Source organism: Rissa tridactyla, chromosome 1, assembly GCF_028500815.1.
Source record: "Rissa tridactyla isolate bRisTri1 chromosome 1, bRisTri1.patW.cur.20221130, whole genome shotgun sequence".
NCBI classification, from domain to species: Eukaryota; Metazoa; Chordata; class Aves; order Charadriiformes; family Laridae; genus Rissa; species Rissa tridactyla.
The window spans coordinates 64,504,079-64,576,167 of record NC_071466.1 but is presented as its reverse complement, the minus strand read 5'-3'; the positions used below and the strand labels follow the sequence as shown (position 1 = coordinate 64,576,167).

The 72,089-nt window shown below is 37.9% G+C and overlaps 1 long non-coding RNA gene across 1 annotated transcript; it reads left to right on the top strand.

Annotated features, from left to right (window-relative positions):
• The first annotated feature begins 23,720 nt into the window (after positions 1–23,720).
• Positions 23,721–31,468, top strand: LOC128919497 (uncharacterized). Its single transcript, XR_008469900.1, has 3 exons — positions 23,721–23,862; positions 24,141–24,274; positions 31,175–31,468. It is a non-coding gene; the product is annotated as an uncharacterized LOC128919497 (long non-coding RNA).
• Positions 31,469–72,089: the final 40,621 nt, after the last annotated feature.

The window sequence follows — 72,089 nt, the reverse complement described above, 5'->3', positions numbered from 1 at the left end:
AAGCTTGGATATGGTAATGAGAGAGGACTAAATGAGCACCCTAATCTTTTTGCTCACTGCAAGGTGCATAGAAGCAGATTCAGGGAGGCCACTGAGGCTCTGCCCACTCAGTCATCAGACGATTCAACTGAAAGACGGGTTCATTGTTAAAGTATTTGGTGAATATAAACTAAAGACTTATCTGTGCAGAGTTTTTTAAAGCAAAGGTAGTGGGCTCACGATTTGAACGCAAAACAAGTGGAATATTTTTATAGAAAGTTCTTGACTAAACATTTTTGTATCTGATAATAAATACTTCAAGTATGCCAAAAAAAGACCAAGTGATTTTTTTCTGCAAATGTCTTGCTGAGGGTGAGAAATTTCAAATCTTTCAGATCTTTTTCGTCAAAAGGTTTGAAAGGGTCAGTAAATAAAAGCTGAGCTGTAATGAATCTGTCTTTTCCATGTTAACTGTCAATAGGCCAATGCCACATTAGCTCGTCAAAAGATAGCTGAGTCTCAGTGTGTCTGCATGGTGGGGGGTAGTTTATCCTTCTGGGGTCATATCTGCACCATGAAAAGAGGAAATTAAATGTAATAGCTAAAATCATCATAATAGAATAAGAGAATTAACAGTGGGACATAAACTAATAATAAGGAAATTCACAGGCCAGCTGCCCTCCAAGACACAATAGGGGCACATTAAGGAAGTGGTTCAGGAGACACCCTGTTGGGCACAGATATTGGAAGTCAACTTCAATGGCAAATTTCCTTGTTTGTATTAGCTCAAGTTGAAACTGAACTATTCTTTGAAAGTTGTTTTTTTTTTTTCTCAGTGAATTTCCTTTTTTTTTTTTGGATGAAAACTTAAAAACAAGATTCTGTTCTCTCCCTCATCAAAAAGAATAAAACTAGGTTTCATAATCAGTAATTCTACATTTTTATTATATTGTAGATTGTGGTATACTGATTTTAGTTCCACTCTGCCTAGATGAAAAGTACATATATGTTTAACAAGAATTTTAGTATTTAAATTACTATGTCATATAGTCATAGAATCATAGAATAGCTTGGGTTAAAAAGGACCTTTAAAGGTCATCCAGTCCAACCCCCCTGCAGTGAGCAAGGACATCTTCAACTAGATCAGGTTGCTCAGAGAACCGTCCAGCCTGACCTTGAAGGTTTCCAGGCATGGGGCATCCACCATCTCTCTGGGAAACATTCCAGTGTTTCACCACCTTCATTGGAAAAAATGTCTTCCTTATATCTAGTCTAAATCCACCCTCTTTTAGTTTAAAACCATTATCCCATGTCCTGTCGCAACAGGCCCTGCTAAAAAGTTTGTTCCCATCTTTCTTATAAGCCCCCTTGAAGTCATGAAAGGCCACAATAAGGCTCCCCGGAGCCTTCTCTTCTCCAAGCTCAACAACTCCAACTCTCTCAGCCTGTCCTTATAGGAGAGGTGTTCCATCCCTCTGATCATTTTTATGGCCCTCCTCTGGACCCGCTCCAACAGGCCCGTGTCATCTCACATCATAGGATTGTTTTACAATACGTGTTTCTCCGTCTTCTTCAAAGGCAGAAAAGATAGCACTCCTATTTAAATTTAGGACAAACAAGGCTACAGAGAGGTTAATTAATTTGCACAAAACGACATAGAAATTCTGAATAGATCACATCACATTTTCTTTAAGTTGCAGTACTTATTTATTTATTGGAGAGGTTGCACCTGATTTTATTTATTTTTAAAAAAATCTAGCCTAAACTGTATTTTGCCCATGTGTAAGCTAGACTAATAAAAAAACATGTTGCATACTCTTACTCTTGCTTATATTGGCCAATACCAGAAGGAAAGATATAAAAATGTAAAGCTATGGTAATTTTTTTTTTTTTTTTTTTACCCTAGACAGAACAAGAGCGTAAGAATTTAATCCAATCTGTGAAACACAGGCATCAGATTTCACTGACTTGGATTCAGGCCTGTTTCTAAAGTAACTATTGGAAATCTTGCAAAAGGCTTGTTACTGTAGGCTTACCAATATAAAAGATCTTTGGCTACACCCTCTTCACGTTTGGAAAAGCAACTGAACTATTAGAAACATAATTAAACACAACTGGCAAACCTTTTGATGTTTAGGCATCTCCCACTATGTTTTGAGATATTTTCTGTGGATCTGAGGGTATTCTGGCTCGGGACGGTTGTGGAAAAGGAAAGAAGAAGAAAAACTAGGTCTTAGTAGCTAGCAAAGAAGCTTTAATTCATGTGGATCTTAAAAGAAGTAATTTTGTAATATAATCTCCAGCTCCTAAAAATAATGGACTATTGCTTCATGGTTATATCTCTGTGAAAATGTGAAGAGAGATTAATTAAACTGATAATTATTAGTTTGCATTGGCTCTTACCTGCTCCATGAGTTCCAATTCTATTTTGTCAATATAGGATCACAATCCTGGCACACATCTTCTTTCCAGATACAGTTTTGGCAATAATATCAGAAAATTAGGCCCAAATTCTCTGCTGTGTTAAAAAAAAAAGAAGTAAAGCAAAATAAAATTATTCAATTGTCACAATCTGTGTACTGGGTTTTAGCCAGAAGAGAAACAGCAAAGACAACATTAAATATGAGTAGTGACAAAATAATCCCACCCTATTCAATTTCTTTTTCAAGTAACATATTTAAACAACAAATAATTTGGGGCAGAGGGACTTCTGAATATACATGCACATGTGTGTATACACACTAGTACAGAATGTATTTAGAACAATGTATTTGATTTCTGTAATTAAGTATGACATATTTTATTGTTAAATCCCTTACTAAGTGTATTTTGATTACATGCAAATTATTCTAATTGTCAGAAGGGTCCAACAGAAAACTGCCATTGTATGAACACTTTTTTCAGCCTAGTGCCCCTCACTGGAGTTGGGTACGCGTCCGTTGTGTTGCCTCCTATGCTGTGCAAGTCATCCTGAGTTTAAGGAGGGAAAATCATATAAAAGCCGATTGCTCTCTGTCAACATCTAGATTTTTATATCCTTTACACAACATAGTAAAACCTCAAAGGACATTGCAGCTGAAAACACTCCAGTTTGAGAAATCGTCGTCTTTTCCCATTGTAGACTTTGGGAAGTGTTTTGTTCTTGTGTACCTTTATTAAACATGAACCTTCTTCTCTGTTTTATTTTCCTTAGATCGTATAAGATGACATGGTTTGCAGTGTTGTCAATCCTGTTAATTTAAATGTCTTTAAACAACCTCAAAATGTAACTAAATGACTTCAACAAAATCAGTTTTGTTTTGTTTTAAAAGAAAAAAATCTTCCTTTTCTTTCTTGTTTTTAAGGTTTTAGGATTTATTTGTTCACACGTTTTTTTGTGTGATGATATTGGTTAGAAATTTAAAAGCTGAGGGAGAAAAAAAAAAAGTAAGCTGAAATTTTCATGCAAGTATCTGATTCCTGTCTGTAAGGAAAACAGAGACAAAAAATCTATTTTCTCAGGATTTTCAGTGAAGAACCGAACACTAATAAACCTGAGCTTGACTACAGCAAGACGTACATTTTTTTCCTGATGCACTTGAAATGCTAAATATTTAGTGAGTTGGGCTTTCTTGACTTTCAGGCTTATTTTAAACCTTATTATAGGCTAGCTAATAGCCTGCAATTAGCACGGCTTGTCCTCCTATGAGGCTGTAACATTTCTCCCAACTGACCATTTAAAAATTACATAGTACTACTGCATCATAGAATATTTCTGATCTCTTTGAAGCAATTTTCAGCTTATTTACAGAACAGAGCACTCTCAAGCTTTCAGTTTAGCTCCTTCTTCCTTCCTCCCCAACTTCCTTCTATGCGTACCTCTGACTCTCGCAGCCCGTTCCCTAAGGGTGCCTCTTTTTGATGCTACCTGTTTTCCCCAGACTGCTCACTGTGGGTGCTTGTTTGTCTGCTGCGTGTGAAAACAGAGTGATGATTTTGCCTCTGATCTCTTCCAGATGGTAGTTTCCTCATTCTGTAGGTTGCTAAGTATTTTTAACATTTGTCGACGTTTATTTTCTCTCTCGGAGGGTAGCGCAAGCTCGCTGACGAGGAAGCTGGTTTCGGTGTGACTTGCAGAACACTCTGGGTTAAATTGCCCATGGGGTAGTCCAAGCTTGGTCACGCTTGCACATTGCCTGCATCACCTATTTTAGCATAGCAAGACACATGGCCCAGCAGCTTCTTTTGAGCTCCTCCAAAAGCTGAGAGACTTTGCAGTGCCATGTGGTAGTCAGGGAGGCGTATGTACGTCAACGTGCTAGGTATCCTTTACACACACAGAGTCCTGCGCCATTTCCAGGATCCAGTGTAAAGATGTAACCCTGCTGTTCGCTTTCGTGTTTCATCCACTCCTGGATATCCCTCTACCACGCTGGGGAGGATTTCCCAAACAGGTTTGCCATGCATTTACATATTAAGGGTAAATGCAATGAGCCTGAGGCTTCCAGGAAGCTACAGACTAACCGTGCATGTGTTTCTCAGTAATTTTTACATCATATTTACAGTGTACACACAGGCCATCTGTGCAGCACATGCATAGTGGATTGGTTGGCCTCATTGCAAATGCACTGTAAAGTTGATACGCGCATGTGGAGTGGATATGTCCAGATTTTCTCCACTACTGCTCTGATTAGGTTGCCAGACATCCAGAAATCCTGAACAAATGTCAAAAATCTTTGAATTCCCTCTGGATATATGTTCCAGGCATTAAAAAAAAGATGTGTTCAAGGGAACTGAAGCATATGGTAGTCTATCCGGCACAGACCACACTAAATGACTTAGTCACGTCTTGATGACAGAACACAGGAGAGCTGGGTCCAGATGCACCTTCTGGCTTCATCCCAGTTTCATACTGGGACAAGACTTGGGTGATTACCAGCCCTTTGTGGATTTCACGGTAAGGAAATCTAGATATATGGGTCAGGGGAGGAACTGCCATATCATCCAAATAAGTCCTTGATCTGCACAATCAAGGGAGAAGGAATTTGGAGCAAGCTATGGAGGCTGTCAGTGCAGGAGTGAAGATACAGCCTCACTCACATGGTGTCCTGGCAAGGAGTTTATTACGCTCAGTATTTTCCCATATGTTATGTGCATAGTTATAGAAAAAAGCTAGTGCCTTCAGTGAATGTGGCTTTGATATTTGGAGGATGTTTCTACTTAAAAAAAACAAAGGGACAGAGTACTCAGTTGCTGTAAGAGATGCTGGGCTGTTATTCATTTGGAGAGCACACAGTGAGCAGTTACAAAACAGCAGTTCAGTAAAGGAAACCAAAACATATCGAAAACACAGTGAGTTCAGACGTTTGTTCTTACTACGTTTACCAAAGTGCCTGCAATTCCTGCTTTGAAGCTGGCAAAATAACAATAAACACTGAGGAAAGAAAAAGGTTATCTGCATTTATTTCATAAGCTATTTATTTTAAGTAAGTGTGGAGACTGTAAAGTGTATGAAAAACATATGTATATTTCTTTTTAAGATGCATCCATTACTGCGTTGTCAGTTTGAAAGTCAGACAAGAAGCTGTAGACTACCAACATGGAAGTAAAGACTTTTTATTTTAATCTTGATCAAATTAAGGAAAATGCAGGTGTTATGTATGTATATGTATTTAATTTGTATTCATATCTTAAATGGCAAAGTTGTTTTTAGAACCAGTCTTAGGTAGTCATAGAGATCAAAATTAATGCTTTTTAAAGTAATAACAACGGAAATAAAACAAGACACAAAACATATTTCAGTATAATTTTACTTTTAAGTATATCTTTAAATTTTCCTCAAGATAAATATAGCTACATAGCTATGAATTTTACAGAACTATATGGTCACTGACCCTGCAAACTGTGTTACACATGCTTAACTTAACACCTGTGAAGAGTCCTAGTGAAATCAAATGCGTGAAGGTAGTCACAGGAGTAACTGTTAGCAAGGCTGAAGCCAGATTAATCTAATGTATTGCATATTCCTCTGAAAAAAACCTCTTTGGACCGTATCCTACAAGTCTTATGCTGGCAAGTTTCCAGCTGATGTAAAATCAGATTCCTGCCTGATTGAGAGTTGCAAAAAACAGCACGCTCTTTCTTGATAATCCTCCCAAAGAAAATAAGCAAACCACAGCTCTTCGTCATTACTGCTTTTTAATTTCTTGACACAAAATGCATGTGAAAGTGGTGTGATTTGGATAAGGAGGTAAGAGATCTACATTTGGCAAGTTTAATTTATTGTTAGTATTATTTCCAATGCATCACTTAGAGTCGTAAGGGTTGTTGTCAAATAACATTATTATTGAATCTTAATGGATAAGATTGTTATCCGAAAGATTCCCAACAAAAATAGCCTGAATCCTTTAAGTTTATTGACCTGGTAACTACAGTCACTAACTAAACACGATTGAGAAACCTGTCAGTCTTACTAACATCCTCTAAGTTTCAACACAATTTCTGTCTAGTCTCTTCATAAAATCCTCATCTGAGAAATGGGAGAATAAAAACTCTTACTTCCTTGATTCTCTCATTAATTTTGACCATAATTTCCAGTTATATCTTCAGGAAAGTTTTTATTTTCTAACATTTTGCTTGCACTATTTTTTTTCTTGAGAAATTTGTTTCTGCTAAATAATAATTTTTCAGTCACAGAAAATATTTTTCAGAACATTTCTGTATAATGCTGCACAATGAATTCTGATTACTGTTTGACATTACAAAATCTCAGCTCTGTAATTACCTGTATTCTGCAGCTATAGAAGGCATAGAAAAGAAAAAAAAAGCACAAACCCCTTTATTTAAATGTTCCTGATATACTGAAATCCCTTCCTTAGCATTTAATTTAGTACTACTTTTAAAAGCATACCTATATTAAAATTAAATTTTGTAAATTACTTCCCAATGGGGATAAATTGATATTATATCTTAGGAAAAGAAACAAAAAGCAAGTATCATTTGAACACCAGTTTTTATGTATGAGTCTTACAATATCAAGAAAGAACAAAGAGGCTACAGCAAGACTGACAAAATTAAAATAGTATAAATGGTGTAAAAAATCTATTTTGATATAGCAGACCATATAAGACAATAAACCTACAAATTCACTTTCATGTCAAGGAGTGTTAGTTTAGCTAAGTGTTTGTTTTGGTGGGGGGAGTGGTAAGAACTTGTTAACCAAATTTTCCCCTTTCTGGGTATTCCCCTTACCTGCAGAAAAGGTAAAGCAGTGGAACCTGTTCTTGCTGAGATACACCCAACCTGGAGGAAAACAGATGCATCTTGTTCTGTATGCGGGAAAGATTTGGAGACAGTTAGATATGCACTAAAAACTCTGCAGGTGGCATGGGAAGTCAAAATGTTTTGTTTTAAAATGAGAAAATGAACAGAATGAAATTCAGGAACACAGCCCAGACAGCAGCTTCCTGCCCTGGCAAGAAGAAAAACTTTAATTGCAGATGTTTTGTTATGAGAACAAATTCAGAAACAAAACTTCAGACCTGCAATTCTAGACCCCAAAATGAGACAGAAAGCATGCTTGCTCTCAAGTCAAAAGTATGTGTTAGTCATGATTATAGAAAGGAGAGATTCCTGTTAGGTTTATCTGAATGCTAGTTTGTATTTGTGTACCAGAGTATTTCATATTTTAAGACATATTTTTGTTAAGAAGTGACTTTTTATGTTTTTTTCATTCAGCTGACCTGAACTTCATATTCTCTTTTTTAATATTTAGGGTATTTGTCTAGAAGCTTACCAGGTGTGCATAAGCAACAGGGGCAGGTGAAACTCCAACAAAAGCCTTTTATTCGGGGAAGCTATTTATTACTAGAGTGCTGACACTATACTGCAGTGAGGCTTAAAATGAGGACTGGACAAATAAGTCACAGCAAACAATTTATTCAACACACATATTACCATTGTTCTGACTCATGAATTGTCCAGAAACAGCTTGCAAAGCTCTCAAATTTAGTGCCTGGAGCTGCAAAAATGGTGAGTAATTCTACTCGAGTGAGTAGCATCACTGATGTACGCAGCAGCACCACGCAACAATGTTATTAGTAATACAAATTAGCTTAAAATGTGAATGTTTGAGGCGAATATGTCCACAATATAGTTTCCTCAAACTTAATTTTCCTTTTGGCTCTCTGTCAAAGGACAATCCTTGTCTTTGTGAGGGCAGTCCTCACAGTTTCCTCTTGCCCCTCAGCTGTCTAGTTCAAGATTGTGGTCACATGTGCTCATGGAGATACATACGTTCCTTCTGCTGGATGTTAAGGATGTAAGGATGGAAAAACACAAGTAGTGAAAGGAGGTCAGAGGATGAAAAATTTATAAAGGAACTGATTTCACATTGGTCAGATGTGATGTGCAACTTGACCTAAGAACTGAAGTACGCTTCTGGTCTGGTAACATAGACATGGTGCCCCAATATAACGTTATTTTATCTCTTCACAAGTTTTGTATGGCAAGGAGTCTTGCAGAAAAAAGATCAACAAGTTAGAATTCTGGTTTGCAAGATATTCAGGGATTTTCAGGTAAGGACTATTTGTATTGGGCAGTGGAGTGAGTGTTTTTTTTCAATCTGAAGCAATTCAAGTTTCAGTTACACTTTGCAGTTCATTGTTGTATTTGATTTGGCTTCAAAAGTAAACTCCAAGAAGAGTTAAACCATACGCACCACAAAGAACTAAATCCCTGTGTTGAGCATTCCTTCCACATTCCACAGCCTCTTCGAGGGCATCTTCCATACCTCTGTTCAGTCTGGTCGTACAGACTAAAATCCTGTCCCGAAGGTAGACATTTGCAAACTTGCTTCAGAAATTGGATGTGTAACGAGTCCCCTTTAAAAGGAAAGATTTACTGCTGATCAAAGGAGTTATATATGAAGTGGGAAGCCCTCCCTAGGGTTTGTAGATTCAAACCACATTCCCTAACTATCCTTATCCATACAGCTACGCTCACTCTTTTGCGGTCCTTCTCAGTAGATCCATGAATCTTGAGTGTGTTACAGCTCAGTGGTTTAGAGGAACATCTGTGTCCAGAATAAGCTCCAATTTAGTAGCCTGGGGAATTAGAGATATGGAGCTGAACATTTTCAACCCAAAACCTAGTGTGGTATCTGAACAGTGGGCTATTACAGACAGAGTACTCTCATGGCAGCCACGCAGTGGCATTTTGTCTTTATGTTTTATGAGAAGCTGGGTCATGTCTGTGTAAGCTGTGCTTCAAAAGTGCATACAGTTTTTTTTAAGTGAAATCCTATAATTCAAATATTAAAACAATAGTTGAAAAGAGTCTTTTTGGTAGTATTACTCACTGATGGGACATTTTACGACTTTTGGTGTTTTTGAGACCATAGTACCAGTAATTAGTACAGAAGTAGTCAGTCGATTAAATTCAGAGTGAGACAAAAGCTTAAATGTTTTCATTTTCAGGTATCAATATAGAAGGCTTTGGTTGTTTAATGGTTTGCAATACAGAGGAGGTTAGAGCAGTTCACCTAATGGGCCCTCTGGCCTTGGGTTTGGTAGCACTTTGGTATTTAAATGACATAAAAACTCACAATAAATGTATGTTTGTACCATCAGCCTACAGTCTGCTTGTTATTCTAGTCACTACAAAATGGTAAAATGGAAGATTCCATTTCCAAAGAGGAAAGATTGAAACTTGTTATGTCATGTGTTTTATTTTCTTTTTAGGAGTGTGTTAACTTGTCTTATAAAAACAAAGCAGTATACTGTACTTCAAGCTGAAAAAGCAGAATGCTTGTGTAACGGTTGTCTTTGAAAGAAATCCTTCAGTCCCCATTGGAATGGTGAAATGCTGGAAAGAGGCTAATGATTAGTCATAAAGGGTTTTTTTAGCCACAATCATGGTGTTCATAAGTATCCAATCTATATTTGTTATTCCAAGTTTGCACATTATCAGTAATAAAAAAATAGCTTAAATGTAACGTACAGCAAATTGAGGATCATATTTTTGTCTTTCCCTTTAAAAAAGAAATCGGTTTGGCTGATGGATCCAATGTTGTCTATAGGAAAAATATGGATATTACCATATGTTTAGTTTTATTTCTAGGCTCAGTCAGAAAAACCCTTTCTCCATCTTAAACAGAGAATTCTCCTTTTTAATAGTCAAACTATATATATTAATTTGATTTCATATTAGTTATGAAATGTATATAGCTCTGAAGCCTACTGGGACTATATGTTTGTCCCAAGCAACTCACAGACATGTTAAAAAAGAAACACACCAAACAACAAAAGTTAAAGCATTCCCAATTAAGCTTGGCACCATATCCTGAACTCAGTGTTGTATTTTTTCTTTAGTAAGCACCACAACTAAAGGACCAAGTGTCAATTTTAACAAGCAGGTCCTAGTATTTGTTTATTTGTTTAGAAGACACATTAAATTACTATTTCTTCCCACTGTGAAAACTGTTTTATTACTATTTTCTTCATAATATACCAGAAGACTGCAAAAATTGAATACAAGCTGGATGAAGTTAACTCATACATTTAATTATCCCTTTAAATAAACAATCTACAACCTTGTTGAGGTTTCTGAGACTGAGAAGAAAAGTGTTTTTTTCTGGAGGTTAGCATCAGGTCAGGTCAGTAACTCGAGCTGTTTAGTCATCAACTAGTTTGACCTGACTGGCAAGAATTTTCTTTACTGTGGGAAAGCCTAATCAAAAATCCAGATGTATGCAACCAATGATAGCAGAAAGCCCAGTTATAGTGTAATGGGAAGCGTGCAATTCACTGGTACTCAGGTGAGACAACTAGGGCTGACTGCCAGGGTTTGAGTCTAGGAAGAGAAGTAAGGGGAATGAAGGTTTTTGAGAAAAAGAAGTGTAAGGCTTCTGAGGGTTAAGTCCTTCATTGCTGTGGGAACTGGAGGTAAGACAGAACTGGATGAACCTCTAAACAGCTGCAAAATTTGCTAGTATTTGTATAAGGAACTTACCAATATGTTCCAAGGTAAGCGGAGAGAAATGTCATACCTTTTTGTTGGTGTAAAGTGGAGATCTCCACGGGGATACTTTCACATCCAAAGAAAGGTGACATCTTCAAGAGGACCAACACTATGCACAGTGCCTCTTGAATTGCACTAACATATTTCAGGTTATACTCCATCTCATTTGAAGCTTCTTAATGCAGCAGGGTGATATAATTTGTGTTGTTGCTGCCAATATTAATGGTGCCGCATTAACGGTTTAAACACTTTTGAGGGATATTCCCTGGGCATCAACAGTCAAGCGCCTGCATTGTTAGATCGTTAGAGGGGCTCCCAACATGCTTCTGATCCGTGACAGTGAGCATGCTCCCACAAAATTCCTGCACATTTTCGGAATATCTGTAGTAAAGGTGGAAAAAAAAAAAAAGAAAGACAAAGAAAAAAAAAAAGAAAACCAAAGAGAATTTAACAATATGGATGTGGGCTATACCAGTGGTTTCTGTACCAGAAAAAAGTCTCAAGCGTTTTTAATTAACTACAATAAAGACATATTAAAAGTAGTGCTGAAGGAATAAAGGACTGCTCTTCTAAAAGGAAGGTCTTGGGGAGAATGTCCATGCTTTAAGCTGAAATGGTGCTGCTGTCAAATAGTGCACCCATCTGAACTCTAAGCATCCTTCATGGTTGCTTGAAAGCGTCCCATTGAATAGGAATACCAGTCCCTGTTTTGGAGGCGTCTTATTTTTGCTTTTGAATTTAAATTAGTACTGCTTAAGAGAAGACATCTAGACTGGTCTGGGACCCTGATCAAGAGATCTTTGGTTTTCTTTGCTCCCTTACAGCTGAGTGAGGGAGCAACACTCCTAACAGTCTACTGACCTACAGTTACATGTTCTTTTGTTGATCCCATGGCTTTGCAGTACTACAATTTCAGAAGGAAGAATAGGGATATTGATCTTCTCTTGGGGAATGTAACCTGGGAGTTAGAGCAGAGAGAAAGACATGGTTGAGTTTGAAATATCTGAAAGGGTAAAGAGGAGTGAACCAAGATCTTCCTTTTTCTGAATGACTATCATAGCCAGCAAATAATTATAAAAAAGTTGTAATGTAGAGACAAATAAATTATCTCTACTCAGTTGGACACCCCCTCACCCTCCCCCCCCCCCCCCGCCAAATAAAACAAAATAAAATAACGTAAAAGAGGCATTCAGGCTCTCTGGAACCTGTCCCAGGTTTTTTCCGTTTTTTTCAGAACTGGAATTTCGGTACTCCGTATGTTCCTGTCACATACATTTGTACTAGTTCCTCTTGCAAAAAGAACACTTGGCTTTCCTACAGGAGCATTCTGGTCAATGTGCTCATGAACTCCAGCCAGTGATTTGGAGGGTAATGTTTCTGCAAGCATTAATCCCATTTTAATTTGAACTGTGTCAAAACTCAGGTTTCTATATCTAAATATCCCTGAAATATACGTATGCATGTCTTGTTCTTCTGTGTGCCTATATACGAGATGTGTTTCAGAATGTGATTATTTTCCCTCTTTATAATATAAATGGTTTTCTAGAAGCATGTCCCTGCCACGCAAGTCACCAAAATGCAATTGATATGTCCTCACAGGAACAGGAGAACACCGTGTGGAGAAATCCAGCTAATAGCAGAACCTCTCATTAGGGCTAGTTAGCTGTGTGCATATAAAACCAAAGTGAATCCAGCACCATTTCCCCACTTATTCTGCGTGCTCTAGGATGGTCCTACTCATACTCATGGAGTGTAATGATAGGATGAATGGTAACACTTTTAAACTGAAAGAAGGTAGATTTAGATTAGATATTAGGAAGAAATTCTTTCCTGTGAGGGTGGTGAGGCACTGGAACAGGTTGCCCAGAGAAGCTGTGGATGCCCCATCCCTGGAAGTGTTCAAGGCCAGGCTGGATGGGGCTTTGAGCAGCCTGGTCTAGTGGGAGGTGTCCCTGCCCATGGCAGGGGGGTTGGAACTAGATGATCTTCAAGGTCTCTTCTAACCCAAACCATTCTATGATTCTATGGCTCTACAGAAGCCTTCACGGTGAGGCTGCCTATTTATCCTGGGTTGTTGCCCTGTAAAACCCTTAATTTTGCTTACTGATGAAGTCAGGGACTGAAGTGTTACCGAAATCTTGATTTGAAGGTCCCAGTTTTGCAAAGAAATGCATTATCACAAAGGACACTAGCACCTACAATTTAGAGTGTCAAAATATCCACCTGTATCTGTTAGGTATTCAGGTGGAATTCAAAGCAAAACATGGCTTGATGCCAATGCTCCCAACATCCGTAAGGGGATCTCATCACTCTCGGTGAGGTTACATGTGGTTTGAGCCGTACCTGGCATTTGCCTAGGGCAAACTTGCTGAAACTTTATGCCCTGAAGGATTCAGGTATTTCAGGCCCTACAGTCTTTTCTTCCATGGTACACAACTCCAGTCTTTCTTTTGAAGGAGTAATTAGGGCACTCTCTTCTCTTAAAGCATATTCGGTGGTAGTGCTGCCACCAACTGTGTATTTTAGCCAGTGCAGGGGTGACGACTTTGCACTTTGCAAGCTGCTCAAGAGCAGTCCCATGCTGAACCTGGGTACATCTCCAGTTAGCTGATAAAACAGTTACAAGCAGTAACAAGGCAAAAGCAACACAACATTTATGACAGCTTTATGACAACCCCAGCCTCACTGGGAAAGCAGCAGAATAAGCAGGGTCTGTTGGCTCCCACCTGTGAATTATTTTGTGGGAGAACTGTGTTGTCTCCTTTGCCTGTGTTGTATCATATTACAAGACAGACCAAACAAATCATCTAGATGACATTATATTCCATATCTAAAGCTGACCAAAAGTGAATATTTAGGGGAAAGTGCAAGAAAAAGTCAAACAGTGATGTCTTCTGCCTATTCTGTTCAAGTATCCGAACTTTTGTGGCTCAAGGAGTTGCTGATCCAGAGGTGATTCTTATACCTTTAGTAACATTTAATGTCTTGTAGCTATGAGCTTCAAGTAGATTTCCATTTAATCCTCATACAATCAAAGAGGCTGATCATTACATATTAGTGGTGGGGCCGTCCAGAAATCTGTAGCTGTCCTCCCAACCCTGGCTGAGCACCTTCATCACCAGTATAGGTTTAAATACATGCCTGGACAGACAGCAAGAAGGACACACTCTCAACCTTTCTTGCTGAGTCTGTTCTGTTCAGGGCCAGCAGCCTGCTATCATAGTGGAAGAAGGAGAATAAGAAAAAAGTAATATCAGACTGCAGCATAACAGATTCTGGTGACTGCTCGATAAATTGTTTCCCTCTTTCATCCAAAGGTGTTTTGATATAAAATGGTCATACAATACAGAGAGTATTAAATCTTAGGTTTTCTTAGTAGAGGTTCTAAGTATGAGGTAAAAACCTCCTCAGGCCTTGCTTTATAAATAAAATAGCCTCAGAAAGTAGATGCATTTTGCAAGGCTAGTTCCTACAGACCTGTGTTGGATTTGGTCTGGGAATTTCTCATTTAGATTGACAGCTCACGGGAAATTTAAGAAAAGGAACACCTACTGTGTGGATCTTGATCAGCCTATGACAGGAACTATAGGCTGACTCAAAATGGTAGAAACAGGACTGGAGATAACTGGGAAACTCTAAAATCAAACAGTGCAGTTCTTTGCAGTGTATCTCTGGACCCCTCGCCACAAAAAAGACATTGAGGTGCTGGAGTGGGTCCAGAAAAGGGCAACGAAGCTGGTGAGGGGTCTGGAGAACAAGCCTTATGAAGAGTGGCTGAGGGAGCTGGGGCTTTTTAACCCGGAGAAAAGGAGGATGAGGGGAGACCTCATCACTCTCTACAACTACCTGAAAGGAGGGTGTAGCGAGGTCGGGGTTGGTCTATTCTCCCAAGTAACAAGCAATATGACAAGTGGAAACAGCCTCAAGTTGCACCAGGGGCGGTTTAGACTGGATATTCAGAAAAATTTTTACACTGAAAGGGTTATTAAACATTGGAACAGGCTGCCCAGGGAAGTGGTTGAGGCACCATCCCTGGAGGTTTTTAAAAGACCAGTAGACATAGTGTTTAGAGATATGGATTAGTGATGGTTTTTTTCAGTGTTAGGTTGATGGTTGGACTAGATGATCTGAAAGGTCCCTTCCAACCTGGGCCATTCTATGATTCTGTGATTCTGGAGACACCTTAACTCACAAGAGGTAGTCCAGAAAGGAATAAGGGTGGGAAACTAATAACAGTTTGCCAGTGTCCTGTCTTAGGCACCTGAGTCCATTTGTTTTGATAAAGCTTGAGACATATGATTCAAAACTCAGGGCAAGACACAAAATAAAGTGTGTTAAAGAGAATGGCAGAAAAATGCTGAGATGCCAAAATTTTAGAACTCGCCAAACATGAAAAATCATTAGTTTCAAATTTTAGCTAGTTAAAGAGAAATATTTTCTCTCTTTTTGTGGTTTACATTCAGCCCCCAAATATAAAGTTCTTAACTTATTTTTCTCTAAACCTTGATAAAATCTTGGCTGAGGCTTAAGAAAAGACCAAGCTCTGGAACACAGTGTGAGCCCCTCGCCATCTGAATACTGCCCGCAATATTCCTGGTACTTTTATCAGAGTCCTGATTTCTGCCTCTGGTACAGGCATGTTTGCATTTGGTGATTCCTCGACTTGTGTTCTTATTTAGTATGGGTTTATTTATTTTCATTTCCATCCCAGCATACTCAGAGTAGCTTTATGCCTTTCTGTTCAAATGCCAATTTTGGATAGATATTTATGTGGAAAAAAAACCATCAATGACATATGGAGATTATTTGGGGTATTGGCACAATTATTTGTCCTCAAAAGGTTTGGTATGCCCTTGATTATGTTTCAGATATCACACTGTTTTGAGAAAGCCATCTGAGGCTCACAGACAGAATACTTTCAGACTAGAAACAGTATATATTTTAAATGAAATATATTTCTCTCTTTTATTCTCCTAATAAATCCTCCATTTTCAAAAGGCTTTTTTTTAAAGAATTCTTTGTGTCCAAATCTGACTTTCTCTACATGTCAAATAAATTGGGCCTTTTTTTCTGAAATGCCTGGTTTGTGTGCCCTGACATGCTTATAAACTAAATGCAGGAACAGCAGAACCCCACTGCAGAAATAATTACTTCATGCACGACGTCCGCAACTTATTTCCACTGTTTAAACTCAGACACATTGTTCTTATTTCCACTCCTCACAAGACATTTGTTCTTTTCACTGTTCCATACTTTGAGTGGATGAGGTTCATCTGGTTTGTTGATGTTATAAAATATGGAATTCTTGTATTAATGGTTATAAAATCATATGGGAATACTTTACACCATGTCTTTGTCATGATGCAGTATTAACTGGTATCATATAGAATGAGTTAACATGATATTAAATTACTCCTTTTTATGTCATTCACATTTTTTCTCTCTAAAGACTTTTTGTATTCTGCTATATTTATGAAGTGAGCAAATGTGATACTGAAAAAAAATCTCTTAAAGCAGTTTTGACCTTAATTTAGCAATATTTAAATCAACATATTAAGTCTGAGACTCCTGAAAAGCCACCCTTCTATAACTGATATTTAAAAATACTATAATATATTGTTGGTACAAGCATCCCACCACAAAACTACCACTAAACCAGTTCATATTGTTAAAGCCTGTTTTTGCAGTAACAAAGGCATGCAAGTTAGAGGCAGTCACCTTTTCCTTTATGGTACAAAAGAGGGGGGAAGTTTGACCTGGTTCTCAAATCCAGGCCAGAACAGCACTTGAGTTGAAGTCTGGATCCATATCTTAAAGGTCTTAAAAGCCTGACTAGATGAGAAAAAGCAAACTTTTTTCTGAGCTGTAGCAGCTGCCAAAGAGGTATCAAATAGCAGACCAGTAGGACAAAAATCAGATGTTTTCTGTGTTATTCCAACAAGTCACTGTAGTGATTGTAGATACTAGATTAAAAGCAGCGGCCAACTTAGTAGTGTAGATAGGACTTAGGTAGAATACAGGACCATTTCAAAATTCTGCTCTTGACAATCTGTCTTAACTTAAGAGGTATAAAATGTGTAAACAGTCAGTGAGAAAAGCTCCAGAAATCCAGATCATTCCTCCCAAGTAATGCCTTAATGCTCCATAGAACTGGGCTCTTTTTCACGCACATTCTGTCTGTATTTTAGGCGTAAGTAATCTTACCTTATTTTAGGCCTAATAATAGTTAAAAATGCAGCCTGTAGTCACTCTGGAGGAATTAGGGGTGATTACATTTTTGCTAGCAACTCTGTAATTGGCATAAATGCACATATACTGTAGTTAAAATGAGTAAGTACTAGTGCTGATAACATATGTGGGAAACCCCACTCTGTGGATTAGTGTCTTATTTTTTTTCTTGTTTTTACTACGTTTTATTAGTCCGATGTAGTCTTCTTCATTTCAAAATCTCAAGATAACAGTCTGTAGATGAAGGGTGTCTTGATCTAATGATAGGTATAAAATATGCTGCAGGAGGCAATGAGGAAAAAATACACACATTCCTAAATAGCCATGTATCTTAAATATGCTCAGTGACTTGATTCAACAGGTTGTGTCCTCTGTGTATATGGAGGTGCCAGTATCATTGCTAATGATCCATTTGTCACGGATTGACTGTCCACAGTCATCACCTAGGAGAATCTTATCCAAGGTACCTGGTTTTACCAAATCTCCATCTGCCGAGGTCACTTTCACCTTCCAGCAGTGCTAATCCTCCATCTGCCTAAATCATTGCTGCCAGCACTGTCACCATTGTCATTAGCATTGCTGTGGATTGTGCCCATGATCTTTCTTTTTTTAAAAAATCTTTTCTTTTGAAACAGTTTCAGTATTCCTGGAACTCAACTTTTGTCACTGATCCTTCTCTGATGTCAATAAATCTGGCTTCAGAGAATCTGGAGTATCATGTGTTGCTATTCCCGGTTCATATATTTACTCAAGAGTAGCCCTGGCCAAGACATCATACCAGAACATCAAGAAACTAGGGATGGGAGGAGGAAGACACATGTGTACTTCTGCCTCAGGCTCGACAGGTTCTTTGGAGAATTCAGTGGTCTTTGTGTTTCTGTGTTGTAAAAAATGTAATTGCAAGAAAAATGAGAAAAGGATGGGGTGCAACCTAATTCTGCCCTGGATTTGATTTAAATTTTATGCAGTTCTGGCTGCTGTTATAATGTTATAGCCAAACTGCAGCTCACTGTCTACTGTTGTATACATACCGTATCCTATCATGATTGGTGTAGCTGATTCTGGCTTTTCTAGAAATCCTCTCCCTGAGGAGAGAGGATTCTCTCTCAAAAGTCAAAGCGGGATTATTTCTGGCAGAGGAGGATAAAGCCTAAAGGCTTGCTTCTCTGTCACTAACGAGTTGAGAGAAGTCATTTATCCCATGTTTGTCCCATCCTCTTTATTTGGAGCATTCACATAAAATATTTCTTATCCACTGAGCTCCTTGCATGGAAGTAACTTTACAAATTAAAGCAAGAAGTATTTGAAAAGGGTTGTTTAAAATCCACAAGGAAATAGTATCACTTTTCTTTATTGAACAGGAACTTCTTTCCTTACAAATGGATATTATCTCTATGATGTTGCAAGGCAAATTCTGAGGTCTTTACTCAGTGGTTACAGAGGCTTTACAGAGGAACATCCCTCCAGCTCCCATCGAATTTTTAGTTAAAATCTAACCAAGGGACCCAGGATGTGGTTACAACAATCGAAGATTACCACATGGAACTTTTTACTAGGAACCCAGAGGAATGTAGCTTTAGCATATTAGCATTTCTCAGCATACACTTGATGTGCTGAGGGAAGACTTCATCATGCACAGCTTTGCCCCCTTATTGCAGCTGCATCTATTTCTAACACACTAAACAATCTGCTTTTTGAAAAGCTTTCCTTTTGCTTTACTCCTGCTGTTTATTTTTAAAAAAAATTCTACTTCTCCCTGCCAGTTCCCATATATCTTTCTCACTGTGTGCTGCTCCCATCACCACACCCTTTTCTCTGGTGTATGATGCCAATTTGTATGTTAACAGCCCAGGTAGCCAGCTGAATGACTGTGGAAAGCAAAGACCACAGGTCAACCTACAGATCAACCAAATCTTGTTTCATCAGGCGTCCGAGATGTTTAGGTGTCAAATCTAAGCTAACTGAAGAGGTACCTTGTATGGTAAAGGGGAAGATATAGATCTTTCCAGAGGGTGATTTGTTTCCTTCCACTGAGGAAGCCAAAAAGGCTAACTCAGATTAGATACTAGATAAACAAGAAAACTAATATCATTCTGTGTGCAATGGTTCCTTCCATCTGTGCAAGAAATGGTTGTCTGCTTTCTCCTCCCCTTTCAGAGAACTGGACACTTCAATAAGCACAAATGTAAAGAGTAATCGCTGTGGGGATAAGCTTGGGTTTTTTTAGAAGTACTTTAAGGTCAGGACATTTTGAATACCCTCTTTTATTCAACCAAAAAGTGATGCTTGTTTATTTTTCTTTTTCTATTTTTTTTTTTTAAACAAAAGCTGAAATTTACTGTGTGCTTCTGTTAATTAGAATTACTGGCATATTGCTCCTAACAAACTCCTTCCGCCCCTTCAGTTCAATTAGGCTGACTGCTGGACTGCACACAGCTAATGCTTTCAGATGTATTTTTCCCCTTCTGTGGTTCTGGCAGAACTGGCAGGATCATCTGGATGTACAGGGAGAGATTCTAACCTGAGGAGGTTCTTTCAAGGCTCATTTATCCCCAAATATACCAACTTTTTCCAGTATGTAATAAACCTTCAAACAATTTAAGGAGTCCAAAAATAGACAGTATTAGGTGATTACTATTAGATAAGATTATGTTGTCTTTTAAGTCAGTCAAAGTTCAATTTAATTTCATTTACCTTCTTCCTTGCTTCTACAATTAAGACACAAACAGTGTGGTATGCCTTTTCAGCTGCTATTTTTTTCATCTTATTTTTAATCCAAGATTGTAATACCGTCCTTTACAATGAGACTATTAATTGTTACTGCACTGGCAGTGTGCTTGCCACCTCACAAAGTTAAGAGTATGTAGTGACTTAGTGTCACTCAAGGTATAAGAGAGAACAGCCTCTAGCTTGCAAAACAAACTACTTTCATAAACTAATCAATTCTTTTTCCCCAAGTATTCTTCCTTTCTTTGCCTGTACACCGAGTTCTCAAAAGGGATGAATATGTATTGACATATAGTATTATGAGATACTTACATGTGCTTTAATGTACATCCATTACCCAGGACCAAGCTAAAAGGATACTTCAAATCAGAACTGTGCTTCTAGGTTTGCTTGATTTAAGAAAAAATAGGAGTCATCAAACTAATTGCCTCACACAAAGTTATATTTAGAAGTATATATTCCTCCTGGATTCCTGCTGACTATATTTTCCTCTACGGTTAGATGGCATAAATAAAGCTTATAATAGGTACTGGCAGATTAAATTTACAGTTATTTGTTTAGGAAAAATTCTAAGGGCAGTAAGAAGCTTTGACATACCTTGAAAAGGCATCATGCAAATTGAAAGCTGTTTGAATCTCTCTAGCATCAAATGATTCAGATGCTGTTAACAGAATGGAAGCTATTCTTAATCCATGTTATGCATCCTTAATCCTAATGGTAGCTATTTCAGCAATTTATTGCTGGTATTTGCACATCCCCAACGTCTTATCTTGCAAACTCTTTTGTCTTAGAAACACTTCATAGCTATGTAATGTTGCAAATTGTTGTTTGTTTTTTTTTTTTTTGTGTGTAAAACTGGTGCATTGTAGCATGACATGCCCTCAGACCCTGCTCCCACAGTGCAATGTATGTGGGTTCATGGGGCTATGAATGTACAGCTGATCATGGGATTTGATCCTAAAGGCTTTTTTTACATCTGATTTCATGACCGTGACCTATGTCCACTTAAAAGAAAGGTATTTGACATGTCTCCTTATTCTGCAGCTTTACCTGCCATTTTGGATAAGTAATTTCCATCCTGTGGTTTTTGTTCCCATATGGTATTGTAAAACAATTGTAAGAAAACAGATGTCTGAGATTTCAAACAGCAATTAACTGCCATACTTTACTGACATATATTTCTAATTGTGATAGTGAGAGGTTATTCTTATTGTTGGCAACTTCAGAATAGTGATATAATGAAAGTGGTGAAACATCAATCAGTGAAAGGTATGAAAGAAGTGCAAGAAAAAAAAGAGAATGGAATGAAAATCTGTCGAAACTGAATGTAAGAGAAATACATTAATTGACTTAGATGGCAAGGGGTTTCATCAATTTTAAGTTTATGTGCCTTCCAAAGAGTTTAGTTTGGACTGATGGTTAAGATAGTTTCTAGGTGGCTGGGGGCAGGTGGATCTCCTGTGTGTTACTTACTCACCAGCTACAACATGTGCTTACCTTATTGTGCAACACGTGCAGACCTTATTGATCTGTGGCCAGGAGGTGTGGCACTGCCTTCAAAGCAGCCCCCACAGAAGGGATACTCCTGGCTGCCTCTTAACGTTGTTGCCTGCTCTCAGTCACATGAGGCTGCAGTGTTATTTGTTATTCTTCTCATATGGCAAAGCATAAGACGTAGGGTTCAGAACACCTAATTTTAGATGTCTATAGATATCTACATTGAAGGCTAATCATCTAGGCTTCCTTTAATTAAATGCAGAGTAATAAGTCCTTCTACAGCACAAATAATCTCATACTTGCATATCTCTGAACGGGTCAAATGGTCAGTACATCAGAGACTTTTTCTCTCCACTGACTATGAAAGGTACCAAGACAATTTGCTTAAATGCATGAATCTGCACTGTAGATCTGTGCAGCTTAAATACTACAAGCCCCTAAGACTTTTGCATTATAGATACTGTATTATTGATAGGTTCGAGGTCACACATTTACAAAAAAACTGTGGACATAGCCAAAATATTTAAGTGATTTACATTTTTAAAAAGCACAGTTCCTGATTGAGGACCATAGAATCCGCGTCAGCCCATAGTATAACAGACGAATCCAAGGAGAAAGAAGTATGGAAGTCTGTTACCTGACCTAATTTCAGTTTAATAGTTATGTTAGTTAGTTAGTTTAATAAGTTATCACCTTATGGTAGTCTTTTGGACAGAGAAGAGAGGCCAGAGAAAATATGTTACTTAGCCTTTCAGAAATAGCTTTTGTTAGGTGATAAAGCAGTTACAGCTTTGGGACTTTCTGAAACGCGGTTCCACCAAACAATGCAGGGTGTATGCCTTTCTGTTACTTTTTTCCACAGTCTTCCTCCATTTGTTTGTCATGGCATGCTTCTCAGCAGGGGTTTTCCACCTTATCTCTTCACTGGCGTTTTTGTTTTCTTTCTCTCCACCTTCATTCCCACACACAGAGTAGTATCTCAGTTGTATCTTGATGTGAGCACAGGAAAAAGATACAGCTTTCCTCCCAGCATCTCATCGAAGTTGTCAGTGACTAGTGAATAGAAGCAATTCATAGCTGCGGAGGCTTCCAAAATCTAGCCACTGCTTTTTAAGAAGTTGGTTTTTGGTGAGGTAGAATATGTTCAATGTGACAGCTATCAGGACTGCCTTTCAGTTCTGGAAAATAACTACTGTAGCATTTTTAACATCCATAACTGAAGGAGAAGATCCTAGTTTTATATCTCAGCAATGTACCCTTCTCTCAGGTGGATCATGATCCCCCCCCCCTGATATTATATTATTGTGAGACTAACTAGCATGAGCTAAATTCTTTTTCTGAAATCAGCATATTATGGACAGTCATAAAGAAAGAAAGTTTTAGGGGAAAGAAATTATCTTTCAATAGATCAACTGCTAATGTTGGAAAAGACAGAAAAGTTTTGGGCACACAAAACCCCCTCATCAATAAGACCCCCATGGTTGCCTTAACATCGTTGCCACAGTCACAGTCCTCCAAAAATATGTATTTAAATTCCTAGAATTAATAAATCTGTTGAATTATTTGTAACTGTGCATAATATTAGCTAGATATTCAGCAGTAATCATGTAACTGGACAGATTGCATGTTCCAGTTAATTGCAATTGTTTTTGAGCATGCAGATTTCAAAAGGCAAACATTACTTGTACATTTCAAGATTTCTCTGCTAATGAAGTAATAACATTTTAGCAAGAACGGCTGATGAATTTTTAGTACAGAAATACACAGCAGCATCATTTGAACTGCAGAATCACTTTCTCTGTTCTACTTGAACCATTGCTTCATTCGCTCCACTAGAAAGAAATATTACAATTACCTACTAATTATGTTAATGTTATAGGAGGGAAAGTGTCATTTCAGCCCACCTAGAGAATTACCTTTCTTATTCTACCTACTTCTACTACCTACTTAAAGGATTCTGAACTTTCAAAGCCACAAACCACTCTGCTAGTAGTATAATATGCAAAAAAAGTAACCCATAATTTCAGTATAATTCTTTGGAAGCTCCTTAATATTTTCCTGTGTGTCATCTGGGAAATGAATAACTTTGAGATTTTCAGTGGTGATTAACTAATGGTAAGAGAGGTGGAAGCAAAGAGAAAAGCGGTCACTGGAAAACAAAGCAGATTTTGCTCTTGTGATAAATAGTTTTGATAATCTCTGTGCAAGTTCCCTACTTCCTCCACTGGAAAACCTCGTAGCTTTTTTTGTTGCTTCTGTTGTTTCTAATAACAATAACTAATAACTACCAAGGCAAGCATGCAAGAAGGTGGAAGTCTCTTGTCATAGACTGGACTTTTGATGTAGCATATGTGCGGTCAGGGCTGACAAGCAAGGAGACGCAGACACTGAACAACAAGCTATTTTCTGTGTGCAGAAATCTACCAGAGCAAGGTAAGAAAAAGTTGTAATTTAGCCTGCTGAAGTAGCTGTAAATTTTGCTGATGTGACAGAGAAACTTTGGAAAATTAAGGTTTCCTTCCTTGTACGTGCTGTAGGGTATATCTTACAGACAAGGGTCCATATGAGAGGTGTTTAAGTAGACCATCTATGTTTTCTCCCCAGTGATTATAAACAACCAGTCCAGAAAACTACTTCAGTGTGGTAGATGTCTGCATAGATGTCTCCAATGTCTGATGAAATTAATCCCTCTTACGCTTTCATCCTTGCAGCACTCTTCAAGTTTATGGCAGGGAGAAGAAGTATCAGCTGCTGCAGCTCCTATCAAGAAGTTTCTGAGTTTCACAGAGATTTCAATTTCCTATCCCTCCTTGCCTGGACAGTGGAGAAATGCTAGAAGCAGCAGGTAGGAAGAAATGTACTGGCAGCTTGTAGGAGTGAGAGATGAGTATGTGATGAAGGGGTGTGCCAGCAGTGTAATGGGAGAAAATATGAAAAGTGGGAGTCCTTGTGAAAAGAAAGAGGTGAACAAAAACTAGAGCAAGAAAATGTATGCTTAATTTAGAACAGTAACTGAAAAGATATGAGGTGAAAGTGTAATAAGAGGTATTATGGAGACATGAGTCATTGTAGGAAGACAGGAGTTGAACAGGAAGACTTAAAGAAAAGAGTTGGAGGGAAATTTTAAAAGAGGATGAAAAGTTAGCTAGCATATAGGCTAGCTTTCTTATGAGAAATGACTGAATAAACTAGTAGTTATTGAACCTAGAAAAGAAGTGACTTAGGGGAAATATGAAAGAAGTCTACAAAATCATGAATGTTACAGAGAATGTAGATTAAGTTAATTCTTTCCCTCTTCCAAAAAAGAATTAAGTTTTGATGAAGCCAGTAGTACCTGGATTCAAAAAGCAGAAAAAAATAGGAGACTTGTGAAATTTATTGTCAAATGGTGTCCTTGAAAGTAAAACCTTATATAGACTTGAGATGAAACAAGTCTGTGGAAGATAATGCCTCTTAAAGTTACTAATTATACAGAAACCAGAGGCAGTTCAGCAAATCCACTGAACTGAAAATGTTTGGAGGCTGAGAGAATTCTGGAAGTATCGTGTATGCTTAGTTTGTTCATATTTGTGATCAGCGGCACAGAGTCCAGTTGGAGGCCTGTAACGAGTGGTGTCCCTCAGGGGTCAATACTTGGACCAATTTTGTTCAATATATTCATTAATGACCTAGATGAGGGGACAGAGTGTATCCTCAGCAAGTTTGCTGATGATACCAAGCTGGGAGGGGTGGCCGACACTCCAGAGGGCCGTGCTGCCATCCAGCGTGACCTGGACAGGCTGGAGAGCTGGGCAGAGAAGAACCTAATGAGGTTCAACAAAAGCAAGTGTAGGGTCCTGCACCTGGGAAGGAAGAATGCCAAACACCAGTATAGGTTAGGGGCGGACATGCTGGGAAGCAGCTCTGAGGAGAAGGACCTGGGGGTCCTGGTAGACAGCAAATTATCCATGAGCCAGCAGTGTGCCCTTGTCGCCAAGAAGGCCAATGGCATCCTGGGCTGCATAGGGAAGACTGTGGCCAGTAGGTCGAGGGAGGTCATTCTCCCCCTCTACTCTGCACTGGTGAGGCCACAACTGGAGTACTGTGTCCAGTTCTGGGCTCCCCAGTTCAAGAGGGACAGGGAACTACTGGAGCGAGTCCAGCGAAGGGCAACCAAGATGATTGTGGGACTGGAGCACCTCCCTTATGAGGAAAGGCTGAAAGAGCTGGGACTCTTTAGCCTGGAGAAGAGAAGGTTGAGGGGGGACCTGATTAATGTTTACAAGTACCTAAAGGGTGGGTTTAAGGAGGACGGAGCCAGGCTCTTTTCAATGGTTCCCAGCGACAGGACAAGGGGCAATGGGCACAAGCTAGAACATAGGAAGTTCCGTTCAAATACACGGAAAAACTTCTTTACAGTGAGGGTGACAGAGCACTGGAACAGGCTGCCCAGGCAGGTGGTGGAGTCCCCTTCTCTGGAGATTTTCAAGACCCGCCTGGATGCAGCCCTGAGGGATGTGCTTTAGGCAATCCTGCTCTAGCAGGGGAGTTGGACTAGATGATCTCTAGAGGTCCCTTCCAACTCTGAAGATTCCGTGATTCCGTGATTCCGTGATTTCTCCTTAGGTATTTGCTTATGGCCATTGTTAGAGGAAGCATACTGAGTTAGATGATCCTTGGCCTGACACAGCATGGCTGCATTCATTTTCTAAGTAGGGGAGAGAAAGAGAAAAAAGGAGCGTGCTACTACAATTCAGGAAGTATTATGGAGGCAGTATTTAGGAAATATCTTGTTTAGGAACATGTGTTTAAGAAATACATGGTTATGAATTATTATTTTAAGGCAAGTTTTGCTAAGTACATCTCTTCATAGAAAGAATTTCCAAATCTATTTCTAGTCAGTCTCTATCTAGTGGTAAAATCTGTTTGAGATGCCTTGTTTCGATGAGTATATAAAAACACAAAAAAACCCCATAACCCAAACCTTCTTCTTAATAATATTCTATTTCATTTAACCTAACTGGAAGAGATTTATCAGAAGCCTGTATTGATGTCAGGGAAATTAGGCTTGTGCCAGTTAACTCAAGAGGCTGTCGAACAATGGCTTATCTCAGACAAAGCCTTCCAAAACCACCATGTCATAAAAAGGCCAAAGGCCATGCCGCTCTTTTGTATGGCCTTCCATCAAACCATGTTTATGGACACCCAAAAACTGGGCTCCTAGAGAAAGCAGTAGGGGTCTTAGCACTGTGTGTCGCGCCTGTCAGTGCAGAGAGACACATCAAACATCCGCTTCCTTTCATTTATTGATACTGATAGGTGCATTTTAAATGAATTTGTACTCAGGAAAAGTGATGAATAGCTTAAGAAGTGTGATACGCACACAATAGAAGTACCATGCTCAGGTAGCCATGCAAATAGTTGTACAGGAAGCAGCTTAATCTTCCTTACTAATGCCTGAAAGGATGGTGACATCCATCAAATAAAGTATAATTGTCTTTCTCTAATATAAGTGACTATTACAATTATCTTAATATGCTGGATTCAGAAATATCTTAAATCTGCCAGATTAATAAACAAACAAGCTCAGCATAGTGGCCAGCCAAGAGGTCAGATCAGGTTGCCCTGAGGTTAATTGGAGTTTTTCTACTGAATTAAATTAGGTAAGTGTTCAGCAGAAAATGCTTGAACTTTCCTGAATGGCTTCCTTTCAGTGAAGGGAAGGTGAACATAAGCAAGATTTGGTTTCATATTATGTCCAAGGCACAGTTTTTTCTTGTGGCTTTAATCCATAAACCAAACCTTTTGCTTTTCTTATCTATATAACTGTTCTTATCTACCATCTATGAGTAATGTACTTTAAAATCCCAGTACTGAAAAGAAACTAGACTTTCATACTGGTTTTTATCCTACAGTGATGCTAATTGTTGTGCAGACAGCAGGCATAAAATGGCAGCCCATGGACTCTGCCTTGCAAACTGCAGTAGAAAGACTGCATTATTTTATCAAGAAATTCTCTCTTGCTGATTATCTGACTTCCTCCACCACATTCGGTGAGTGAGCAGGCTGGCATTTTTAAAAAATTCATCATTCGTTAAGTGGGGTAGATAGATAGGACAAAAACTGGAGCACTAAAAATGAATATCAGTGTTAATTAAACTTTATTCTGTTGTCCATCTAATGTAATATTTATTCTACCTTTTAGCAATTTGAATCTCATTTCAGTGGTATCTAGGTCTACCTATCCTAGATGTAATTCACAGTACTGGACAAAGTGCTGGGTCATACTGGAAATGTTACTTAGCTTTTAAAACCTTTTATACACATATGAACGTGTGTGTGTGTATGCGAGAGTGTGCAGGAAAGGAAGGAAAGGAGAAAGGGAGGAAAGAGTAGAACAGTAGTACTTTCTTTAAAATCTCGTTCCTAAACCCATATTTAACCATATCAATAAAAGCGACCCAAACTCTAAAAATGAAGCCAGTGGGGTATTGCAGGTGCCTAACACTTCAAGCAACTGATCTTTAATTTAGAAGCCTAACTTCTAGCAATCAAATCTGAAAGTTTTTGTAAGCTCTGCTCATGCCAACGGAAGCTGTTTTTTCATCATGTTAGCCTTCATTCCATTCATATATATTTATGTATAACAAAGAAAGGGAGATCAAAATCTTGAACAAGAAAAGGCAGTGTGGTTAGAAAATGAAATATAAAATGTCAGTGTTAGCATGAGTTTTATTTTTGGTATTGATTATATCAAACTGTGCTTTAAATGTAAATCTTTGGGGGATTCTTTACGATGTTGCTGGTTTTAATTTACATTTTCTGTAAAGTGTTCTCATTTGCTATCAAAATTAATGCAAGGCACAGATAGAAGAATTATTAGTTTAGGGAAAAAAATACCCTATGAGAAACCAAAAAGGAATCCAGTTGTGTTTTTCTTAATAATTTATTGATATCTTTTTCTTTTAACTATTGACAGTCTATTCCTTACTGATAAGTATGTCTCAAAAGGCTCAGAGGTTCAGTTAAACACCCCAAAATTCAGATACTCATTCAAATTTTATTTGATTTGCTTTCATCTAGACTCGAGGCAATTGGAAGATTCCTTCTTTTTTCCTTCCCTTTCAGAAATGACAATTTATTATAAACATAACTTTTCATGTAAACATAGCAATTTTGTCAAAATCAATCAATCAATCAAACAAACAAACAAAAACTGTTGTTAACAAATCTTTTGGCAAGGTGGTAACATACTCGGTCTAGTTACATTTTAGAAGTGATGCCCTTTTCCCCTTTAAGGAGAGCAGAATTTAAGGCTTTTTTTTTTTTTTCTTGAAATAGGTGGTCCAGGTTCATTCTGTTTTCCAATTTACGGAGTTAAGATTTGACTCTAAGTAACACAAACAGTGGCGTCTGTGGGGATTAGCATGTTTTCTTTTAATTATTTTCATATATAATAAATAACCTAAAAAAAATTCAAATTGATAGGTCTTGAGTTCATCAAAACATTGAACAGAAAACAAACAAACACACTTCCACCCCTGCCAAGTTTTGAATTTTCCTGGGAAAGGAAATCCATTTTCTTATCAGCCCAAATCTAGATTTTCTTCTCCAAACTGAATAAAAACTTTTACCGGCTAGCGTTTACATGTTTTCAGTAACTTGTAAACTCCTAGAAGATTTGGAACACCTCATTATAAGAGACATAATAAAGCATAAAGTACTGGGCTATTTATTTATTTATTTAAAATAATTGTCTTCCCTAGTTCTTCTGCTTCCACCTCAGTTGAGAGAAAAACAAAAGGGAAAAAAAGGAAAATGCAAGAATAATTCAAGAGAACAAGTAACTGTACATATACAGAGATATATAACTGCATACATGTATATATATTTCATACATATATATTTAAATATTTCATAATAATATGTATACATTTCATTCATTTAAGGCCTGGGAAACAGTAAAATAGAAAAATGGAAAGCTCGAATACGTACCCAGAACTGTAGTGAGACATTTTGGGCACTTCGGTAGCTCGTTTGGTCTCTTTTCCCCTTCTCTTCCACCCACCCCCAGCCCCCTGCCTTCCCTCCCCTCGCATCCACTAGTAACTTACACTTACTGCTGAAACTACCTGCGGCCTCTCAAGCCAGAAGGCTCAAGTACTTGTACAGTTATTTGACAGTGTTTTACCTCACCCTTACCACGGGCCTGTGTGGTATTCTTCCATTGAAGAATTCATGAAGGAGATCAATGGAGCCCTTGGTTGGGGGGAAATTTAGGCAGAAGGGGAGAAAGGAGAGAAGGAGAAGTGGTTAATTCCCTGGGAATTCAAAGAAAGGAAATCCAATATTTCTTATACTGTGAGCAGTTCTCTGTATTTTTCAGTCAGGAATTGTGCCACTGGCAAAATAATTAAAGGGAGGATCTCCCTTACAATCGTGCTTTTTGTTCCTCATCTAAGCAGCACCAAGAGTACCACAGATCCAACACACGATGTGACTTAGTTAGTTGAGAGTAAGGAAAGAAAGTTTCCCTAGTTACAAAGATACTTGTAGAGCCCTATTCACAGCATGAAAAAGAGGGTTAAGAAGATAACAAAGTGTGTGATTAAGTGCAGCAAGCTTGTACTGCTATATGCAACGTGTGAGTAGAGAGAGCCATTAATAACTCTTTCAGACTCTTAAGGGCTGCAGCCCAAACATTATTAATACACTTCTCCTAATAGCCGCTAAGGGAGGTGGCACTGCGTCTTCAGAGGAGGCCAGCATTCTCTCTGCTCTCCTGAAGAACCTGATGCTCAGGAGGGGGCATTTAGGCAGGAGGGGACCAAGGCATTTTATATTCCGGCTGGAAGTAGAGGGGTCCAGCACATAGTTGTTGCTGTACTGGCTGAGGAGATATTTTATTTCAAGTTGCACAGGAACTATATGAGATGAGTGTTGTTAGGCGTAGCAGTATTCACTTGATGGCCATTAGATTGCATGTCTCTATTTGGAGTGTTGAAATTAGAAGAAAAATCTCCTTCCTAGTCTCTGATACAGTATAAAAAGCTGTTATTTCCCTATTTGCTATGTCTTCACACTCCAGTGCTTCCTGAACACCTTTAATTATACTATCCGTGCCAGTGTTTCACTGAGTCACATATTTACTTGGGTGCTATGTTTCTGCTTGCCCTGCCCATGTCTCACACAGCTGTTACTGCCTTCAGACCACCCAAGCTGCTCCACAGCTGACACACTTGCATCTTTCACTTAAAAGAGCTGGGATTCATTGCTTAATTGGTTGATCAGCTGATAGACAGCTCAGCTCAGCAAATAATTTCCAAGTACTTATCCAGTACAAAAGGGCAGCTCCACTTTCTGCTCCAAAGACATCAACTGTTGCCCTTCATGGGCTGACTGACAGGTGTTAATGTTAATCTAAGTCTTCTGTCTAATGAAGGTTTTCTATATTCGGAGGAAGGATGGGAGAGTCAGGCATCCCTTTCTGCTGGACATGTTCTTTTTATTTTGGGTAGACACCGCCCATCTGTCTAGTGTCTTCTGTAGCATGGAAACTAGGAGCTCAGTGATTTTCCAGCAAAATCTCCATGTCTGCTAAACATCTTTGTAAACAGTTTTATTTTCAACAAATGTACGGCAAAGGATGATCCTCTTGCTTTATTCCGATAAATGTATGAAATAAAAGTACAAAATGGTAACTACTAATGCTGTAACTGTTCTGTGACTGACACCGAACGTCTTCTCTTTTGACCTCATACGACAGTGAGAAGCACAAGCCGTCCTTGCTGGGAAAGACTGGACGCTGAGGAAATCTGCACTCCGTCAGATCACTCCTCCCAGCTGCAGAAATACATGAGCAGTAGCTATTCACTTCAAAGAAGCATTACGGAGACAATGGCCTTTCTTTTAGTCTGCTCTGGAAAAATTTTTAACAGCTTATACTAGATGAGGGATAGTGGTAACAGGCTGCAGCTCTGTGTGACTCGTCGCTAACACCTTGTGAAAACATTTTGAGAACAATTTTGAATTTGTTGTTAATCAGAATCTGTACAGACCATGTGCTCTAGCCAGGCGAGTGAAAATTGCAAGAATGGTCACTTGGCCTCCTTCTATTCAAAGTGTAATTACAACAAACTAGTCTGAATATGGTTTCACTAGCTTATATTACATTCATTTTAAGTAAAGATAAAATGACCTCCGTATATCACCTCCGTACGTCTTTCCTGTGATATATTATTGATCCACTGTATGTATACTTATTTCTCTAGAAGAAGAGTAAACCCAATTATTTAACACTTCAAACACTGAAAAACAGAAGAAAGCAAAAGAGCGTCTGTGTAATTTTGGACATAAAATTTCTTGAATTCTACATGTGCCCTTCATTCTTCTAAACATAAATTGAAAATGTAAATTTATGATATATTTAAAATTTGAATGGTAATGCACATATGAGGAAGACTCATAAAATGTTACAGTGTGATTGGAATCTATAACTATACTAACATAACATTTTAATGTTTTATGATACTTATGGGCTAATATTTAGAATCAAAAGTGTATAAGAATAATATTATCTCTGTGCTAATGAGATAAGCAGCATAATTACAAATTATTTGCAAAGTCCAATCTAAATTTACATTTATCTTATTAAATTGTTTTTTGGATTTTGGTAAAATACAATTAGAAAATATCAGACTGGAAGGTGGTGTGCAAAGTGGGTAGTGTGATTTTAAGGGCTGTATATAATACTCCAAAGTCAGTTTTGAAAGCCAGACCCTACCCCATTCTGTCAGAAACATACACAGTTACACAGTAGTGGAACAATCTGGGAATTCTTCACCCATTCTTTTTTCCATTCTTTTAATAATAAAGTATTAAAATGTATATAAAAATAAAACATTACATTTCTCTTAAATGGTTATGAACAGATTCTTGTCATTTATTTAGACAATCCATCGCAATTATAAAGACTAGTTTCCAATTTGCTTTCCAGGCTATGTCAGGACACCTGAAAATATAACATGGAGTCAGATTCATCTCTTATAACTGAAAAAGACAAACACCTAAATCTGAGTTAATCCTATAGTCTGTGTTTATGTCAGTAGAGAAAAATATATACCTAATGAAGCGTGTTTACCTGACCTGCATTAGAGGCTTGTCTCAAGATGAGATAAATCCCTGCTTGGAAGTGCCTCATCTCCAGCTATTGGCTGTAGAAAGGAAAAATGCCTCAGGTTTACAAGCTTAAATTTATACATTGGATGCAACTCATGTGACGTTTGTATCTTTTCCAGAAAAAGTGGGTGTCTTGCTATTTACTGCCAAGTTCTGTAAGGAGGCACAGCTAGTTAACTAGGTAGGATGCTGATAACTTTTTTTTTCTTTTTTAATGCACTTTTTATGCACTGAGGCCCTCATGGAATTTGCACAACAGTATTATTTTGAAGTACCAGAGGGTTCAAGATGCACCCTCTTTTCAGAAACAGGCCATTAGGGGACTGCCAAGGTAGTAGTAGCCCTGTTGTAAAATAGCTTCCTCCGTCCCACCTTCTTTGGCAGCATTGAATGGGTTTCTGGCACTAGACGTCCTTTACCTGTTCATTTATAATTTGTTGCAGATGACTGGCAGAAACTGGGAGCAATGCCAGGACACAGTTTATATGGACTTTTAACATCTTTCTATAGAATCTGTTCTTATGTTGGTAACTGCTTAACTGGTGTTATAGGTAGTGTCTGTTTATTTTCACAAGCATATATTCAATGTTGAAAGAAAAGCACAACAGACAATGTGGGAAAAGAAAAAAAAAGCAAAAGAAAAAAAAAGAAGAAAACGGTAGCCATGAGTAGATGGTCACCAACTGTCTATGAACCCAATAAATACTGTTGAGAACTTACAGTACATTTCTGTTTTCAAAATACAAGCTGAAGAAACACATGCTGAGGTACTGGTAGACCTGAGGTTTTGCTATGGCTGCCTTTCTCAGTGGAGTTTAACACAGCTCAGTTTCTGTAAGACTTCTTGAAGGAAAACAATAGATTTCTGTGGGAAATTGCAAAAGATGCTTCTTCCACCACTGTTATGGAACAATATGATGCATGAAAAAGTGGAGGTAGTTCTTTCAGCTTTTTCAAATGAGTTTTTTTTAGTGTGTTTTTCTTTATTTAATGACAATAATTTAATAATACTTTAACCATTATGACTATCTTTTCTGATTTTATTTCTGAGGACTAAACTTTAAGAACAGTTTCCAAATTGGTTTGTCATACCCAAGGAACTGTCAGAAGCTGAGGAATGGGAGGAGTTGGGTAGGATAAAAACGTTTTCAATTTTTCTAAGTCTAACAGAATGTTCCTCTTAAGTATTATCTACTTGAAAAATTTTGTTCCTTGTTCAGAGTAGAGCTGTCTATTGAATGCGAGCTAGAGAGATGTGCACTTCAGCTAAGAGAAAAAAGGTAATAAGATGATGATTATATATGGCCAGCTGTGGGAAATGTCTTTCTTTGCATATAATTTGGTTCAATTGTGCAAAGTACTCCCCTGGCAGTTTCTTTAGCCTGTGAATGTGTAGAGTCTTCTGCGAAGACTACTTTTTGTCAGTCATTCTCTAATAAATGTAAACCTTATATTGCTGAATAACAGTTTTAGACTCTTTACCTTACAGAATAATAATGATATATATTATTTGTTGAAGGATGTTCTCTCCTTTGCTTACTTCCTCAAGGAGCTGACCACAGAAATCTTCTATATTAGTCCCATGTGGAATTAGATTCAGTCTTAACAGACAGGCATTCCAAAACTGTCTGAACAGCAGTAGCAGCCACGCTTCTATTGAAAGAAAAATCCAGATGATTTTGACATTACATGTGTGTGTTGGTAAGTTTGCTGGTCAAGTAAGAATATAGCTGCACTGATGACACTTCCAGCTTCTAGGTATCCTCTATATTCCTCTCAAAGGTTTCCTGTCCTTTCTTCATTCATTGGACATGCTGCCCCTCATATTTTGCCACATCCTATGAATTTCCATTATTCTTTTCTAGTCTTCCAGTTTCTAAATATCACGTTCATAAACTATGGACTTTGCTAAGCTGATTCTCCCATACTTGTATTGCTGTTTTCTGATGAAATTTCTGTACTGCTTGTGTGTATGTGACACAACTATTCCTCTGAAAATTCTTGAGCATTTTCTAATATGACATATGGGTATTCTAGTATAACAATGGAGTTACACTGATGATGCTTTTGTTACTCTTCCTTATTTTAGCATCGTACAATTACTGCTCTTATCAACAGTAACAGAAGGTTCCTTGTCTCTGGCATCATCTATTATACATACATGCATACATAATGCTTTGTTCAAGAAATATCAAGATTTTTTTTCATTACATTGCTGTCCTCTCCATCTAAGAAAGCTGAGAGCATAATATATATTTCCAATGGCAAATACTGACCTCTGTAGCTGCTGCTGGCATGCCTTTTTAAAGAGAAATCATCCTAGGTTTGTTGCCATGTATAGGTGGGATAAAACTCGAGAACAACTCCTTCAGTTGCTGAAAGTGTTTCTCTGAGACAAAAGTTCTTATTTTCTTTCAAAAGTTCCATTAGCGCACAGGGGTGGAATTAAATAGTTTTCCTTCAACTGTTTTCATGGTTTTCTTCCCTTGGCATTTTGCTCCCTTTTATTAAAGGAAATTCATTAACTTGTGAAATGTGAACAAAAGGACATGACACGTTTTAGCCACTGAAACAGGCCTTGTCTATTTGTACATTTATGAGCAGCTCAGACCTTGTTATGTAAAGTATAGTTATAAGTGAAGAAGGTTATGAAAAGTCAATTTCTTCAGCTGTTTTCGCAATAAGGTTTAAAAAGTTGATGTGTACATTTTACTGCAGCGATTTTTTCCCCCCATTTATCTTTTTACAATAGCTTTGCAGACAGATACCTAGCACAATTTAAGGCTTAATGAGGCGCAAACTCCCACATATATACCATAGTGTCTTACAGCTAGTTCACTTACAAGCATAAAAGACAATAAGTAGAAAATGTCTTTTTATATCATCATCCTAAGCTGCTCACTACTTCACATACAGTAGTATAAAAATTGGTTATCATTCCTTTTAAAAAGTACATTTTAAAAGAAGAGCAATATAACTTTTTGAGATGAGACTCAGGGAATAATTCACCAAGGCGAACTCTACTATACTTTCCTAAGACTCTACTTCAGAAGTTGTTTTGAATCCTCCAGGTTAGGTTGCCACTCTGATGCAACCATCAACATCTGAGACATCTCTCATACTGCTCATTGGCCTCTCTATGCTAAAGGTAGCCTTTCAAAATTATTTTTCATGTAACAGCCTATATACTTATTATGGGCTCTATTGAGGCATTCCACAGGCAGATGAAAAAGTGATTTAAGAGAAAAGTGAGCAGCAGTCTGTTTTTCCTTCATACATCCAATTTCCTGAACATTTATTTTTGTATTACCTCTGCTTTGTATCAATAGTTTCAGAAAAAAAAATCAGATAAAAGTCTGTACTTGCAAAGCATTGAAAAAGAATGCATAACTGCATATGACTTATCTTGGAGCATACGGGAAATATTTATAAATGAGAATTGAGCATTTTGGAGCATTATCTAGCTTCTTTTAGATACCATTATCCATTTGCTTTCTTACAGAATGGGAAAATTACACTTATTTTTATCTGTATTTTCCAAAGGGTGGATGCATAAATAGTTTATGTTTAGATATTAGAAAGGTTCAGCTATGTTTACATTCAGGGATGTCAGTAGGTTACAAAAGAAGCTAGAAATTAACACTTTCATATAATGACCCCTTAATAGTGAAATAACTCCTAGTTATTGAATATCTATATATCTATATATTTATTGTAAGTAAAATAACTGTGAAGAAAGTAGAGCTTAAAGTGATGAACCACTAATCTACACACCTGTCATTCCTAGATGTGTGTTCCACCTCAAATCTGTCAAGGAATCAGTTTCTCTACAGAGCTCTGCTGTCACAGACAAGCTCTATCAATGGCATGTTGAATCAATGACACTGCATTCATGCAATTTTTAAATTTTTGTTTCAATGCTTGCTCTTTTTTCCTCCTTTATCTGTAACATACATAAGTCCTGATGGTCACCTGTAATTTCTAAGTAGATAAATAGAAAATGGTTTCTGAGCAGCTTCAATTCCAAATTAAATAAATAAAGGCCTGTTCTGTTTTACAGACTTACAGAAAACATCTCACGTTGAGTATCAGCAAGAAAGAGAGAACCCATCCCTTTCTGGCTCATTAAAGTCTACCGTGACTGCTCTTCATAACAATGTGAGATAAGCAAAGAAGCAAATGCAAAAGCCTGCAAACACAGACACATACAATTACTTCTACTCCTATGAGGGGTAGCATTCAAAACAGAGGAGAGGATTCTCATGGTACCAAAGCTAAAAATGTGCAGGCTTTGTCTGAGCAGGGCTTTCTCTGCTTACCAAGGAAATTGCACCATTTGATGCATTATTGCATGCACCAAATACTACCATTATAAATATTTTTCCTATGTAAGCTTCAGAAATTTAGTTTAAAAAACTGGTCTTGGGATTCTCAAATTTTAAAATGTAGACGGAGGAGCCATTCTTTTCTAGGACTATGAATATTTTTTATCTTTTTAAATTATTCCTCTAAAATGAACTACAGTACACGTTAAAGCTTAGGAAAGACCTTTATTCACAGTTAAACATTAATTTCTTTGTATTATTATTTGGATTCTTGACAGTCTATCTAAGGTGTATTAGATGTGAAAACACCTTTAAAACAGGAAGAGCCAAGACATAAAAAAAATAAAATACTTAAACTCCAGTAGAATTAAGAAATGCCTCCAAAGCATTTAAGATCTTAACCTGATTGCACTCCTTTTACAGAGGGCAGACTACATTGAGTTGTTATACTTGCCTTGATTAAAAAAAAAAAAATAGAAAAAAGATATCATGTCAAATGTTCATCCTGCAAGACTACTCTTCTAACAGAATAGAGCTTGATATAACTTTTTTAAGGACTGGAAAAACTAGAACTTTTTACTGTTGGAATTTTAACAAGATTTTATTTTGAGAATCTGACCTCTTCTCCTTGACCCCCCCACTAGTTTTAATAATTTTGTCCCTGTTCACTACTACATCATCTCAAAGGCATTGTTTAAGGGCAGTTGAATTAATTCTATAACAAAATGTAATGGCACTAATAATCTATCAGTTGTACTTCTGATGCTTTCCTTCCTTAATTGATAATTAGTTGTATCCTAGGAGACACTCTTCTGCTCCTTGAGAAGTATATACTTAGTCTGATGGATATTTTTACACTTAGACATACAGTTGTTTCTTACCTTATCTGAAATTTTGCAATAGTTAATGAAGTCTTGTATCAGGTAGATACTATCAGATATTCCAGTTACTACCTCTCAGTCAAAAATATAGATATTGAACATATTCTCTTAGTATATGTATTTGATCAACACTACACAAAGTTACAATATGAGATGGACATTTAGTCTAAACAAAAAAGATTAATATCTGTTTCAGAAGTAGATATGTACCATCTGAGACAGGCAATAGGGAGGAGAAACACAACATTAACCTAAAGGTTAGTTTTTGTATTGGTCAAACATTTAAAAACAAATGACTAAAATATGTCAGTGTTACCTACATACGCAGCTCTTTTTTCTTTAGGTTTCTCTTCAAAGATAAGTACTGAAGATAAATGTATATAAACAGGAAATTTCTTGCTGAAATTTTTCTTTACACCTGAAATATTTATAATAGGAAACATAATTCTCTGTTTGTGATATAACATCTGTGGCTGCAAGAAGAAACGACTCTTTTAGAAATTTCATATATTAACAAAGGGAAGGAAACCATCAATCACAGGTGCAAAAGAGAAGCCCTTGATACATATTCTGAGTGTATACATATACCCATTAAGCACCTTTGTTTATAAATAAAGTTGAATTATACACCTACTAAAACTATTGAAAGGTAAGAATGCATAATTTTCATCTAGGAAACATCAGTGTCCTATATGACTTACATGAGTATATTAATATTACGGGTGGCCTTAAAAGTCCCCAGTGTTTCACTCTTGCTGTCACATGAAGATTCAAAATGGATAAATTTTAAAATCATCAGTTTCCATCTACTAAAATTGAGAAGGAAAGTTGTAGTTTCGATACGTTTTACCTTTTTGAAGCAAGCTAAGAATTTAATATTTCTATCAGTCAAGTGATCTGTTACTATTCTGTAATTTGGATTTTAGTATATGCCACTGAATGAATTTAGTCTAAAAAGAATATTCTGCATCCATTTTACCCCCCTCCCACCCATTATCATTGTCATCTCCTTCCAACTCCAAGCTAGCCATAATTGCTTTTGGATTTAAAATAAAGCACTTGCATAAATACTGCTCTGAAGTGGGGCCTCAATTAACCATGTTGTTAAATGAACCTTTTTGTGATTTTGAATTAAAAGGTTTTATTGTTGTTTGTACTCTGTTAAAATGTCTTATTTCAATGTGTTTCAGTAAATTGCGTGATAGCCTTTTCATTTAATAAAACTGTCATATACACAGCTGGGTTAAGTGGTCACAGGTTTATAGAAGTCACTCACATTGATTCACATCAGATAAAATGATGTGATGAGCCTTTACTCATTTTCTTTAATCTTCCTAGCTTTTGGAGAATGAGGAAAAAAAAGAATCAATGTAAAATTATTGCTAGGTAAATGGGTTGTATGTGTTTATTGAATAATACCACTCTAAAATCGCCAGGTAGCCTCATGTAGTAAAATAATCACCTCGGCCTTTTAGCCTTTCCAGTAGGGATCTAAACCACAACTTTATTTTCCAGAAATTGCCAAGAAATTTTTGATGATTAGTTTTGTGTTGGTTTCAGAGGTGAAGCTGGAGAAAATTTCTTCGGTCAGTGTAGAGAACGTTCCTAAACATTTATAGCTATGGCCGTTTGCTATTAGATCATGCAGTGCTATAAGTTCAATAAAATCTCCTGGGTATAAAGTATTAGCCATCAGAAAGGGATGCTGCCACTGTCATTTCTTGAATAGTGCCCAAGAACTCATCCTCTCAGTGATTGGTTATAATGGTGAACTGAGAAAGCATGTTTTTAGTTATAAAAGGTTTATTTTTCTATGATTCTATGATTAGGCAATCCTGCTCTAGCAGGGGAGTTGGACTAGATGATCTCTAGAGGTCCCTTCCAACTCTGAAGATTCCGTGATTCCGTGATTCCGTGATTCTGTCATGTTTTTATGATTCAAATGAAATAGAAATAAGAATTCATGGGGAAAAAAGGATAAGCTCCTTCATTAACTTCTATTGAGCAGGTTTTTATTTCCATTTATTTATTTTTTGCTGATTGCAATTCCAACATTTTTAATCTTTTGGAAACTGCTTTAAAATGGGATTCAGTAGAATGATGTTTATCATGAGAGCTCAAATCATGGGAATGTCACATCAAGCATGAAGAGAGAAATGAAGACTGAGAACAATAGCAGCTCCTCAGGTGAAGCTAAAGCTTTTGGCCAACAGAACACGTATTGCTGGTGTTTTCAGGCAGACCAGAAAAAAATCACATTGTCAGGTTCCAGATTGAGAGTGCAGAGTGGGTGCTTGTCAAAATCGTCTTCTAAACTAGAAAAACTTAAAAAACAAAAAAGCGTGCCCCTGGAATACAATACCTATGTTTGACTACCAGAATGGATGGTTTTTAAAATGCTGATAATTCTTTAAATTAAAAAAATGAGGAAAAATATTATAATAGAGGTGTTTATTTTTTGTGAATTATCTTCTACTAGCTATGTACTCAATGGATACACCTCTATAGCTTTGCTTTTTATACTGTAATAAGAGGTTTTGACTCATTTTCCATGAGGATTTAACCCAATGTTTAAATTTATGTTCTAGTGAACAGCTTCAACAAGTCTCTTGAGAACATCTGCTATATGTAAAATCAAACAGGGAGTCAGACTAGGTTGGATCCAGAATCTGAATTGCGAGAGTTGAATATGCTTCTATAAATCAATGAGACCATTTATAAAGAAAGAAACCAAGCAAGCTAAAAATAAAAAGAAGCATTTAGCAAATCCAATCTATTTTGTAATTTTTTTTTCCGTGTCCCTCCCAGTTATTTTTAAAGCATTTTGTTCTATTATTAGAATTTTTGAAGCCTTGATAGAAGAATCTTGATCCTAGGAACATATTGTTGTTTTGTAAAAGCATATAATGATATAATGTCTAAGGAAAAGAAAGAAACAATTCTTAGTAGAAAGATATTCATAGAAACAAAGCAAAGCTTTGTGCTGGTGTCAGTGACTATAAAACCACACAGAACAATGAAGTGGTGACTACTTACTCCCAGGCTTGGTTTGGTCCTACGAGCTTTCCTTGTAATGTCGTGCAATCTTGAGGGCACCGTTCACCCTGATCTCCATCAAGATGGGAAGCTGCCAACTGTATGAAATGTATACGTGTGGGTTTTTACGGGTGACTGAATTTATGCTGCTTACTGGGTGTTTACCACATTCTTCACTTCATTCTTCAATAAACTAGTGCTGCCCAGTGCTGCCTAAGTATCCGTCTACCAAAGGCAAGCTATGACCTAATTTGAGTTTATACTGTCAAGAATTTTTTTATAGATGAAGACATCTATCAGATTTAACTAGAGGTGGATAAATAACCTCAAAGAATGATTTATCTTAAACGTAGGCTCTCTTTTCTCACAGGATATTCATTGGGAGATCATTTTCCACATTATTTTTAGCTCGGTGGACTGTCACAAGCAGAGTTCCCAGTGATTCCTTCAGACGTGAAAGGGCTGAACTCATGTAGTCTTTGTGGTTAGTCAGATGAATTATGTGGGAATGTCTCTGTTCCCTGAAAAGACCAGATTACCCAAGTGGTTTTGAAACATCTACAGTGGAACTGTCCACCGCATAAATATTCCAGACCTGTAGTGGCCTCTTATAGCCTGTGAGAGTTCTGCATGTTTGGCCCTGCCAAACCTTACCAGCCTCAATGGCGGCACTGCAGGTGGCGTGGAGACCTGGGGCTGGTTGGCAAGGCTTTTCCCTGCCACGCAAGCAGATGTGATGATGACAGTACACATTTGCAGTCAGTCACGTGAACCCAAGGCACAGATACATGTGATCCCCCCACCCCAGGTCTGGATGACAGAGGGACCGAGTGCCTGCTCGGGTGATGTGCTGCATCCGTGTCCCGCTAAAGTAGAAAGTCCTGAGGTTTGTGAAGGGAGTACAAAATCTTGTGTGTATAAGTGAAAAGAAATTCCTTAAAAATTTCAGCTGGTATTTGCAGACCCTATTTAGCAGTATTTGCCAAACAAATTGTCATTTTAGGTACTCTTATGGCCTTTTATTTTTAAGTGGAAGATCCACCAGACACCCGCGAGGTCCAAACACCCTCAAACTAAAATGAACAACAAACCTCAAATTTTTAAGCATGAATTCAGGGGAGAGGATGAAAAATTTATTTTTTTATGTCAGAATGTCTCTATTTGTATGTTGTTGCTTTGTAAGTACTCACATCAGTTAAATAATGTTCTTTGCCTTCAAATAAAGTCTGTGGGATTGAGAACTTTCACTAACATTGTCAGGTGATTTATGGCATTCGCCCAAGGGAAATGAAGTACTAGTGTGATTCATCTTTGCTGAGCTAGATTTTTCAAGTTTACTCTTACACTAATTTTCAATTCATTAACATCCTGTGTATTTGTCTGTTCTTTCACTTCGTGTATCCCTCCTTGCTTTTCCTCTTTCCCTTCATTATCTTTGTTTCCTTTTCTCTCAGAACCCTCTTCTTCCCTCCTCCTCGCACACATATATTGCTCTATGTGCCACCATCAGTAAAGAGAGAAAGAGTTGTCAACTTGCATGCCTTATTTACAGAGGCACAACCATTAATCCTGCATTTACTTTGTTTCATTTGTGTCATTTGTTACATTAATAATAAATGTATTTATTAGGTACCCATCATTTTAATACAAGTAGGTCCACTGTGACAGCAATTTTAAGTGGGTAATTTTTCATAAATTAAAATTCCTTGCAGCAAGTACAACTTTGTTTCAGTAAATTACAGTCCACAGACTTCCATAACAAAGTGCTAATTGTAACTTGGCTTTAAATGTTACATTTTGTATGCAAATTGGCCTGTGGGGAGTTATTATTTAGTATAACAATGTTAAGAACACTAACATTAGTTTGTAATTTGTTTGAAGTGGAATACCATTATTACTAATACATTACGTGTGGCTTAGAGAAACAGCATTGCTTTCCCATGTAAGATAAAAATCTTTTATCAGTCAAATTTGTTGAATGTTGTTTTTGTGCTCCGTGTGAAAACAAAAGGCGACCTGGGTCATAAAAAATGCATTGTGTTTTAGGTTATTTGAACAGAAGGAAAGTCAAAAGAACATGACGTAATCCTCAGGCACTAAGAGCAACGCACAGGGCCTGCTCCTGCAAATGGTTGGACAAATGAGATATTGTTTGCAGGTGGAGCCACACTGGCATAGTGGGATTACTCTTTTTTTCTTCCAGAAATGAAACTTTAGAATAACTTCCTTCAAAAACCAAAGGAAAATATCTGGTAGGGTTTATTCTAAACATGTGGAGTGTCTCAGGGATTTCCTTGCTGCATGCTTTATTTCCTGCTTCAGTAGTCCAATAACTAGCACTTCCATCAGACGTAAAAAAGGTGCAACATCCTGAACATCAAAGCTGCAAAGTTCTTATTCAGAACAGTTTCAGGAATATTATCATCAAGTCTTAAGCATTTTTTGATATGGTATCATTTTTGTGTGTAAGTGAAATATGTTTGGCCCTTGAGGATGGAACAATACCTTCTTATCAGTGCAAGAAGAGAAAAAGCAATAGAAGTGAGCTCCCCGCACTGGTTCTCAAAGGGAGTCCAGTGAGGATGACTCCACGCTGGTCCCTGAGCTCTGCCCAACACACCCTTGTAGCAGCACAGAGACCCTCAGAGCACCGCTTTGAGTAAGGGGTGTTTACACAAACAGGACCCTCTCCCTGACTGTCAGCAGTAGAGATACCGAATAATACCGATTCCCAAGAGAAAACTTAAGTGTTTACATGAATTCAAAAGGAGTAACGACATCCTGTTTATGCATGACAGAATTCTGACAAATATCAACATCTTCCCACTGCTTTGGAGGACTGAATTTATAGGCATCAGTGAAAACTATCCATGCCTGTCATGGTAGAGCCTGGGATCCTTTCTGACAAAGACAGGAGACATGGGAGTTCAGAAGGGTAATTGATTTAAAAAATAAATCAGGAAATTCACACCAGGGTTAAGAAGACAAACCTCCTTCAACATTTCAGAAGATAGGACTTCCATTAGTTTTACTGAAAATTACAAGCACGCTCATAACTTTTCAGCAGCTGTTGATTAATTGTTGTAGAGAAATAATGGGAGCCTGAGAGAATTTTGTTGATAGGAAGTTCACTTAGGTCAGCAAATTTATTTGGAACACAGCTGGCCCTGGTAACCCCCTGCAAAACTACAAGAACAGATCTGTCCAATGAACTCACTCTTATGTGCTAAACCACTCAAATAGTGTCTCTTTCACTTTAGTAACGTAAGTGGATGGTTTATACATGTGTCTAAAGTTTGAGGTTTCTTTTTAAAGTAATTTCATCCAATATTTACAGAGAGAAAAATGCAGGTGAGACTTAGGAATGTAGATGAAAATAATAAATATATCAATTCCTGTCTATGACAGTCATAATACAAATATTTAGGTGACTGCATGGTTCTTATAGAAAGAATTTCAAGGTTATTTTTATTGATGTGCAATACCTGATACTCATATTGCGGTAAAATCCAAATTTTTAGCTTATGGGAGCCTTTCAGTGTACTTGGAACTGAATGAATTGGGTGTCCCTTCCTGCAGCTGCCTCTGACAGATATCACCCATGGGAAAGGCAGGGCTCCCTCTTTCACACTGAGCTGTCGATTCAGTGAGAGTGGGAAGTCAGGAGTTCCATATTTCTTTCATGTTTTCCAGCACTTGACTGCCCCTGGATGGATCCCCCTACGCTTCTTGGGTAGACACTAGGAGCACTTCTCAGGGAAGTACCATTGTCTCTTCCTTCATCGTGTGTCTGGATTCACCACATGACGCTAATACGGGTATCCCCTACGATATGGTGAGAGCACACGTCAACATACGCAGTGCAGGCTGATCAGAAAGATATGTACATTAATAAGCATCCCTTTAAAATCAAACTGAAACTATTGTCTCATTCTGTGACATGAACATTGGTGAAAGGGAAAGGCACAAAGTGATCTCAGATCGCATCAGCGTGACACCTGCACATGCATGCATATATACATGCTGCCAGGTGAAAGGGGATGCTTGAAATTAGTTCAGGTGATAGGATGTATTTCCCTTCTCAGAAACAGTCATTATGCTACGGGATATTACAAAGTTCATCCGTAGTTTTGTTTTGCTCCTTGCTTTTACCTGCAAAATGGAAAAATCGGGCCATAGATTGGATGAGTTTTCTTGGCAGGCTAAGTCCGGTCCCAGGGCTGCTGCTCTACATCCCTGCTCCAGGAAATCTGCATTTCAGTCATTGCTCTGTCACCTGGAAACTGATGTGAGTGGAAAGACAGAAGAATATCAGGCGAGAATAGGGAAGGATCTTCATTTTTACCTGCCATGCACATATTCTCTGAAACAATAGGAGCTTAGTGGTCCTCTATCCTGTTTCTTAGCAACACCAAATGGGCTCAGACTTGAGGACTGCTCACATTCACTGTTTAATGGCTGCGAGTTAAAGTAGCAGGCTGTTAGTTCTTAATTTTTTTTCCTACTTCCATTTCTCTTGGTGCAGCCTTGTAAAAATAGGTGGCCAGCCCCAGGGGAGCTGCCAAGTGACCCACCCCTAAGGTATCCCTACAAGCTGTGCTGAACCTTTCCTAAGTGGTAAATCAGCAAGGAAAACCAGTGACATATGAGAGCTTTACCTCAGGGGACAAGAAGTGATACAATAGCAGGATGAAAACTAAGAACACAAAGAACAAGCAATTGTAGGTTAGAACAGGGGAGGGCAGAAGAAAACAATATAAACAGTTTCTAGAAGCAAAAAACAAAATAAGAAGGAAAAGAAGAAACAAATTGCCATGAAGTGAATTGGCAGCAACACTCCATAGAGTGCTCTCCAATGAAAACGCTTTGGAAATCCGTAGATAAAATGCCAAGAATTATCTACATGCTGTATGGGCAATCTTGAGTCAGAACTCTTCATCACTGTTAGAGCCAGCAGCCTCTCATCGCCGTTAATCAGAGCTATCATCTTTCAATTGGTGTGGGTATCTACTCGTATACACAGCTCTCTGGGGCGTAATTTTTCTCCCATTGAAAGGAAGGGCCAGTTCCTTATTCTCTTCAGTGGACTCGGAACATAGGAAAATGAGAGCTATGATTAAGTACATACATGTGCATGGGGAAAGACATGTTTTGTTGACAAAACCTCTACTTCATTTTACAGGCTGAAGGATGAAATGCTTGCAAGGTATTACTGATTTATAGTAGATCAGAATATTAGCTTTGATATTTGACTAGCGTGGCTATCTATACAAAATATGTGTAGATATCTTCTAGGCTTAACCATCAACAGCATACCGGTTTTTTGGACTTCAGAGTTAACACACATAGTGAACGTGCATGATTTATCTCTTATTTAAAGATTTTTTTTTTTTAATTTGATAACTTGGGTAGATAACACAGCACTGGGTAAGCTCCCCCTACCCCCATTATCTGGACTGCAGAGATCCCTGTTAGCTTTTCAGACAAAATCCTGAATTCTAGAGACTGATGGGTCTTCACTAAAGTGCTGGTAAAGCATTTTCTTACACGCTAGCCCAATCTGTCTCCTGCAGAACACAGCATAATATGATGAAAATTGCCTCTTACCTGTTGACCAGCTGAAAATTGCATCTTTAGCTGCTTTCTCATGGAAGCTTCAGCAGCTTCCTGTTCTTTAGCAGCTAATTGAGATTCTTAGAGGAAATAAGCCCCTATTGAGTGGTCTGCAGAATGCCTAATAAGGTATTACATGCCACCCCCTTGTAGCATTCAATCATCAACTCTGCTCCTTTGACTTATACAGCAATCAGACTCTGGAGAATGAAGTTGCAGGACACAAGTGAGTATGCTGAGGGAGTCTTGGTAATTTAGGAGAGATTGCTCAGTTTATTCATGTGAGATGTTTGTGCTGTTCTGGACATTTACTGGGTAAACTTCTATAGAGGGAAAGGCACATAACTGTCATTCATCTGTTAAAAATTTGTAGGAAGTCTCTCCACAAATATTTTAAAATCAACTATAAAGGAGTTTTAATCTGGTTTATAGTTTTAGTCAAGACTGGATTTTTCCAGCAACCAAAGGACAGAATAAGAAATAGATAGCCCTGATTTTTTTTTTTGTCTTGTTCGAAATACTCAGACTGCCCTTTGCTTCCCAGGGCAGAATTACAGAGTAGAGGGGAGATCCGCTGAATTGCAAGCGACCAGCGGCCTGTGGGTCAGGGAGTTCTTTTGTACTCATGCATTCTGACACCGACTATGACTATTTTACATGTTCTGAAAATGCAAGGTGTCAAAGAAGAGGGTTGAGGAAGGCTGGGGTATGTGAAAGTTGCATGTTCAGCTGCAAAATATTGGAATTTCATTTCCACTATCTTGTACCTCTTATTGCTCCCAGTTATTGCTCCCTTCAGGATGTGCTCTGAGCTGCATAATGAGCTGCATAATGTCTTCTGTGATGCCGGTACCTCCTTCCCATCAATTCTTTTGGTAACCTATATGTATGCTTGGGCAGGATGAAGATTTCACGATAAGGGGTGTTGTAAAAAGTAGCGTGCAGACTTTATGTTGTTGTGCTGCCTGGATTCACATTACAGGGAAGAAATTAGGAATTTGATGGTGCTCCAAACTGGCCCATCATGTTTCTGCATTACTTAATTTCACCATTTTTCCTTAACTCCACAGTATGTACATGGTAGGAGAGGAATGCCGCATCCTGGGCTGCATCAAAAGAAGCATGGCCAGCAGGTCGAGGGAGGTGATTCTCCCCCTCTACTCGGCTCTGGTGAGACCCCACCTGGAGTACTGCATCCAGCTCTGGAGTCCTCAGCACACGAAGGACATGGACCTGTTGGAGTGGGTCCAGTGGAGGGCCACGAAGATGATGAGAGGGCTGGAGCACCTCTCCTATGAGGACAGGCTGAGAGGGTTGGGGTTGTTCAGCCTGGAGAAGAGAAGGCTCCGAGGAGACCTCATAGCAGCCTTCCAGTACCTAAAGGGGGCCTACAGGAAAGATGGGGAGGGACTCTTTATCAGGGAGTGTTACGATAGGGCACAGGGTAATGGCTTCAAACTGAAAGAAGGTAGATTTAGATTGGATATCAGGAAGAAATTCTTTACTGTGAGGGTGGTGAGGCACCAGAACAGGTTGCCCAAGGAAGCTTTCAATGCCCCATCCCTGGAAGTGTTCACGGCCAGGCTGGATGAGGCTTTGAGCCTAGTGGGAGGTCTAGTGGGAGGTGTCCCTGCTTATGGCAGGGCGGTTGGAACTAGATGATCTTTAAGGTCCCTTCCAACTGAAACCATTCTGTGATTCTGTGATTCTGTGATGCAGAACAAGGGAAAGGTGCAAGGCTACAATTTCAGTTGTACCTTTTCGGATCATTCTCAGTTGTTACTTAAAGATGTGAGCTTTTATGACTTGGCAGTTAGAACCAAACTAACTCTCCAATCCACAAGGTATCAGGAATTTACAGATGTAATAGGAATTGTATTTATAAGATCCTGTTATCTTCAAAGAGAAGTAGGGAATGTATGCAACTCTAAATTCCCATGAGTGCTATGCACATCAATAATAGTTTTTGCAAAGTTTTTGAATGTATCCTCCTCCAGTCCTCTTCAATATGCTTTCCTTGTCTTCTGCATAAATAGTGATCTAGAAACAACATTGAAAATAAAGATCTTTATTTATGCATAAAAATAGAACTGCTCCATGATGTTTGTCTTTGAATAGCAATGTTATCTCATTGAGTAATCTATTCCTTTACCCTCGCTGTTAGGGCCTGAGATTCCTTATCCTGTATTGCTCATGCACACTTGGGTGGCCACAAAATAATTATAGTCCACCATCATCAAGAGCTCCTTGGGTTCCTTCCTCTCTGTCCTCCTGCTGTGCTGCTTGCTTACTCTGAAATACATACAACTTGCCTGGGTGGTCAGAAAAGAATTATAGTACAATCCTTGTGAAGAATCTTCAAGACCTTCAATCACAACTATAAGTAAAGTGGAATAATACTACCATGAGGCATATAAACATTCTCATTTCAGCAATGAAGCAGCGTGTCTCAATCTGACTGACAATTGCTTCATATTAGACGTTTGCTGCTAAATTATTTTCAATATTGTCAAATAACTCAATATTCAGGAACAGTGAAATGTTAAAATAGTAAGATATGACATAAGAAACATAATTACATTGCTAAGGGAAGAGCTGGAAATTCTCTGTGTGCATAGGTAGGACAGAGTGCATGTATTCTGTGGTGCTGAGAGCTGAACGAGACCAACGTATGTTCTTCCTGGTATATATCCAATTTCTCAGAAGTCCTGCTCCAAGTACTAAGCAGAAATGATGGTCACTTACTTTTGAGCTGTTAGCACTGCTCTGGTGATTAACTTTGAGGTTGACTCAAATATTTTATGAATAAAACCCCTTCTTTTTACTAAACAGTTGAAAATATTACCTCCGAAGAGCTCCAGTGTAAGTTTGTAGGTACTGTGTGACCTGGCAGAGATTTCCACGTTTCTTTCTTTGTTACTTTCAAAGATGTCTGTTTCAGTTCAAGTACAAAATAGTACTTGTGCCATAGCTTAAAAATACTTCCACAATCAATGCATTTTGAATTTTTTTCTATTTGTGAAAAAAACCCAAACAAAAAAAACCAAAACAAAGCACACTGATTCTTTTCCCGGATGATGACCCTATTCCACTAAGTAAATCTGTAAGGAGGTTCATAACAATGCTGATATTACGTGGAATAATATGCCAAATTAGATTAAAATGCCTAAAGGAAAGTGCTATCTCCTTTTGCATCCTGCAAATTTGAAGCAAAATCTTCTTGATGTTACTCTTCATGGTTTGCAAAATGTATGCAACTTCCCTAAGTAAATGTAGGAGACATAAAGAAGACTTTCCCAGCTCTGTATACTTCTGGTTATTTGTATTAGCATACTGCAACATCCATGTTAACAACTCAGGTATTTACTGTTCTCTAGGTGCCATGTGTCCCCCTCCACACAGAGTGCAGGATGACGTGAGATGGTTACAGTTTACAGCTAACAGTGTTGGTATTAGCCAAATGGTGACCGTCATGCACACACACATCTAGAAGTACACTGAAAAACTGATAAACAAAGTCTTCTAAATAGGTCACATCAAAACCACTTTCTAGGGAAGAAAAGAAAACACTTTGCCCTCTGCAAATGGCTATTATTTTGTCAAATCAATTTTTTTTTCTTCAAGTAATTTCAGCTATACAATTGTTCAGAAATCTGTCCCCTATATTTTATTAATAAGAAAAACATACATTTTTTCAAATCCCTTTATAGCCAGGTAAGAGCAAAATTATTTTCATTCAAGTTTTTTAAAAACTGAAACAGCGTGGGAGATGTTAATGTTTACAAATGGACACATTTATTTTCCCAGTGCTCACTAATGCCACATCTGCCTGTGGTACTGTAATAGTAATAAACTTCCATGCCCAGGAAATCTCTATGCATTTGTATTTTGCATTGTCTTTCTAACTATGCACAACATTCTCTTTTTCTGGTCTGTTTAGGAGTGTGTGGGAGAAGTCCTTTGACCTTTGTTTCCCAGGAATCCATACATTTTCTACAAAAAAGCAAGGTCTTCAAGGTTTGTTGTTTTGTTTTGTTTGTTTGTTTGGTTGGTTGGTTTGTTTTGTTTTTTTTCAATCCCTGGGTGAGTTAAGGAGGGCTTGTTTACCCTTGACATAATTAAGCTTGTGTAAGGGGGGCAAAAGGGAATGATAAGTTTCCTTGTTCCTCCTTCTTCAGGCTGTAGCTGCTGATTCATCATGGCAGGGGGCTGATGAGGCTTCGGTCTGGTGACACTTGTCATCACTAGTCCTGCTCTGAGTTTGGTTTCAGAAGAAGTTTAGTCAGTGCAAGGGTCAGTGCAAGTCGCTCGAGAGAGTCATTGCCAGCAGCTGGAAACGCAGCTGTGGGGAGGGTCCCACCATGCTAACCACAGGGGGAAAGAAACTCTATTTCATAATTCTTGTGTTCATCTGACGGGTACTTTTTGATGTAAGAACATCAAAATGTATCTCTAAATTAGTGTCATCCACATTCAGAGGGGAGTCCGCAAATTGCTGTACTATCTTTCTCTCTCAGGTTTATATCTACCTCATTACCTCTCTTTTCTCCTTCTAATTAAAACATGTGAGACATTTTAAAACAGTCTATTTATAATATGACAAAGTTGTTTTCAAAGTAATTTTCTTTTATTTAGTGTTTGATCCCTGATTTCATGCGCTTTTCCTCCATCTGGCAGTTGTCACTAAGGCAGATGGCCACCAGCTGGGAGGGCAATGTAAGTATCTCCCTCTAGATCCGCTGTCAGAGCTGCTCAGTAAATGCAATGTGAAGGAAAACTGTGTCAGTCTATTACCCATGCAATGATCTCACTTACTGACTTGTCACCACTTCAGGTCCTGACGACAAAATTCCACTCTCAAGCTGCAAGCCAGAAGAGGGCTTTATTTATTGTGGGCGGGGGAGAGCTTTTCCTTTAACTTTTTTATTTCCTTCCCTTCTGCTTCTCCTGTGTCTTTAGCCCCTCTCAAGGCCTGCAACTATGAACAGCACATCTGCTCCTGCTAGTTTTGTAAATAAACACTTGGGCAGATTTCCTACATCTTCATGCTAATCTCTAGGCAATGACCTGTCGATAAAAAGGCTTGAATCAAAAGAAGCCTAAGTTACCAATGTCCTCAGCAAAGTTAATGAGACCTGAGTGAGTTTGCTGCCTTGGTAAATTCAGTCCACTCTTTTAATTAGCACACTAATTCAGAAATAAATGGTAGATATATCACTTATAATGTGAAATGAAAAAGTGTTGAAGGATCACCAGGATAGCTGATTTGGTCTGGCTAAGCAGAAGGGGTTGAAAATAAAGAGAGTAGAAACCTCACAGGTCAAGAATTCCCTTTAATTTTACATTTGAATTCACTACAGAAAAAATTCCAAGTGCTCAAAAAATCTGAAATTTTCTAACAGTGGGGTCACTAATAGCAGTAGGGAATGGGAACCCACCATCTAACCCACCACATCTAACCTTGGGGACATAAATGAGGAAGGGCTACTTCAAAAATACAGTAACAACTGCAGGTTTCATAGACCCCTGAAGAACTTACTAGCAGGAATTTCCCATGCTTATACAGATGCTAGGAATAGGTATAAAAACTTAAAACCAGAGCTGGTTACAAAAGGATTTTCACTGTTTAACAAAATTTTTCAAGTTATCAACAATTTCTGTCATGTTGAAAACATTTATACATTATATGTAAAACAAAGCCAGGAGACTTTGAAATGGTACATATTCACATTACCATAGTTTTATTTTTAAATATGACTTACCTTGATTTGACTGCAAAAATAAGCTTGGACAAGAAGAGCATAAGAGGTTTTTTGTTATTTCATTTACAAAGCATTGATAGAAAACATATGAATATTTTTAGTAGCTTATTTAAAAAGAAAATAAAAACTGATTAAACACAACCAAACTCTTTCCAGGAAATATTTTAGTTTTTGAAAATCAGCATTTTCAAATAATCAATTTCAGTTAAAAGTTTTGCTAATGTAGTGTAATATGGCACATGAGCAAGTATTTTTCAGGGAACTGGTATAAGCTGGGGTCAAAACAGTCTTTCTGCTTGTATAGGAAACAATGACTCGCTATAGAACTATGAACTTTTTCCCCCTGGTGTAATCAAGGCCTAACACTGATAGGCAAAAATCCCTAGGAATCAAATTCACTTGAGCACTTATGAGGAATACTCTAGATATCCAAATCTTTTACGATTCCAGCGAACATTTTCCCCACCTTAATATTGTAGTAAAATAAGTAAATGTGGTTGTAAGTTACATACCACTTATTACCAAATAATTTGGCTAAGTGCCTTAGGATATAAAGGAATGCTTAAGGTTTAAGGTAACTTTGCATATGTTATTTACACATACGTTTGAATCTGTGAACCACTAAGTACACAGTTCACAGCATTTTCCATTTTCCAGTAGTGCATATGCTTTATTCTGTGTTTACTTTGGCTCACATTAAAGCAGAAAAACTCCGTAGCCACTTTTGACCTTTTTCTATGATCTCATCTATAAAAAAAATGTTTTTTCCTTTTATGGGTACCCTTCCAATATTAAAGTTTGTTATAACTTTAAACAAAGATATGTTTTCTATTCTTTATTTTCAGCAGACTATGGAAAAAATACCTGCCTCAGTTTTGCCTATACAATTACTGTTGAAGTTGAGAAGAAAATAAATGTGAAGCCCAAAGAAGGTCGCTCAGGTGACTTGCACTGCAGAAGAGTTAAGTGAATAAATATTTAATCTATGGAGTAATTAATGATTTCAGGATAAATCGTTCTCTAACAAGAGCACATTGACTTAAAGTACAGCAGAAGCAAGGCTCCTAATTTGCTGCACACTTTTTTTAGTACCACAAGTAAGTTTCAAGATTTCTTATTATATCTCATATTTCCATCATTCTACTGCCCTTTTTTGGGTTGCATTTTTTGGTTAGATTTTATTTTAATTGTTGTGAGGCATAGATTTTTTAGACAGTCACTTTGTTTGTTTACATCTCATAACATCATTATTTTTTGAATCAGTTGGTAAAATTAAACTTTCTGCAAGTGCGTTTGGCCAGCTGCCTTTCCTTTTCATATGTAAAAACAAATCTGTGACCAAGAGAATACTTTTTCTTATGCTTTTTGTTCTTCGGAACAAAGCCCAATGGCTCTTACATTAAGAAACCTATGACTCTGCATTGTTGAATTACACTATTGATTAGAGGGCCAGGATAAATTTACAGTGGAGGAAGCAGCAATGTAATTTACAAAAGAAAGTGGATTAATTCCAGCTAAGAGGTCTACACACTGTAACTGAGAATGTTTGAAGATGGTTAAAGCATCAAAAGACACTGGTGTAATGACATTCTGCCTGTCAGCCAAAAGCTGGTTATGCTGAGGTTTTACCACAAGTTGCCAAAGTAAATATCAGGCTGTGTAGTTTGTGGGCTTTGGTATTCCTAGAACAAAGACATCCCAAACTTTATGGATAGGTTATTTTACAAGGGGTAGAAACAGATGGTTGTTTTAAATGACTAATTTGCTAATGTAGTTTGGAAATTACAACTTTTTTTTTTATTATTTTAATAAAAAGACATACGCAAACACTTGGAAATGTCAATTGATGAGACTGACAGCAGGTTTTCCAAGTCTCTCAAGGTGATAACTCTCTACCTACTTTTGGTCAGCCTATCAAAATAAAGGCTCTGAATGCACGCAATTGTGTCCCAAGTATGTGCAAATATGGATACACCACAGAAAAAACAAAAGAGGGGCTAGAATTATTCTTCCAATTTCCAAATTTATGTTATAAACTATGTGAGATCTGCAGAGTAGATGGAAAAAGGACCCTGTTGGCCAGCATCAATGTAACATGACATACATAATCTTCCTTACCAATTAGCTCAGCAAGCTTTTGATTCATGGGCAGCTTGAGACTTATATTGACCCTTTTTTGTTTCAGAAGTTTGAAGACTGCAAAGTGGATAAGCTTGTACTTTCTACTCATTGAGGATAGTAGGATATGCTAGCAGCAGTTTGAAGGTAGCAGTGCTTAGTGTGCTGCTTTACATCCTCAAGCTCTATCATTAAACTTTCTTTTCATTACATCACAGCAGGAGGTGTTACAGAAGTCTGTGAAATCAGGAAAACTCAAAAAATACAAACCCAAATGTTCTTGAAAAAGTTATATAAAATGTTCCCTCACATAATATTATACAATTACATCTTCTGGTCACATCTTTGTTAGGTATCATTTGCAACTTCCAAAAGTTCACAAAATCATGTAAAACGTAATTTTAAAATTTGTCAGCAGTAAATGCATTGGAGTTTTTCTCCCCTTGCTCTAGAGTGGGTTACAGGTTTCCATGTAATATCCCTCTACCAGTTGGGAGGAAACAAATAAGGTTAGTCCTACCACCTGCATTAGCAGGGCTGCAGTAAGTCTCATTTTAGAATTATAAGAAAGATACAAGAAGGCAAGAAGTCAGAGAATTTTTAAGAGGATAAAAGAGCTTCTGCAGCACCTATTGCTAGCTGAACCTTAGTGTCTGGATACTGCAGTACATTTAGTATGCTATACCCAGCTAAGATTTTCCCACTTTAAGTGACTTAAAGCTTTTAATGTTTAAAAAATATTCTGGTTTTGCTATTTTGATCTACTGTGGAGATTGACATATACTTCTTTTTTAAAGAGTGGTTTTGGAAAATTGAGCTCACCATTTATTCAAATCTATAGGATCTATAGCACTTAAACTCTTGTAGAAGACTACAGATGTAGAAAGCTGTGTGCAAGGGCTATTTCTGACTGACAACATTGGAGCGTCACTACTGAGCCTATAAGGCAAATCTCTTGCCACTTAGAGTGACAACACTTGGAATTCAAGAGAGGGTTGGGGTGACAATGCCAATGCTGACCTGTGACCGTGTAGGCTGGTAATTAATGCATGCAGAAGTTGTATCATCAGGAAATGACTGTATCAAAGTGCAGACTCTATCAAGATGAAAAACTGCTGCTGCCCATTACTGCATTGTTCTTCTGCAACCTGGTTCTAAAGATTTTCAGGATGTGAAAAGGAAAATATTTGTGAAATCAAATTGATTATTGTGGACAGTAAATAATTTTATTTAAATGTCCTTCCACATGTTTCCTGCTTGTTACCTGGTTATCTTCAATGTGACCCTACTCCAGGCACAGAAATACCTGAACTGAGATGGAAATATTCTATTTATTTTCGGTTTGAGATCAGAATTAGTTTTCAGACACTAAAATATATTGAAGATTTTCACTGACTTATTTGGATATATTTCAAGGTTAGTGATGTTAAACAGGAGAAAGAAGTGGGAATGTCAAGATTTTAAGATGTATACTCTTTAATACTCAGGGCAAATGAAATATTATTTTCTTAACCTTTCTAATGGAGACAAAGATGTTAAAACAGCAGAGTGGGCAAGTAGATAATCTGTTAGTTCCACGAGACTCTAGAGATTGGTTTTAATTTCTTATTGTGGTTTTCCTTGCATGACTTTGGGCCCTTCATCTTCCTGTGGACTCTCTTCCTGACTCTGAAATCAACCCCTAAGCCAGGCAGAGCTGTGAACTAAAAAGAGTACCTTCAAGCACAGCTGCATCACAACACATGCAACACAAGAGGAAGGGTCTGCAGTCCTCCTAACTTCCTATATCTTCTCTTAAATCAGTGACTGAGTGGTTGGAAAAGATGTTGCTAGAGTGTTTATGTACAGTGTTTCAAGCACACTAATCTGCTGATCAAAAAAATCTTTGGTCCCTTCCAGGATGGAAGCAGATGAGCATATGTAATTCTTTGGAGAAGTGACACAAAATTAGTAATTAGTAAAATACTAACTACAGGAGTGATGCAACCTTTACTTATACTTCCATGTTAAATAGCTGTTTGAAATTAGCTTGCTCTTTATTTTTTGAGATTCTATAAGATTTCAAAATAAACAAAAACTTTATTTTGTTGGTTTAGTTATTTCTTTTTTTTTAATTAATTGTTATTATTTGATAGACTTATTAATGAGTATTGCGAATAGTCATGTCTGCCTATTTTGGTAGAAGGTAACACTGTTTCTGTGGCAGAAACAGGTTTTTGTTGAATTGCTTTGTTGTGCTTTGATATTTCTGTTATTTTCTTTCTTCCATCGCCCCTTTCCTGCAAATGAAGTCATAGTATATTTTCTTTTGAGCTATATCAACAGCTATATATTTTGTCAATTCTCATCTTTACTACACAGCAGCTCAGCTGTGGGGCAGAACCCAGCAACCTATTGTAAAAGAACTAAGCCATTTCATAGTTTGTGGCACTATTTTTTGTTTTTTTTTTTTTTTTAATCTTGCATTTCAATATGTAGATTTGATTTAGTAAATATTCATAATTACATAAAGGCAGGGGTGTGTAACTTACATAAAAAGTATTTGATTCTTGCTTCACTGTCTATCTAAAATTTTGATCAAACAAGGATGCACAATATTGCACAAAGTGCATGTGAAACACAATAGGGATCATATACAAAGGAAACATATCACTTCCATCAAAATTCATCCTCATGTCTTGTGAGGGGGCTAGCCACTCTCTTGGGCTGGGGAGCTGGGTACCAGGGGGACCCCAGCACTGGCAGTGCCCACCCTGACAGCCGCCAGCCTGCGGGGCCTGAGCACAGTAGGCAGAGCTGAGGGCCAGTAACAGGGTTCATCAACAGCTCTTAAACTTCTCGAGAGTGACAAGCCAGGGCTGGGTCCCTGAAGCAGGACCCTACCAGGAATGTACAGATATGGGACCAAAGACCAGCACTGCTATGGCATTGCTGGAGCAGGGACTGATGGTCTCAGGCTGGGCTGAAATGGAATCTTCGACCACGGGCAGGGTGGGGAGAGATCCTGGTGGGTCTGGGCAGGGAATGGAAGGTCCTCAGTACCCTCAAGGCCCTGACATGTCTTTATCCAGAAAAAATGAAATCTGTTATATATTTTTTACTGAAAAATGGGAGAAAGCAAATTCTGCAGTATGTTTTGGGAGACAGAATTATTTTCTACAAATTTAAAGGCAGTTTTAGCAGATGTGTGTCTGATGTTTCACTGATTCTTGGATCATTACAAAAATAATCCATTTGCCCTACCTTTGGCTAGGGGTACATTCCAGAGAGAGATTTAGTTTCCTCATGGTGGAAAAGAACTTTTCATTCTAAAATGAGCTCAGTTTGAAAATAGATTTCCTTGGGCAAGTTAATGGAAATCTTTCTGAGGAAAAGTTGCTTTTCTGCCAAGGCAGAAGCAGTCACAGTTGTGTCTGAACCCATAAGCAATTGAAATGATCATTTAAAGGGAAGAGTTGACTTGCTGATTTGAGTCGTGGCTGCAAGGTCTTTAGCGCAGCCCCAGTCTGTAATAAGAGCTAAGGTTCACACTTGACATAGAGGAGAGACAAAGTCTGACCATCCAGTTGGAACATGGTGGCAAAGGGAGAAGCAAAGGAAGCGGTGGGCTGCAAGATGTTTTTCTGGATCACATTGTAGTCTGGGCCATGTCTGCAGGTCCTTGGCAAAGACTGAATCGAAACATGGTTAATGCCTAGAGTGTGCTGCAGTTCTGTTTGTGCTGTCGAGAAGCTGCTAAAGCAAGGGAAAGGTCGCAAAAAGATTTCTCCCCTGAAGACTGTGCCATAGCAGGGAGGCTTTGGCTAAGACTCAGACCAAGGCCAAGCTTAAGGCTGAGTTTAGGGTTATGGTTAGAGACAAAACCTTAGACCTTCAATGGGAGCTGGGTGTCAAAGGGGCAGACAAAGGGTAGTTACGTAGTTACACTGAAGATAGGTTTCTCCACTAAGGACTTTTTTACCCAGGCCATGGCTGATGGTCCTTGGCTAGCGACCAGCCTGAAGCCAAAAGTGAGGTTTGGAGTAAGGGTTGGAAGAGAAATAGTACTTGAAGCTCCAGCTGGTGTGGGGCTGCAGAGGGAAGGTTTGTGCTGCAGAGAGATTTCTCCCCTGAAAGCTATTTTCTCTGTGTCATGTTTGAGGGTACTTGCCTAAGGCCCAATCACGGTCAATGGTTTCCTAATTAGGGCTGAGTTTGAAAGAGAGACAAATCCTGGAAAATCACTTGAAGGGCTACAAGCCTTTCATTCATGTGGGGCTGCAAAGGGTCTACCAAAGAAAGGAGTACACTGCAGAAAAAGTTTTCCCTTGAGATCTTTTTCCTCTGGTATATGGTTGCAAGTCCTTGGCCAGGACTGAGGCCAGCATTTATGACTAAGGATAGTCATGTGGAGATGGTGGTGGATATGGAAGAGAGACAACCAATAGAGCTGAAGCTGGGATTGGGGCTGCCAAGGGAAAGGGTAGGCTACAATTAAAATAAAATAAAATAATCTCTCCTAACACGTTTTTCATCATGGAAGAGGGGTAAGTTCAGTGTTCGGTCTAGGTTTTGAGCTGGAAGTGTTACAAAGCCATTTAATATGGATAATAATTGATTAAATCATGTATTTGGAAGTATAATTTTACTTTCCAACAGCTTTTCTTTTAAGTATGTGAGTTCCCTGAGTTTATTTAATTAATATAGGACATGCTTTTCCCTAATTTATTCTAGGAGTCCTAAAGAAATTAAAATGCTGACAACTGCTGTGATAGTAGAAGCTTGATGATTAACTATTTAGTTTAGTATCTGTAGGAATAACTTCTGTTCATCAGCCTCTGAAAGCCTTTTTGAAATCTCTTGTAATTGTTGAAGATCTTCCAGATCTCGTCACAGTAAGGCTTTCTATATCCTTATGAACATTTGTCTTAAAGAAAGCTTCATGACTGAAATATTGAGATATGCAATGGTATCCTCACTCAGGATCAAAATTTCATAAAGAAAGGACCATGAAGAAAGTTAGCAGATTTAGATAATGCAGCCTAATATTCTCAGAGCAACTTCTCTCTTGCATAGTATTTGTGCTATGGTGAAAGATCAGATGCTATTTTTGATTTATGCAATTAGTTGTATACCAGTAGCTCGTCATGCTAGGCATAGATGAATTGGTAATGTTTTCTTGTTTTAATTTGATCAATGTGCCCATCTGAACCCTCAATGGTATATGTTGTTACAGAGCCACACGCAGAAGTCAAAGCGAATACCGACATTTAAACAAAGGAGTGAAATACCATCAATTTTTATTGTAACTGTACCAACTAATTGGAAGACACAATAGTCTATATTACAAAGGAAATAATAGGATTATACAAACAATTCAGGATATTAGCCACCTTAGCTAAAATAACCCTTAGCTATAGATAATGTTTTCATTAACAGAACGTTTTCCTGTCTGTGTTGCTTTGACTCAAATGGATGACTAGGTCAACATCTTGTTAACTACCTCCACCTGCATCAAGTCTGAAGTTATTTTCTTTAACTAGGGGTGTCATTACAGCAGTAAAATAAAAGAGGACCAGACACAGCTATGAATGTTAGCTGTACAAGAATATCCAAATTAAAAGCTTTCACGGTACTTAGGCTATAAGTAATGTGTCATATCACCTCGATATCATACAGGTACATTGTCATGATTCTGTCTGATATTGCTTGGCAGAGGTGCCCAGGTTGAGCTCCGGCTAAGAAAGAGAAAGGGCAGAATGGTAGGGTCTTCACTGTGAGGGCTTTGTGTGGCATTTCATGCAGTGCATGTCACAGAGCTTTTCATTTGAATGCAGGCACTGAAACCAGCACAGCAAAACACTGAATCTGTAGTTGTGAATTTGAATGAGCACACAACAAGCCCTTGTTAATAAACACAGTACATGATATCATCAACAGCAGCATATCATGAGCAAACTCTTTTGTGATTGGAACTCTACTAGATTAAAGATAAACTTACCTACTAATTTCAGATTTTTTTTCCTCCTCAAAACTGAGAATGTCCAATCTATTTCTTCTGTCCTATGTCGTGTAGGTAGCCTGCCCCTAGACTGCATGATACCCTGAGCAGAGTATTTCTTTAATCTGTTATGTGCCATGTAATACATACACTGTTTAGAATCCGGCTTCTGACACTCCACTGGCAGCTTTTAGAATTTTTATTTATTTAATGTTTTCTTTTCTCCTCTTTCATTTCAGAAAATAGTAATTTGGATGTTATGAAAATACCTTCAACCTCAGCAAGACAGAACAAATAGAGGAACTTCTAGAACCCCAGAGATCTTTGTGTCCATAAAGTTGGCTCTTTTTTTACCTTCCAAGTTCAACACTCTTTGGGGTTTTAGGTGTCATGGTGGAATACAAGGTGAATGTAAGCGTATTACTTTGCGGTGAAACCACCTTTCACAGCCAGCACCTAGCTGTAACAAGAATTCTGTCCCTGGTGGCTTCAGCCGCTGCTGAGACATGGACTGCATTTTATGTGAGAGACAGAAGGCTGGCACTCTGCCAGCAAGTGCTGGACTTGTTCATGTTTGTATATCTGCCTTGACTTCAAAGTGTGCGCTGTGCAAAACAGAGCACTTCTTGAATTTACGTAATTTTTCCCTTCATGTCACACAATTAGCACTCCTACACACTCCCTGTAGCTGTACTTTGGGAATCACAAATATTTTTGCAGTGTTTCTCAGAACTAAGCATATATAATTGTATAATAAGTGTTAGAGAGAGACTTACATATAAAACACTGTGCCAACATCAGATGAATTTGAAATTCTGCTTCATTTGAATCAATTAGTCACTCATGGATTGAGTACAGGAATATAAATAAAAGCATTGCCAAGGCTAATAACCAGGTATTTGTAAAAATAGGACATTAAATAAGTCCTGGTTTCTTAAGGTAGCTGTTTGGGTAACAAGGCTCGTGGTTGCAGTTATTTCCAAATGTTGTGTATGCAGGGCAGGGATTTTGTCAATTTGAAGACATCCTTGTATCATAGCAAAAAGAACACATTGTGCTGATGCAGTGATTACCTGTGATATATTTAGAAAATATCAAGGGCACAATTTTATTAACAGATTGGATAAGGTAAAGTGGCTTCCAAGGAGTCTAATCTTTCAGTTATTTAGAGGTTCCTGCTGAAAAGGAGACATGATAAAATGGAGAGGCCTAGATTTGTACTGAAGTTACTCAGGTCTCAATTTGCCTCCCAGTATATGGTGCAACACTTAGAATATCCTTTGGTAACCTGAGGTAACCAAGAAAAATCGAGTATATCATTGTTACTGCATACTCAGAGGTCACGGGAAGCTTTGAACATGCAAGTGATGCAGGCTCGGACCTTTAACCTTTAAAATCTACACCTGTCAAATGAAGAAATTCCTTCGTTTTGGATTAATTTTAAGGCAAGTTCTTCATCTCTCACTTTACAGACTGTATTTTAACATGTGTTCCAGTGAGATATATGAAATCTCACATATTTATTTTAAGCTTATTTAAATTGCTTCAGCTACTCCTGTAAATAGAAATTGCCTTTTTAGCTAAAAACCTTTAGGTAAATTTTAGGAAAGCAAGGGAGGTTACAGGAAAGGGAAGGGGAAAGTCTTTCATACATGCAGGCAGAATTATCTCATTAAATTTCTTTTTCCTTTCAATTTTTATTCTGCCTTTCAAAAAACAGTGTTTTTTGGGTAGAATATGCACACACATTTGTACCCATGGACATGATTTATAGTTTCCTGTGAGAAACAACTCCTCAGCAATAAGAGTACAGCACAGACAGGATTTTTTTTAGGTGTAAGAAGAGAATATCGTTATGCTGCTAAACCACTACTTCTATGGAAAAGCATAAAAGACTATTTTAGTGAGACCTGAGGACTACAGCTACTGCTGTTGCAATCAGAATAATAAAGAAGTTTCATGCACAAAATTATTATTGGCCTTGCTAAAGCAACATCAGTGCAGCATGGTAGTTTAGTATTTTGGGAAACTGAACTTTGAAAAGTGCTAACTAATATATGGTATTGTAAGGATGACAAAACACTGTAGGATCCATTCTCCAAAAGTGAATGCTTAGGGGTGAGTAAGCACTCGATGATCAGTTTTTTTGATAGTGTCCCAGACTCCAACACTTTTCCTCACAGTGACCCTTTGAGTTATAGACTTAATAGTTAGTAACTTTTCTTTAATTTGTCTTACATGAACTTTTTCAATGTTTCCTGGAATACAAACAAATTTTTAGCCTCCACATGGATCATGTCTCAAGGAATCCCCTAGTTAAAGTTTAAGGTCATCATCATCCTTCTACAAGAATTAGCCCTCATCTTCTTTCCATTTGCTATTTAAGCCGACTTATCAAGTTTCAGAACCCAGTTCATAAATGGATGTCCGGAGCCTTTGTAGGGAAAAAACCCTAAAGCAAATCATAAACCAAAACAAAACCAAAGTCCTCGAAGGCAGTATGTAGGCTCCCTCTCTACTGTCTAAAGTGGATGAGGTACCTTGGCATGCAATACACAATAAGAACTTCAGAAAGGAGCTGGCTAGCTTCCCATGACCTCAAGCTGCTGTCATGTGGCCAACAGGAAATGACAAGATACCGGTAAATTTATCTCAGATACAGGGTGCTAAATGCAGACATCTAACCAAATGCCTAATGAAGCCGTCCTCATAAGCTACTTAAACAGTTATCAGTGAGAGGAAGGATTCTTAGAAGATCCAAATATCTCATATATGTACCTAAGTATAAGCAGATAGGGTTTCCGCTCATTTTCATGGCTTCAAAATCACTTAATCTCTCTTCATTGTCTTTACAGGGAAGTTGAAAGATTGCTTTACTGGTCACTCAAATGTACCTAGGCAAGCTGGGTGACTAAGTTAAGATAACTGGTTTCAGTTCCTCATGATTTTTTTCAGACACGCTCAATGTCTGTGAAAGAGAAAGAAAGATCTCAACTTTTCAGGGCTGAGCTAAGGAATTTATTAGAGAATCATTCTTAGACGTTGCATTGCTGATTTTTAAAATAAAAAAAAAATAAAAAAAAAAGAAGAAAAATCCACATTCCCTTTATTGCTACAAGTAAAAAGTCCATACTTCTGTAAAATGTTGTTCTAGATCAGCTGGTGATAGAGGATCTGTAACACGTTGTTTCCTTGACACTGTCTAATCAGTTCTAATAACAGATTTTTATTTGTCACTGAAGAATGAGATGTTAAGAATAAATAATTGATACATACATCTTTAGAATTGCTTTTACACTTGCATTTTGTGTTCTTTTCTGACATAAAAGTTATATCATTGATATTCATTTGAGGTCATGAGGAAGTGCAATCTTTAAAGCTTCTTTGCAAAACACAAACTCAAGACTGTGGATTTTTTGGGTTTAAAAGAGATAGTTCCTTTTTTCATTATTATATATTTTTTTTTAATGTCTATACTTTTTCTCCTCCATGTGAACATAATTAAAATATGGCTCAAGGGATTTTCTTTAGACATTCTAAAAATTTCACCTTTAGTCAGAGGCCAAGTGTAACAAATCATGGCTATTTACACCTGGCTCACAGGGTCATCAGCGGGGATCAGTTGTAGCTCTACTGCTGGAACTAAAGGAACACTTAGATTTAAACTTAGATTCCAGGACAAAAAGGAATGATAGAGTTGACTCTACAGGGGTGTGCTGTGGTTCATTACAAAATAGCATTCAGAACTTGAGTGTCTGTATACCAGGCACTTGAGACTAACCTTTCTGATGCAAGATGTATAATAAGTTTTATAAATGATGGACTACTACTTGTGATTATGTTTCCCTAATGGTATGCACTGATGAGATTAGCACCTATTATTAAAACTGATTGCACATTTCATGGTGAAATATGCAACTGTTTTTTGTTCTGGGGGAAAGAAAAAAAAAAGAAAAGAAAAAGCAGCTGATACGAGCATTTTCATAGGAACCTGTCTGTTTTGACAAGAATACATTACTTGATGTAAGAGAAATAAACACTTACATACTGCAGTATAATGCAGCAGGGAGGGCAGTTGCCTGGAAAATCATGGATATTTCTTCATAGCTTTGGTGGTTGATTCAAGCCCACACTTTAAATATTACCATAACTACCCAAGTGAGCACTCTGCTTGACCATCATCCAGACTTGTAGTTCTACTTGGTGATATAATTCCACCAAGAAGAATCAGGAGGTCTCCCATCAACAGCTAATACATGGGAGACCTCATGTGGGATACAAAGGATCCTTGTTCAGGTCTCTGGTCTAAATTAATACAGAGGAGGAAGACCTGTTGCCCACACACCAGCCAAATGCCCTTTGCTATGGGTCATTTCTAAGTGAACAAGAGCAGTATGGCTTTAATGGCTTTACATTCCATGCTTTCAAGGTTTTAACTCAATGCAGACTGAAAAAAACAAACCTTAAAATTTTAGACTTTCCATTCGTCAAAATGAATTCACTACTTCTCAATAGACTTTTTTTTTTAATTTTTCTTGTATGTTAAGTATTAGGGTGATGTTTCTTAGGTAAGTCTCCATTCAAAATTAGAAGAAAATATCTGGTAATGGTTTACCCAGGAGAATGTATCAGAACTGTCAATGACACCAGACACAAGAACTGGAGACATGAGGCATAAAGACGGAGGTATTAAAAATCTAGACTAGTAATTGGTTGTTAAATTAGTTTCCAATAGGGAATATAAACCAAAATTAAGAATATTCCTCTAACTGTAGTTTTTAGATTGTAGTTCACAGCCACACACAAATATTTGTTAGCAGACTGTGAATGAGGCAGCTGAGTTAAAGCCTGGAGGAGGCAGAGCATTCAGAAGACAGTAAATACTAATGATGAGTTCTGGGCCACTGTTATCTCCTTACAATACAGCAGTTCCACTGCTATATTAAGGCAAGCAGAAAATTGAGCTAGAGGAATGGAGTTGGTAGGAAAACAGAATGAAAAAAGATTAGGAAGAACACATCTTGCACTCTAGAAACAGGAGCCTCATACATCTGAGCAGTACTACAGGAATACTGGGTACGGTTTGGAGTCTGAATATGAATGATGTTCCTTAACTCACTTCTGTAAACTGGAATCGTGCTGTAGTAGCATGTTATGACTATCTCTAACTTACGTAGTCAGCCCGTAGTTTGGCTTTGAGACAGATACCTGCAGTGATGTGACCAGGAGGTGAAAGTGACACTTGCGACTTTGACAGTGTGACTTTTTGATTACCTTGTAATAAAAATGACTCTCAGAGAGACTCCATATCATGGTGCCAGTCAGTATGAGGATAAGTCATGCAGTGACCACTTTTAGCTATGGGCTCCATTGACCACCCGCGGTTAAGTTTGGGGGCAAGAAGAAAAGAGGAACATTGTTCCTTTCAGCTGAATTTGCAAGTGAGCTGTTTCTAAAGGAGTTTTGAAGACAGAATACTGTCAGTACTGAGTAAACTAGCTTACTGTTCTTTCAAAATAAAAAATAAATGCCGGGTTTATAAGTACAAGGAATTAGCATTACAAGACTTGCTTTAGCGTTGCTATTTATCTGGGGTTGATTCTTCAACTTTGAAATTAATGGAATTTCATTCATTGAACTAAATGGGAAGTGAATTAAGCTCTCAAATGTACTGAGATTCCCACAGAATAAGTCTGTTCTTCAGAAAAGTCAGATATCACAACAGTCAAAACCTCTATTGCAAATCTAACCTCTACTGTATTAAAGAAAATAAAAATAAAAACCTCCAAACCTTACAGCATAGAACTTTGACAGGTTTAGAGTTCATCTAAAGGTAAGCATATTATACAGTTCTCAGCATCATCAGTCTGAGAAGCTAATTTCAGATAGTTTTCCTGTATCCCCATTAAATAAGTGAATGTCTTAAACTCTAAGAGCAATTGCATTAAAATGTCATAGCAATATATGAATCCCTAACGCAAGTACAACTCCTTGAGAATGAGGTATCAGGTACACAAAGATTACCTATGCTGGTTTTAGTACATGCAAACTGTAACAACATTAAAGAATGCAATATTGCAGCAGATATTTTGTCAGATGTAGAAAAGTACCAAAAAGGACATGGAGGTTGGGGGGGAATGTTTGCATGTAGAAGGAACTGTTTTACTCTGCAGCTGCCTGTAGCTTTAGAGGGAACGGTACTTACCTTTAGCCTGTCCTTTGAAGGCTACAGACATAAGTAGAAAGCTGGCATTTAAGATAATATGCTATATTTTAGTCTGTTGGTTTTGATAAGATAATGGAAGGCACCTGTGCAGATCCCCTTCAGTACAGCCAGCTGGAGACCTCAGTAGGGTACAATGGAAAAATAATCAATTTGCATGCACATGTGGGAATAGTTAAATAATAAGAGAACCTATGAATGGCCTGTGAGTGTCAGTGTACGCAGTACTGTAGGGATCTGGCATAAGAAAGAGGAGCTCACTTTTACCTATCTGTCTTAAAAGAAGCAAGTCAGGTTCACACCTTTTTATGTATTTAAAATGAAAACAGATAATGGGTCATTAGACATATAAATGAAGCATATATATGCAGGTTTGAATCATAACAGCTTAATTTCAGATGCAAAAATGCTGCTATGTGTTAAATCTTCTTAATTTCTTTAGCTTCACATGAAGTGAAAGGTATTCAGGACCTTGTAGTCTGAACCCTATGTTTTTGTGTTGTACCAGACTCAGCAATGGTGCAAAATTAAATTGGTTGCAAAAAAGAGGGCTGGAGAACCTCTGCTATGAAGACAGGCAGAGAGAACTGGTGTTGTTCAGGCTGGAGAAGAGAAGGCTCTGGGGAGACCTTATAGCAGCCTGCCATACCTAAAAGGGGCCTACGGGAAGGATGGGGAGGGACTCTTTATCAGGGAGTGTAGTGACAGGATGAGGGGTAATGGTTTTAAGCTGAGAGAGGGGAGATTTACATTAAATATAAGGAAGAAATTCTTTACTGTGAGGGTGGTGAGACACTGTCACAGGTTGCCGAGGAAGGCTGTGGCTGCCCCATCCCTGGAAGTGTTCAAGGCCAGGTTAGGTGGAGTTTTGAGCAGCCTGGTCTAGTGGGAGGTGTCCCTGCCCATGGCAGGGGGTTGGAAATAGATGATCTTGAAGGTCCCTTCCAACTCTAACCATTCTGTGATTCTATGAATTAAGCACGCTTAACATTTTTAGCCTGCCTGAGGCCCATGATCTTGCTAATTTAAGTAACTGTGTATCTCAAATGGGAAAGGGCCTGTTCATAAGAAAGCTATGCAATTTGTTGAAGTGTATTGTGAGGAAAATTAGTACAAAAATAAAATTTAAAATGAGGTTGCCAAACTCATTTATTTATGCGTTGTAATGTGGTCTGCATGAAAGGCAACTTAATCTGTATTTTTGGAAATGAGTAATGGCTCTGTATTTCCCTGCTCTGTTTGATACAGAAATGGTCCTACGCAGTTTAAATGGCCTGGCTTTTATGCTTTAGCTAGCCTCAGGTGAAAGTATGCGTAAACAGAAACACAATTTAAATTATTTTCAAATATTACTCTATATGGAGCGTTTTCAGGCTACATACAGGTACTCTGTCTGATTACAGAATTTATTAAAAGGGAAAAGTGCATTATTGTCCTATAAAGCATAAGAAGTATTTTACTTCTAAATAATTTAAGCAAATGTATTTAAACTGTATATACAGGTATATTGACGTAGAAGTATAGATATATACAGGTGTGTGTATACACATATATATACCCTCCCAAGATAAGGATTTGATTTGACAATGCAGTGTATTGAATATTGGTACAGTATATTTTATGTATGCTTATATATATAGTATTTCCTTGCGCAAAGGCAAAATCAACAGCATAATTGATTTTATAAATACACATTTGTAATGCATACACAAGTAACAGGGTTCAGTTCTTACCCAGCACAGTCACATGGAAAGTTTCTTCTAGAAAACAGAGGTGGAAATGGAGAAGTACAAATAGGTAACTATGAAAAAACTATTCTTGTTATTAAAAAATTTAGGGCAACTATAGTAAAAAAAGAAGTTCCCTCTGTTCTTTTTGAAGTGAGGCATATGTTTGAACTGTTTGACACTGACCATATTGTATCTTGGTTGCCATGCAGATTCATTTCACTCAGCTCAAAATAGCTCTGCCACAAGATGTTCTAATTTGGGGGTAGGGTGGGGTGTGTTATGGGTACTTTTTTTTTTTTAAATAAAAAACTAACAGGGAAGGGCAGAATTTAAAACTAAGAATCTTTAAGCAAACGTTAAGACACCACAGTTCCTAAGACACCACAGGGTATCTCTTCGTGGAGAGTGTCGTGGTTTTGGCTGGATTGGCCAATCAGAACGACAGATGGCCCTCCCCCGCCTCTCTCCTCAGACAGGAGAGGAAGAGATAAGGAGATTTACGAGTTTAGAAAAAGAACTAAACTACTTTAATGAAAATAATAACAAATAAGAAAATAGTAAATAATAATAGAACAATAAAAATTAAAGGAAAAAAAAGTATACAATATATACGAAACCGTATCCAGCTCCCAGGATGACGATTGCATCACCAGCAGACACAGGGAAAGTCCCAGACTGGAGTCAGCGACGGACAGGAGCTGAATTCCGGAACTAGAGTCAGGAATGGTCAGATCGGGATCAAAGGCAGAGGAACAGACAGGGTCCTCCTCAGACGTCGACCATTGAAGAAAGAGAGCGAGCCAGAGCAGCCTTGCCCCTTTGATCCCTCAGCTTTTATACTGGGCGTGATGCAGATGGGATGGAATACCCTGCTGGTCAGTTTTGGGTCACCTGTCCCATCCGCTCCTCCCTGCAGGTGGGACCCCTCTACGCTTCTCCGCTTCCGACCCTCTAACGGGGCAAACGGCGAAGTTAGCTGACCTTGGCTGTTATAGCAGTAGGTGTAAGCAAGGGCCTGTGTGCATACCATTGCTTGGTATAATCAGGTCTTATCACTCTCAGAGTGAACAGTTTCTGACCAATATGCTGTTAATTTCAGACTTTAGTCAGTTAGAAGAGGCCCAGCTAAAAAGTAAAATTACAAATCAGAAAACTGGTTCTGTTTTACCTCAAACCAGGACGGAGAGTTATTGAGGATACTTGTGACAAAAAAGCACAGACAAATACATGACATGTTTTTAAACGAAAATTTCAAAATAGCATTCCGATCAGAGGGCGAAGCATGGTATCTGATGAGACCATCAGAGTTACTATTTTTGTAATAAAGGAAAGAGTAGTTTATTTGCCTACAAAGCATCTGTTACTCCACTGTTAGTTATCACGTATAGTAATTATGTGCGTGCCTTAAAGGTATGTACTCTTCTCTACCTGGAAAAGCATAACTCCCATTAAAACTCATGCAGATTTTTCACATGCTTAGGGACAGGTGATAGTTAGCAGGAACCCAAATCACGTAGATTGCCTGAGGGTTTTTATTACTTAGAAATGTATTGGAAAGTAGTATAACTGCAGTCAGAGGCAAAAATAAGTTCTCCACGTATATGTTGCCAATAATAAGCTTGCTATAGTTAACCACTGATTGACACATCTGTGAGGAGTTACCAAGTACTGGGACCGTTCCCAGAGATGAAATGTTATTTCTGCTGACTCACTTCCATAGTCAGATTAGGAAGGTATTACTAATCTTGCTAGAGAGAATTTTATCCTGCTTTGAAGTCTCAGATTTTTTTCCTTAACAATTAAAAAGTTTTACTTATTGCACAAAGTCCCTGGCAAACCCCTTCTAAAGCTGACTAACGATATTTTATCAGTATTGAAATATGAAATTAAATATAACTGACTAAAATATTTCAACTATTCTGATAATAATCAAACATCAAAATTAAAGGTACTAAAAGGATTAAAAAGGTATAGGAACTAATTTGTGTGAAGAAAAAAACTATAGGCATACTGCAGTTTGCATTACTGTAAATGTCTTTAGTGTAAATGATTGCTTAGAGAATCTTTATATGGCAGAAGTATGTGAGGTCAAAGATGGGAGGATTCCAGAAGAGATTTCAACAAAGATTCTTAGCTGTAGAAGAAAGGCACACACTTTAAGAGAAAATAAAAAAAATCTGATGGGAGAGAGAATTCTGAATATGAGGTTCATCACTGAATATCCAAGGAGTTCAGAAAATTTTGCAGAAGTGCAACTCCTGTAAATTAAATTTTAGATACAGCATAAAGGATAAGGACAGAGGCATATTCTGTTGTACAAGTTTGAGGAGGAGTGTGGAGAGAGAGGAAAATGGAAACAATGAAAATATGATGCATCCAAATAACAAACAAGATACCAACATCTGTGGTTCTGACTAGTGTAATTTGTGAACCGAAGCCTGAAACAGTGTGATATTTCTAAAATGAATGGATATAATTTTAAATACAATGATTAGCTCTTGGGGAAATGGTCTGGCTGAAATAAGATAGGAAACTGAGCTTCTGTGTCGTTAGGAAACAAAGCTCTATATTGCCACATCACATTCCCAAATTTTTGTTCTCGGCTGGAATAGCCTGATACTGTTTGACCTCCTGGCAATATTGTCTAGAAACACTGCCAGTAACCTTGTTGTTTTGTCTCAGGTATTCAGTCTTCCTTCTGGCAGGTGAACTGATTTTGTAACAGAAATCAGTGTTCAGTTGTCATGTTGCTTTTGTCACGATTTTTCAGGGCATTCAGGTAAAACCCTTTATTCAAATGTAAGAATATAATGTATATGCAGCTAGCACAGCTAGGAAGTGACAGGCTTTTTCAAAACCCCAGAGTATTGATTCGAGCTGGGGGTGATTAATGTTAACTGAATATGAAGGCAGATAAGAAAAATAGCTGTTTCCACAGTAAGTTTATTTCTTGACGTGATGAACTTGATTTTCAGCTCACCCACATAGGACTTCAGAATCTTTAAGTTGAAAGTTACTACATTGCTACCGAGTGGGAAATGTGACGCATGTTGACACCAAGAATGTGTTTATTTTGGCTCTACAAATTCTCTGATGTTCTGGAGCTGAGGGCATGTAGGAGAGCTGCACTAAGCTAGCACAAAGGAACAAACAACTGATCTGTTCAAAAGTGCTGGCATAGAGATCTTTTGGCAAAAACTGGTGGAATGCGATTCTTCCCTCTGGTGCTAATTTCTCCAGAGGTATTTGACTGGGCCCTGCTTAGAAGTTAATTTTTAATTAGTTCGAACTTGCTTGACATTATGAATGCCTCTTCAGAGCTGCTTGTTTGAATTTATGTATTTATTAATTCATTTTGCAAGTGTTTGTTGTGGGGAAGGCACTTGTTTGTTTAGGACAACTTTATGAATACAAGTAGAGGACAATTTTGAAATTTTGAAGAAGTCTGAGTTATAAAAAGTTTGTTTGCTTTATTTTTTTAATATCAAAAAGAAGAGGTTGATGAAAAAACAAATAAATTTGGAAGTCTCGGGATACAACTGCTGAGGCCAGGATAGAGTTCTGCCCCTGCTCTGTTCTGTTTCTAAACACTGCGCCTAAAAAGCTGTACGTTGGAAAGGACAGCAGTAAAATTCCAAAAGTCAAATCTAGTTTTCAGGTATACTGCCCAGATGTGTGGCCTTTGAATGGATATTGGGTCCGTAGGGCAGAGTTGCTATTTCACTTCTGAAGGATATTGTAAAACTAGAGTCTAATGGCGATTGTTCATCTCATGTTATCCCCAGGTTTCTGAGGCTTAACAGCAAAAATTAAATTTCACACCAGCCAGCCCAAG